We start from the raw sequence: 72,089 nt of genomic DNA on the forward strand, positions 1-72,089 counted from the left end.
ATTTACCAAGGCTAGATTTATGGCCCAGGATATGATCTAATCTGGAGAAGGTTCCGTGTGAGCTTGAGAAGAAGGTGAAATTCACTGTTCTGGGGTGAAATGTCCTATCGATATCAATTAGTTCTAGTTGGTCTATTGGATGATTTAACGTTTGTGTTTCCTTGTTAATTTTTTGTTTAACTGATCTATCCATAGTTGTGAGTGGGGTATTAAATTCTCCCAGTATTATTGTGTTATTGTTAACTTCCTCTTTCATACTTGTTAGCATTTTTCTTACATAATGCGGTGCTCCTATGTTGGGTGCATATATGTTTATAATTGTTATATGTTCTTCTTGGATTGATCCTTTGATCATTATATGGTGTCCTTCTTTGTCTCTTTTCACAGCCTTTGTTTTAAAGTCTATCTTATCTGATATGAGCATTGTGACTCCTGCTTTCTTTTGGTCTCTAATAGTGTGGAATATCTTTTTACAGTTCTTCACTTTCAGTCTGCATGTGTCCCTCGTTTTGGGGTGGGTCTCTTGTAGGCAACATATATATTGGTCTTGTTTTGGTATCCTTTCAGCTAGTCTTTGTCTTTAGGTTGGGGCATTCAACCCATTTACTTTTAAGGTGATTATTGATACGTATGATCCCATTGCCATTTACTTTATTGTTTTGGGCTCGAGGTGATACACTGTTTCTGTGTTTCCTGTCTAGAGAAGGTCCTTAAGCATTTGTTGGAGAGCTGGTTTGGTGATGCTGAATTCTCTCAGCTTTTGCTTGTCTGTAAAGCTTTTGATTTCTCCTTCATATTTGATTGAGATCCTTGCTGAATACAGTCATCTGGGCTGTAGGTTATTTTCTTTCAACACTTTAGTATGCCCTGCCATTCCCTCCTTGCCTGAAGAGTTTCTATTGAAAGATCATCGGTTATCCTTATGGGGATCCCCTTATGTGTTGTTTGTTGCTTTTCCCTTGTTACTTTTAACATTTGTTCTTTGTGTTTGATCTTTGTTAATTTGGTTAATGTGTGTCTTGGGGTATTTCACCTTGGGTTTACCCTGGATGGGACTCTCTGGAATTCTTGGACTTGAGAGATTATTTCCTTCCCCATTTTACGGAAGTTTTCAATTATTATTTCCTCAAGTATTTTCTCATGGTCTTTCTTTTTGTCTTCTTCTGGGACTCCTATGATGCGAATGTTGGGGCGTTTAACATGGTACCAGAGGTCTCTGACATTGTCCTCATTTCTTTTACTTGGTTCTTCTTTTTTCCTCTCTGTTTCATTTCTTTCTACCAATCTATCTTCTAACTCACTTGTCCTATCATTTGCGTCTTTTTTCTACTGTTGGTTCCCTCCACAGTGTTTTTGATCTCATATTGTATTCAGTTCAGTTCAGTCGCTCAGTCATGTCCGACTCTCCACCACCCCATGAATCAAGCATGCCAGGCCTCCCTGTCCACCACCAACTCCCGGAGTTCACTCAAACTCATGTCCACAGAGTCGGTGATGCCATCCAGCCATCTCATTCTCCGTCGTCCCATTCTCCTCCCGCCCCCAACCTTTCCCAGCATTAGAATCTTTTCCAGGGAGTCAACTCATCACATGAGGTGGCCAAAGTATTGCAGTTTCAGCTTTAGCGTCAGTCCTTCCAATGAACACCCAGGATTGATCTCCTTTAAAATGGACTGGTTGGATCTCCTTGCAATACAAGGGACTCTCAAGAGTCTTGCCCAACACCACAGTTCAAAAGCATCAATTCTTCGGCCATCAGCTTTCTTCACAGTCCAACTCTCGCATCCATACATGACCAGGGGAAAAACCATAGCCTTGACTAGACGGACCTTTGTTGGCAAAGTAATGTATCTGCTTTTTAACATACTATCAAGGTTGGTCATAACTTTCCTTCCAAGGAGTAAGCGTCTTTTAATTTCCTGGCTGCAATCAGCATCTGCAGTGATTTTGGAGCCCCCCAAAAATAAAGTCTGACACTGTTTCCACTGTTTTTCCATCTATTTCCCATGAAGTGATGGGACCAGATGCATGATGTTTGCTTTTTGAATGTTGAGCTTCAAGCCAACCTTTTCACTATCCTCTTTCAGTTTCATCAAGAGGATTTTTAGTTCCTCCTCACTTTCTGCTATAAGGGTAGTGTCATCTGCATATCTGAGGTTATTGATATTTCTCCCAGCAATCTTGATTCCGGCTTGTGCTTCTTCCAGCCCAGCGTTCCTCATGATGTACTCTGCATATAATTTAAATAAGCAAGGTGACAATATCCAGCCTTGACGTACTCCTTTTCCTATTTGGAACCAGTCTGTTGTATTAAACTCTTAGAGGAGAACATAGGCGAAACACTCTCTGACATAAATCACAGCAGGATCCTCCATGACCCACCTCCCAGCATATTGGAAATAAAAACAAAAATAAAATAATTGGACCTAATTAAAATGAAAAGCCCTGCACACCAAAGGAAACTATAAATACGGTGAAAGGACAGCCTTCAGAATGGGAGAAAATAATAGCAAATGAAGCAACTGACAAATAATCAGTCTCTAAAATATACAAGCAGCTCCTGCAGCTCAACTCCAGAAAAATGAACGACCCAATCAAAAAATGGGCCAAAGAACTAAACAGACATTTCTCCAAAGAAGACATCCAGATATCTAACAAACACGTGAAAAATGCTCAACATCCCTCATAATCAGAGAAATGCAAACCAAAACCACAATGAGATACCATTTCACACCAGTCAGAATGGCTGCTATCCAAAAGTCTACATGCAATAAATGCTGGAGAGGGTGTGGAGAAAAGGGTACCCTGTTACACTGTTGGTGGGAATGCAGACTAGTACAACCACTATGGAGAACAGTGCGTAGTTTCCTTAAGAAACTGGAAATAGAACTGCCATAGGATCCAGCAATCACACTCCTGGGCATACACACCGAGGAAACCAGTATTGAAAGAGACACATGTACTCCAATGTTCATCGCAGCACTGATTATTTTAGCAAGGAAATGGAAGCAACCTAGATGTCCATCGGCAGACGAATGGATAAGAAAGCTTTGGTACATATACACAATGGTTATTACTCTCAGTTAAAAGGGATACATTTGAATCAGTTCTAATTAGGTGGATGAAACTGGAGCCTATCGTACAGAGTGAATTAAGCCAGAAAGAGAAATACCAATACATTATACTATCGCATCTATGTGGAATTTAGAAAGATGATAATAATAACCCTGTACACGGAACAGCAAAAGAGACACAGATGTACAGAACAGTCTTTTGGTCTCTGTCTGAGTGTGTGAAGGCGGGATGATTTGGGAGAATGGCATTGAAATATGTATATTATCATATGAGAAACGAATCGCCAGTCCAGGTTCAATTCATGATACATAATGGTGTCATGGTATTGGGAGGGATGTGGGAGAGAGGTTCAAGATGGGGAACACATGTACACCCGTGGCGGATTCATGTCAATGTATGGCAAAACCAATACAATATTGTAAAGTAATTAGCCTCCAATTAAAATAAATATTTTTTTAAAGATATTAATCCAACTTCAAAAATGCAAAAAAAATAAAAATTGAAATAAAGTAGGGTCTTCTTTTGGCAAGGTACAAGTAGGTTTAAAAATGAAAATTAAAGGAGTAATAGAGGACTTATAAAAGTTTTTAAAATGATAAACATAAATTTATTATCTAGGAACTTCTCTGGAGCTGCTGCAGACAGTGTGGGGTCTGTTCAGTTTCAGATAGTTCCTTGATCCGTCTTATAATTCTCAAGATCTATAGGCCCCTTCCCACGTAGTCGGTGCTAACTGCAGGGTTTTGATCTCTTGCACCTGCCACTTCGAAAGTAGTTCCCTCTGTTTATTTTAGCTTCTCTGCTGGTCTCTTCAGTGTCTAACATCCACCCTGACACAAAGGGGCAAAAGTGGTCACTTTTTTAGTTTCACTTGTTCAGTCCTGCTGTGGGGAGGGAGTAACACTGCAAACAAGTATCACTGGTGTGTGTGGGGAGTGCTCGCAGTGTTTCAGCCGCACTGGGTTTGTGCTCATGGCATGTGTGCTTTCACGGTGTACACTTTTTAGTCTCTAGGTTGCTCTGCCAGGAACTGTCTGGGGCGGGCCCTGGGTTGCGTGCACTTCCCAGGTCTAAGCTGCTCAGGTTCAGGTTCTCAGGTACTCCACAAAGGTGCAGACTAGGTTGGGCCTGCGTTTTGTGCCCTTCCCAGGTCCCAGCAACTGTGGCGACCAGGTTCTTGGTGAGCACAGTCTCCCGCAGGTGTGTGTGTGTGTCTTATCACCTCCCCCATCTCTGTGTGTGTGTGTGTGTGTGTCTTATCGCCTCCCCCATCCGAGCTGCTTGGGTTTCTGGGTTGCTGTGGGCACATCCCTCTCAGGTGTGCACTGTGTCTCTTCTGGGGAGCTGATCTCTGGCCGCAACCCTCCCAGCAGATGTCAACCGTCCAGAATCCCAAGAAGTCTTGGTTAGCAACGGAACCTATTTGCAGTTTGGTACAGGATGCCTCTCTGGGGTCAAGATTTCCCCTTTCTGGCTCTGGATGACCCCTGTCTGCCTGTCTTCTGACAGGGGATGGGCTGGTCTGAAGCCTGCTAGCTCTCCTCTGGCATTCACTCAGTCCTTTGTTCTGTGTGAAGGCCTGGCAGAGACTGAGGTTAGGGCTTTCACGGGATAATTCTCTGTTTTGTTTTGTTTTTTTCCCTCTCTCTCTCTGGCTATCCCACAGTTTGGGTGGCTATCTCATGTTAGTTCCATCAGATTGCCCTCAGGGCATTCAGGCCTGATCCTTACCCTAAGCAATACAGCCCGCGCATCCCTGTTCAGCCCCCATTTGCTGGTGGTGGCTGCGTGTGCCAGGAGTTGCCGTTAGGCACGGCGCAATCTGTAGGTTTTATTTATTTATTTTTTCTCCTGTTTATGCTGCCCTCTGAGATTCCAAAACTCCCCACAGACCCGCTAGTGAGAGTGTTTCCTGGTGTTTGGAAATTTCTCCTCTTTTAAGACTCCCTTCCCGGGATGGATCTCCATCCCTACCTCTTTTTTCTCTCTTTTTATCTTTTATATTTTGTCCTACCTCCTTTCGAACACAATGGGCTACTTTTCTCGGTCCTGATGTCCTCTGCCAGCATTCAGAGGTTGTTTTGTGGAATTTGCTCAGCGTTTAAATGTTTTGGTTTTTTTTTTTTTTTTCAATGAATTTCTGGGGGAGAAAGTGGTCTCCCCATCCTATTCCCCTGCCATCTTAGGGCCACCTCTCCTGATGACCTTTAGGATGGATTGGTTGGCTCTCCTTGCAGTCCAAGGGACTCTCAAGAGTCTTCCCTAACACGAGAGTTCAACAGCATCAATTCTTCGCTGCTCAGCTTTCTTTACAGCCCAACTCTCACATCCATACATGACCACTGGAAAAACCATAGCCTTGGCTAGATGGACCTTTGTTGGCAAAATAATGTCTCTGTTTTTTAATACGCTGTCTAGATTGGTCATCACTTTCCTTACTCCCAGGAGTAAGAGTCTTTTAATTTCATGGCTGCAATCAGCATCCGCAGTGATTTTAAGCCTCCCCAAAATGTTAGCCACTGTTTCCCCTTCTATTTGCCATGAACTGATGGGACCGGATGCCATGATCTTAGTTTTCTGAATGTTGAGCTTTAAGCCAACCTTTTCACTTTCCAGTTCTTCTTCACTTTCTCCCATACTGTATGTAAAAGTTTTGAGCAGGATTTTGGCCCAAAAAATAAAAGTAAAACATCCTAAAAGCAGCTTTATTTTATCTCTGACCTGAAGATTTGGGTGTGGGCCATAATCACTCACCTGGCATCCCAAAGCCTAACCATTCTGGAAACCATAGGGTATTTTGGGTGAAGGGGAGGAAGTGTATATTTGGGGCCAAATTCATTTGGAAAGAAGAAAATATAAATCCAAGCTGAAGTGATGAAAGTGTGCTGACAGTGTTCAATCATCACCATGGCTATAAACAGGTATGATTTTTGCCCCCTTCCTTTGTCAATGACACAACAGTGCCTGGAGATATTTTGGGTTGTTTCTCACATTCAGAGGGTAGAAGACCAGGAATTCGGCTCAACATCCCAGACGGACAGGACAGCTGTCACCACAGCAAAACATATGGCACCAATGTCAGTAGCTTCAAGGCTGAGAAATCCTCATTTATCAAACACAACAGGAACAACTGTACTGTATTAATGAAGAAATGTTGTATCTAATTATGGAAGGGAGTTACACTTTACCTCGTTAAAATCTGGAATATTCTGACAAGTGATAGTTGCAAGGTTTCAGGTAACTCCACATCAATTAAATAAACAAAAAGAATGAAGCATGGCGACAGGTCAGGGTGAGGAAGAGGAGGTTTTTCTAAAAACAGCATTTGGCCTTGTTGTTTGACATCTCCGCATAATCATGAAGATGGTCACATAGCAAAAATATCTAAAGAGATTCATTGATTTCTGTTGGTACCTCCCTGAAATATTTACATTCACACTTGGGACTCTCTTGGGACTTCCCTGGAGGTCCAGTGGTTAAGCCTCCATGCTCCCAATGCAGAGGACACAGGTTCAGTCGCTGGTCAGGGCACTAGGATACCATATGCTGCTCAGTGTGGCCAAAAAAAAAAAAAAAAAAAAAGCTGAAGCACATGGTTCGTCGGTTAAGGCCCGTGAGAACATCTTCCTGGAGACGTTCCCCTCTTTTTTCTGGGTACCAGCCTCACTCTGACTGTCTTCTCACATCAATGGTTCCACTTGGGGTTCCCCTCACTTCTCCATCACGGCGTTCAGTGCTCTCAACAAGTCCTGTGACTTCTCATTTCCCCTAGAGACCCATTTGAAACTGGCTTGCACTGATATTATCCTAGGAAGAAAATTCAACGAGGCTTTGAAAAAAAATAAGTGGGTCGCTTCAGAACTGGACATTTCAATGTTTTAACCACTCTTTTCTCTAAGTAATCACCTAAATTCAGGAAGCTTGGGATACTACCTCTTGAACACGAAGAGCACTCGAATAAAAAAGTCCAAACTTCAGGAAATGACAAAGCAGCCAATTTCACATGAGACCCAAATAACTGGTTTCTTGGTTTCGCCAGTGGGTTAACCACTCAGGCTCTGGTTTCAGCCGTTTGATTAGAAGTTCAAGAGGGAGCACATGTACACCTGGGGTGGATTCATTTCAATGTATGGCAAAACCAATATAATATTGTAATTAGCCTCTAAAAAAAAAGGAATAAATAAAAAAGAAAAGAAAAAAAAAAAAGAAAGAAAGGCATGACGTTGAGAGGGAAATTAGATTAAATAAACATTGTTATCTTCTAACTGTTAAAAAAAAAAAAGAAGTGAGGTGATCACACAGGGCAGGGTATGTCTCCACAGCAGCAGTTTCCTACCCAAGTGAAGAAATACCCTCAACTGCCACCATCAAGGCAGAGTGAGCCTGGTAACTGGAGCCAGAATTGACAGCGGTCTCCGGAGAACTTCTTCAGGGGCCTCCACAGCAGCCCAGAGAAAACACCCTTAGCAAACAGGGAATGAAGAATGGGAAGGAAGCTCAAGAGAGAGGAGACACATATTTACAAAGAGCTGGTTGACACTGTTGTACAGCGGAAACTAACACAACATGGTAAAGCAATTTTACTCCAATATTTAAAAACTTTAAAAAAAAAAGTGAAACACTGAAAACAACCACAAAACAAGAATGACAAGTGTCATCTCTGACTTCAGCTATTGTGCTTCCAGTAGTGTTCTTAGAACACTTACGATTGTTATAGAATTCCATCATCATGCATTTTACTGCATCCATCATCTCAGAGATAAACAATTCGTGTTATCAACTTCCCTGAGGCTTTTGCTAGGTGACATATATCTAAATCGTTCTGTATACAGCAAAGAAAACCATAAACAAAACAAAAAGACAACCTTCACAATGGGAGAAAAATTTGCAAATGAAACAACCCACAAGGAATTAATCTCCAAAAGGAATTATAAGCTCATGGACATCACCAGATGGTCAACACCGAAATCAGATTGATTATATTCTTTGCAGCCAAAGATGGAGAAGCTGTATACAGTTAGCAAAAACAAGACCAAGAGCTGACTGTGGCTCAGATCATGAACTCCTTATTGCCAAATTCAGACTTAAACTGAAGAAAGTAGGGAAAACCACTAGACCATTCAGATATGACCTCAATCAAACCTCTTATGATTAAACAGTGGAAGTGAGAAATAGATTTAAGGGACTAGATCTGATAGATAGAGTGCCTGATGAACTCTGGACGGACGTTCGTGACATTGTACAGGAGACAGGGACCAAGACCATCCCCATGGAAAAGAAATGCAAAAAAGCAAAATGGCTGTCTGAGGAGGCCTTACAAATAGCTGTGAAAAGAAGAGAAGCGAAAAGCAAAGGAGAAAAGGTAAGATATAAGCATCTGAATGCAGAGTTCCAAAGAATAGCAAGGAGAGATAAGAAGGCCTTCCTCAGTGATCAATGCAAAGAAATAGAGGAAAATAACAGAATAGGAAAAACAAGAGATGTCTTGAAGAAAATTAGAGATTCCAAGGGAACATTTCATGCAAAGATGGGCTCGATAAAGGACAGAAATGGTGTGGACCTAACAGAAGCAGAAGATATTAAGAAGGGGTGGAAAGAATACACAGAAAAACTGTACAAAAAAGAACTTCACGACCAAGATAGTCACGATAACGTGATCACTGACCTAGAGCCAGACATCTTGGAATGTGAAGTCAAGTGGGCCTTAGAAAGCATCACTACGAACAAAGCTAGTGGAGGTGATGGAATTCCAGTTGAGCTATTTCAAAACTTCAAAGATGATGCTGTGAAAGTGCTGCACTCAATATGCCAGCAAATGTGGAAAACTCAGCAGTGGCCACAGGACCGGAAAAGGTCAGTCTTCATTCCAATCCCAAAGAAAGGCAATGCCACAGAATGCTCAAACTACCGCACAATTGCACTCATCTCACACGCTAGTAAAGTCATGCTCAAAATTCTCCAAGCCAGGCTTCAGCAATATGTGAACTATGAACTCCCAGATGTTCAAGCAGGTTTTAGAAAAGGCAGAGGCACCAGAGATCAAATTGCCAACATCCGCTGGATCATGGAGAAAGCAAGAGAGTTCCAGAAAAACATCTATTTCTGATTCATTGACTATGCCAAAGCCTTTGACTGTGTGGATCACAATAAACTGTGGAACATTCTGAAAGAGATGGGAATCCCAGACCACCTGACCTGCCTCTTGAGAAACCTGTATGCAGCTCAGGAAGCAACAGTCAGAACTGTTCATGGAACAACAGACGGGTTCCAAATAGGAAAATGAGTGCGTCAAGGCTGTATATTGTCACCTTGCTTATTTAACTTATATACAGAGTACATCAGGAGGAACGCCTGGCTGGAAGAAGCACAAGCTGGAATCAAGATTGCTGGGAGAAATATCAATAACCTCAGATATGCACATGACACTACCCTTATGGCAGAAAGTGAAGAGGAACTCAAAAGCCTCTTGTTGAAAGTGAAAGAGGAGAGTGAAAAGGTTGGCTTGAAGCTCAACATTCAGAAAACAAAGATCATGGCATCTGGTCCCATCACTTCATGGGAAATAGATGGAAAGACAGTGGAAACAGTGTCAGACTTTATTTTTGGGGGCTCCAAAATCACTGCAGATGCTGATTGCAGCCATGAAAGTAAAAGACGCTTACTCCTTGGAAGAAAAGTTATGACCAACCTTGATAATATATTGAAAAGCAGAGACATTTCTTTGCCAACAAAGGTCCGTCTAGTCAAGGCTATGGTTTTTCCTGTGGTCATGTATGGATGTGAGAGTTGGACTGTGAAGAAAGCTGATCGTCGAAGAATTGATGCTTTTGAAATGTGGTGTTGGAGAAGACTCTTGAGAGTCCCTTGTACCGCCAGGAGATCGAACCAGTCCATTCTAAGGGAGATCGATCCTGGGTGTTCATTGGAAGGACTGATGCTAAAGCTGAAGCTGCAATACTTTGGCCACCTCATGCGACGAGTTGACTCACTGGAAAAGACCCTGATGCTGGGAAAGGTTGGGGGCGGGAGGATAAGGGGACGACCGAGAGTGAGATGGTTGGATGGCATCACCGACTCTGTGGACATGAGTTTGAATGAACTCCGGGATTTGATGATGGACAGGGAGGCCTGGCGTGCTGTGATTCATGGGGTCGCGGAGAGTCAGACACGACTGAGCGACTGAAATGAACTGAACTGAAATGAACTGAACTGAAGCTCAATATATAAAAACAAACAACAACAACAAACAAAAGCCAAATAACCCAATCAAAAAATGGGGGGGGCGGGGCGGGCAGAGATCTCAATAGACATTTCTCCAAAGAAGACATACAGATGGCCCACAAACACATGAAAACGTGCTCAACGAAACTAATTATTAGACAAATGCAAATCAAAACTACCGTGAGGAGTCAACCTGACACCAATCAGAATGGCCATCATCAAAAAATCTCAAACTATAAACGCTGGAAACAGTATGAAGAAAAGGGAACCCTCCTAAGTAGTTGGTGCGAATGTAAACTGGTATAGCCACTAAGGAGAACTATATGGATGCTTCTTAAAAACTGAAAATAAGCTAACATGTGACCCAGCAATCCTACTCCTAGGCCTGTATCTGGAGAAAACCATAATTCAAAGGGATGCACGCACCCCAGTGTTCACTGTAGCACTATTTACAATAACCAGAGCAGGGAAAAAACCAAAAATGTAAATCGACAGAGGAATGTATATAGAAGATGTACATATATGCAACAACGTATTGCTCACCCATTACAAGGCATGAAGCAGTGCCGTGTGCAGAGATGTGGGTGAATCTGCTGCTGCTGCTAGGCCGCTTCAGTCATGTCCGACTCTGTGCCCCACCATAGACAGCAGCCCACCAGGCACCTCCGTCCCTGGGATTCTCTAGGCAAGAACAATGGAGTGGGTTGCCATTTTTTTCTCAATGCATGAAAGTGAAAAGTGAAAGTGAAGTCGTTCGGTCGTGTCTGACTCTTTAAGACCCCATGGACTGCAGCCTACCAGGCTCCTGCGCCCATGGAATTTTCAGGCAAGAGTACTGGAGTGGGGTGCCATTGCCTTCTCCGTGGGTGAACCTAGAGACTGTCAAACAGAGTGAAGTAAGATAGGAAGAGAAACCATATTGTCCAACGTCGCTTATATGTGGAATCCAAAAAGATGGCAGAGATGAGAGTCACAGAAACAGAGTCACAGATGTAGCGAACAAAGTTACGGCTACCAAAGTAGGGGAATGGGGATTGGGGAGATTCAGCTTGGGAGACTGCGACTGACATATGCACATACTGTACATATACACTACTATGTATACAAGAGATAACTTATGAGAACCTACTGTCCAGCACAGGGAACTCTAATCAATGCTCTCCGGTGACCTAAATGGGCACATACCTGCCACCCCCTCCCACATCACAGGAGGGACAGAAGGGGATGGGAGAACAAACCAGGTCTCAGATCTGGCCCAGCCACTGCCAAGACATCGCTGTGCTATGCAGTTTGCTCCAATTCAGCAAGAAAATAGGACAAGGAGCACCCTTGTATCTGATGCCCGAGTTTGTTCCTGCAATTGTATCTTATCACCCACAGCTCTCTCTGAGCCCCATTCATAAAGCAAGAATAATAACAGTGCCCCCTTGTAGGGTGTGCACAAGGATTAAGTGAGAAAAAGAGGAGACCGTAGTTCACAACCTGCTGAGGAATTCATGAAGAAATACCTGTTTTCTTATTTTCACAAAGGAATTAATTCTCATAAACATGTAATCGCAAAGTTGCTGCCAACCCCCAAAACAGTAACCTCCAAAGAACCCCCAAAATAGGCAGAAAATGAATAAAGAAAGTATCTGTTGAAATGTTGCTCCTACCCTTTGTTGCAGAGACCACAGGGGGAGGCTGCCAGCAAAAACACTTTGTGCTTTATGGTCCATCATACTGCAGGGATCTCCCTGCTCAGGCCCATTTAAAATATTCAAACAAAATGAGAAAACTCTAGAAAGTGGATGAGAGTCAATACTTTACTAATGCCATAGTTACATTTCATTTTAAAGAAATCATGAATTTTTGATCTGACCTTCATTCTCACTTCCAAATACAGCAAAGAACTCAACATTAATAAAAAAGAGCCCTTCTGCCAAAACACACAACTCTGGGTCACCTCAGACACAAGCAAGTTGCCCAGGTCCAAAACTATGTCTCTGTATTCATTTTCCTAACAGCGATGAAAATGCCTATCCAAAAGCTCATTCCTCAATTTTGTTCCACAAGTAAAGCGGAGGGCTATAGGAGATGGAATAAAAATGGCTACAGGAGAGGAGAACACTGGCTTGGCGTGAACACTAGCCAGAGCTGCGTGGCAGCCTCAGTTTTCTCATCTGTCAATAGATGACTTGGACCAAATCAATGGGAGGCGATACAAGAAGTCCAACCAATGGCAAGCAAACAAGAAGCCATCTGGGGGGACTCCCCTCATGGTCCAGTGGCTAAGATTCTGCACCTCCAATGAAGAGGGCCTGGATTTGATTCCTGGTCAGAGAACTAGATCCCACGTGTGAACTAAGAATTTGCACACAACAACTAAAGACCTGGGTCAGCCAAATAGATAAGCAATTAAAAAATGAAAGCCATTTGGGCAATACCGGACATCTTAAATCAGTTAATTTTAAAAATTACCCTCTTTCAATTCTCTTGTCATTCTACAGCAGCTCTTGTTAGGAAGAAAGGCTCCAAGTGGTACCATTAATTCTTTAATAAATTTTATTTATGCATTTATTTTTGGCTGTACTGGGTCTTTGCTGCTTTGCAAGGTTTCATCTAGTTGCAGTGAATTGGGGTTACTCTCTAGTTGCAGTTTACGGGCTTCTCAGTGTGGTGGTTTCCCTTGTTGTAGAGCATGGGCTCTAGTCACAGGCTTCAGTAGTTGCAGTTCCCAAGCTCTAGAGCACAGGCTCAGTAGTTGTGGTGCGTGGGTTTACTTGTTCCAGGGCATGAGGGATCTTCCCCAGTGAGGGACGGACCCCATATCTCCTGCAGTGGCTGGAGGATTCTTTACCGACAAGCCACCAGGAAAGCTTGTATTAATTCTTTAACACTTGCATGCTAATCACTGGTTTTTAACAGAATGAAGATGGACTTAGGCTTCAAGCCTTGAAGAATAGGATTTGGTGAGTTTAGACTTAATTTTATTTCTGTTAAGTCACTAGAAATAAAAATATGAAGTCAATCCTAGTTCAAGGTGATGAACAGGTAAGTAAAAAACCTTGAGGCTGCCACTACACCTAATAGTTGAACACTTCTTGTTCTGAAACTCAGGGATTTGATAAAAATTCTTGTTGTGTTCAAAACGGGGGGACAGAAATACTAAATAAGAGACGTAACCCCAAGACTTGGATTTTATCTCTTTAGCCACACTGACTCTTAAGCGGGGTTGGTTGCTTTAAAAAGCCACATGTAACAACAATCAGTTTGTAGACACCGGACAGCTGTGGTCAGCAGGCCTGGTGTGAATTCACAAGTCAGCTCAAAGCCAGGTCAAGAGGATATTCTAGATGCTGGCTGTTACCATTCAAATGCCAATTAGACATTCACGGATTACGCAACCCTGGACAAGCTGTGTGACCTGGCCAGATCTCAGTATGCTCATCTATAAAATGCGTGTGAGGACATCCCTGGAAGACGAGTGGTTAAGACTGCCTTCCAATGTTGGTGGCAGTACAGGTTTGATTCCCTAGTCAGGGAGATAAGGTTCCACATGACTTGTAGTCAAAACACCAAAAGGTTTTAAAAGAAGGACAATAAAGCAATATTACAACAAATTCAATAAAGACTTTAAAAAATGTTCACACTTAAAAAAAATATATTATTGATAAGAAGCCCAGTGAGAAGTTAGGCAGCAACCTGCTTTCATTCTATGTATACATAGAACATAACTATGTATCAATTGCTGTTCAAGGCACCAGCAGGGAGCAGAAGGGACTCCCCAGAGAGCTGCAATTCTGGTGGTGATTTTCACTCCCTGGGTTCCAAAGACATGAACCTGAACATCACTCGAGAGCGCTCTCATCCGACAGCAAGGATATCTGCAAGGTTTACTTGCCCAAATTCAACAGTGAGCATAAAAGCACTTGGCAAATTAAGAGAGAAGTAGAGAGGAGGGCTGGGGTGGTGGATGGGATACATTGGGAATCTGGGATTAGCAGATGCAAACTATTACACATAGAATAAACAATAAGGTCCTCCTGATAGCACAGGGAACTACAATCAATATCCTGAGATAAACCATAATGGAAAGGGATGTGAAAAAGTATACGTGAATATAACTGAATCATTTTCTTATAGAGTAGAAATTAACAGAACATTGTACACCACCTATACTTCAATATAATAAATTTTAAAAGACAGAAGACAGAACCTAAATGGAGAGTGTGCCCACAAGTGAACACACAGCAGGCAAGCCTGCCCACCACATCCCTAACAAGGAACATGCCAAGAGGACAGGCGAGTTGAGGAGGGACTCCACCACTTCCTGGTCCCCTTTAATTCCTGCAAATATCCAAGGCTGGTCCTCCCCTATCACGCAACTGGCACTCACGTGGCTAGTGTACTTGGTGGTCTCTGCATCGACATCAGCTGAAGCGGTGGTGATGGGCTGCCCTGACGGAGGATGCAAGGGTGCTTGTGGAACCTGAGCTCGTGACCAGGGGAGACAACAAGGTGCTGGTCACCGGGTTGATGGTGGAGGTGGATGGGTTCTGTGTGATCACTTTCTGCTGGACAGCAGGGAAAGCAAAAGTTCTTGGTCACCCCACTGCCTGGGGAAGGCGGTCCCCGCTCGAAGATGTGGTGGGAGCAGGGCCCAATCCACACTCTTTGAGTTTCTCTGCTTTCAAGGGACAAAGATTCTCCCATTGGCCAAACTTGAGCAAGGCTCCATGGAGTCCTTTCTCAGCAAGGCCTACACCTGGGTCTTTAAGGAGTAACACAGTTTCCAACAGCTCAAGGCTGCATCCCTAGGATGAACCCCACCCCTTTAAAGTCCCCACCTAAGAAAACTCACGATAATCACGATAACGTGATCACTGACCTAAAGCCAGACATCTTGGAATGTGAAGTCAAGCGGGCCTTAGAAAGCATCACTACGAACAAAGCTAGTGGAGGTGATGGAATTCCAATTGAGCTATTTCAAAACTTGAAAGATGATGCTGTGAAAGTGCTGCACTCAACATGCCAGCAAATTTGGAAAACTCAGCAGTGGCCACAGGACCGGAAAAGGTCTTTCTTCATTCCAATCCCAAAGAAAGGCAAGGCCAAAGAATGCTCAAACTACTGCACAATTGGACTTATCTCACATGCTAGTAAAGTCATGCTCAAAATTCTCCAAGCCAGGCTTCAGCAATATGTGAACCGTGAACTCCCAGATGTTTTAGAAAAGGCAGAGGCACCAGAGATCAACTTGCCAACATCCGCTGGATCATGGAGAAAGCAAGAGATTTCCACTAAAACATCTATTTCTGCTTCATTGACTATGCCAAAGCCTTTGACTGTGTGGATCACAATAAACTGTGGAAACTTCTGAAAGAGACGGGAATACCAGACCACCTGACCTGCCTCTTGAGAAACCTGTATGCAGGTCAAGAAGCAACAGTCAGAACTGGACATGGAAAAACAGACTGGTTCCAAATAGGAAAAGGAGTATACAGTATAATGTTGTATACTGTCACCCTGCTTATTTAACTTATATGTAGAGTACATCATGAGGAACGCTGGGCTGGAGGAAGCACAAGCTGGAATCAAGATTGCTGGGAGAAATATCAATAACCTCAGATATTCAGATGACATCACCCTTATGGCAGAAAGTGAAGAGGAACTCAAAAGCCTCTTGATGAAATTGAAAGAGGAGAGTGAAAAGGTTGGCTTGAAACTCAACATTCAGAAAACAAACATCATGGCATCTGCTCCCATCACTTCATGGGAAATAGATGGGGAATCAGTGGAAACAGTGTCAGACTTTATTTTTTGGGGCTCCAAAATCACTGCGGATGCTGACTGCAGCCAGGAAATTAAAAGACGCTTACTCCTTGGAAGGAAATTATAACCAAACCAGATAGTATATTAAAAAGCAGAGACATTACTTTGCCAACCAAGGTCCGTCTAGTCAAGGCTATGGTTTTTCCTGTGGTCATGTATGGATGTGAGACTTGGACTGTGAAGAAAGCTGATCGCCGAAGAATTGATGCTTTTGAACTGTGGTACTGGAGAAGACCCTGATCCTTGTACTACAAGGAGATCCAACCAGTCCATTCTAAAGAAGATCAATCCAGGGTGTCCATTGGAAGGACTGATTCTAAACCTGAAACTGCAACACTTTGGCCACCTCATGCGACAAGTTGACTCACTGGAAAAGACTCCGATGCTGGGAAGGATTGCCGGCGGGAGGAGACGGGGACGACAGAGAATGAGATGGCTGGATGGCATCACCGACTCGATGGACATGAGTTTGAATGAACTCCGGGTGTTGGTGCTGGACAGGGAGGCCTGGCGTGCTGTGATTCATGGGGTTGCAAAGAGTCGGATACGACTGAGCAACTGAAGTGAACTGAAGAAAACTCAAGGCTGCCAATAGAATGGCCTGCTTGATCCAGTCAACACCTAACGATAGGGCCCACTGCCCAGTCTCTATGGGAGGGCAGAAGCCTACCTTTAAGAGGGAACAGAGTTAGCAAACCCAGATATTTCACATGGACCAACACCCCCTTCCCACTTTTTGTAAAACTTTCATTTTCTGACTCTATAGAGTCCCCATGATTCCCACTCCCTATTCCCAAATGCTCCCTTTAAAACCCCAGTGCCCTGTGTACACACTGGAGTTGACTTCAGTTCATGCTGGACATTTTGACCTATGGCAACAGTAAACAGCAGATTAAAATCTATCCTAACTACTTCATCTAAAGGCCAGTTTTATTTATCTTTAACAGGACAATCTGGGAATTAGGAACCATACCATCAATGAGTTCCTTCTTGCCAACTCCCAAGTTCCCCTGGAAGGATCATTATACTTCAGTTCAGTTCAGTCGCTCAGTCGTGTCTGACTCTTTGCGACCCCATGAATCACAGCACGCCAGGCGTCCCTGTCCATCACCAACTCCTGGAGTTCACTCAAACTCATGTCCATCAAGTCGGTGATGCCATCCAGCCACCTCATTCTCTGTTGTCCCCTTCTCCTCCCGCCCCAAATCCCTGCCAGCATCAGAGTATTTTCCAGTGAGTCAACTCTTTGCATGAGGTGGCCAAAGTATTGGAGCTTCAGCTTTAGCATCAGGCTTTCCAATGAACACCCAGGACTGTTCTTTTTTAGAATGGACTGGTTGTATCCCCTTGCAGTCCAATGTGTATATACACATACGTAAATATATATGCATACATGAATTAGAAAAACATCTTATGGTTAACAATACCTCTGAGAAAGGGTGAAGAATGAAATAGAAAGTCAAAAAATACAGTAGATGTTTGTGCATTCAGGTATCCATTTCACCCCCTTCTAAGAAGACCTGTGTATAGCGTTTATAAAATGAAAAATAAAAAAGAAAAGTACAAAAACAAGCTGCAAAATAATTTTTCAGAATAATGCCAAATGGAATGTATCAGACCTCCAGAATACAGTGGCCAGGCAACCAAGGGTAACTAAATAAATAAAACAAGGACGATTTTTCCCCAGTCCATGCGGCAAAAAAGGAGCGGGTGCCATGGACAGCAGAGCGGGGAGGCACGGTACCTTTCACAGCCTCTCTCTTCTGATATCTCGTCCCCTGGGAAGACTGAGGCTGCTGTTGCTGGCTCTGCTGCTGCTGGCGCTGCATCTCCTGCATGTGCCACTTTTGGGAGGACGTTTGAAACTTACTTGATGAGTTCCACAGAAGCTGCTGCACGGCTGGGGCAGTCTCCTTTGGTAAAATCGGCCTCTGCTTTTTCACCGGGTTACCCGTGGTGCTGGTGGTAGTGGTGGCGGAGGCTGCGGCAGCAGCAGCGGTCGGGCCGTGACCGTGCAGGTGGTGCTGGTGGGGGCCATGACACCAGCCGTGCGAGTTTGGGAGGATGAGCAGGTGAGGACCGGCATTTCCGGCGGAGACTGGCTGCCTGCTGTTGTGGATGGTGGAGCTTTACCTACAAAGGAAGCCAACACATGAAAAAACGAAACAGAAAGTAGACGGGACTCAGGCTGACCTGCAGGGTCTCTAGGCCAGTGAGTTCTAGGTGACCATCCCAGGCTACCATGCCAAGGACCTCCCCGTGAATTAGCACATTCTCACTTTATATGCTTAGGCCACTTCTGCAGCATATTCTAGCTTAAAACATCAGTCTCCTTGGGTTAGGTGCTTGCTCACATTTGAGATACTTGCCAAGGCCTCTGGGGGACTGAGGTCAACATGACCCAGCCCCTGGCCTGGAGTTGCCCACCTGCTAGTCCATGACCCAGTGGATGAACAGAATCATTGCAAGTACCTTGTTTTACAAAGTTAGAGTTCAGTCAGCACTTTGAGAAAGACTTAGCCAAAGTCCATCTGGACATTAACAGGAACCCTTTCCTTGGCCAGGACACCTACAGAGCACATATCCCAAGGAATCAGACAGCCTCCCAAAGGCCAAAGCACTGAACAACAATGAATCACCCAGAAAAAAAAAAAGAGTATTTTCTTCCATCTCTTCTAATTCCTTTCAGAATAGTCTCAGTGTGGTCTCGGTACCTTGACACCTAACGCTCAAGGGAACTCCACACCAAGGGCAGACCCATCGCCAGGATAATGGTATTTATGGAGAATATAGAAGCCCTGCTTTTATTTTGACTGCAGTTATCCATAGTGCATCTTTTATGTAGAGCACAAAATACTGTTTACCTACTGCCTTGTAGTCAAGTTTACGTCCAAAATTGAGTTCAATTTAAGAGCTGCTGCTCCAGATAAAAAATATATTAAGGCAGTAATTGTACAAGCAGGTCTTGGGAATGACAAAAATAATGAATACAAGTGACTAGAGTTTGAAAAACGCTGCCGTTCGGAGTGTATCTACTGGGAGGAACTGAGTTATGAGGGTGGAGGGCAGGATTTCAACAGGCAGCAGGGAAAATTGGAGGAGAACAGTTTTAGCCAAGACATGCCCAGGAATAGACAGAATTTTGGTGCGTGAGGAAAGGCAGTGAGAAGGGCTGGCTGGAAGGCAGGTTAGAGCCAGAAGCACTGAACAGCGGAGAAGGGGTGACCACATGAGTATTCATCTGTGAGGGGAAGGGAGTCAGCTGTGACTGCAGGGGCCCCAGGCACAGGAGAGATGAACATGCACCCCCAGAGAGGACCCCCTCGGGTTCACACAAAAAACACTGGTGCCAGTCAGCATCCTTGATCTCAAACAATGTGCCTGGACATCTAACTCTTTTTAATAAGGACTGAAAGTGAAGTCGCTCAGTCGTGTCCAACTCTTTTGCAACCTCATAGACTGTAGCCCGCCAGGCTCCTCTGTCCATGGGATTTCCCAGGCAAGAATGCTGGAGTGGGTTGCCATTTCCTTCCCCAGGGGATCCTCCCGACCCAGCGAAAGAAATCTGGGCCCCCAGGATTGCACGCAGATTCTTTACTATCTGAGCCACCAAGGAAGCCCTTAATGACAACACCTTTTGTAGGGGCCCAGCATGCTTCTGCTGCATGACTCCATGCCTATCATTTTTAGATTTCTATCACCCAGAAAAGACAGGAGTTCTTGATTATTCTAGGGGAAATTTTCAGTTAACTGTCGGTCTGGGAAAACCAAGGAATGTGAAAGGGAAAGAGTGCTGACAGGCTGACTTTTCTTCCTGGGGGTGGGGCTGTCTTGGCGGTTACACAACTGTCTGGCCCTCTTGCTCCTCTGGGGAAGAATTCAGCCAAAGTCCTGGGCAAGAACACAGGGTGGGGCTGGGAGAAGATCTCTACCTAGAGTGAGGACACCCCTATCCTTGCCTAGGACAACCTTCCAGATATCGGTCACAGCCACTGCCCCTTCCCCTTGAGGGTGCAGAAGTGGCTTTGAGCTTGGCCTTTCTAAAAGGCAGAGATGCCACAGGCAAGGCTTCTCACCTGAAAAAGCAACTTTAGTGCCTCACTTTTCTGACATGTGATTAAAAAGTGTACTTTTCTTGTTGATTAGCTAGTCTGATACCTCCTTGGGCAAAGGACAACCACAAAAAGGTCCTTTCTCTCTCTCATCTTGCAAGAGCAGATAGCTGGCTTTGTAGCTTGTTGCTGCTCTGATAGAGTCCCACCGGAGCTCTTTTCCAAATTAAATCAAACAGACAAACAAACAACAACAACAAGAACAGAAGTATGCAATCTGAAAACATTCCAGGCTTGACACACTCTTGGGGGCTTTTAATTTAGACACGACAACATTCTAATTTCTAAAGGATACTGATGGTTTACTTGGGGCAAGGGGGAGTAAAGGCCATGGGAAATTTCATTTGTCCTAAAAATTTGGAAGGATATAATCACCTGCAGTCTCAAAAAGAAGTGACTTTCTTACAGGTCAACACTCCAAAAGCGACCCCACCCAACTAGCCTACTTATATCCGACTGAGGTTACTGTCTTGTACTTTAAAAAAGAACTTTTTAAGAGAAGGCTGGAAATGACTGATGTGACACAGGTTAAGTGTAGCCAAGGTCCGGAAGTGAGTTCCCTTAGCCTCTACTCTGGGATCTCTAGCTAGAAAAAACAGCTTTCTGTTTGAGGATTCAGATTCTGTGTATAAGCTGCACTCGTAACTGAACATCAGCTGGAGGTCACCAAGCACTCTCCAAAATACCCATCACTTAATAAACTCATGAGTGAAACCACACCTTTGAAAAGATGCTCCACTGCAGTCTGACGTGAAGTCGATTCTTCAAGACCGAAATCACCCTCAGGTGGCTCTGGATTTCAGCCTCTGCGAAAGCCCCACACACTCAGAGGATCCTAGAGAAACTTCCTTCAGATACCAGTGAGAAAAGCTCAGCTTCATGTTATCAACTGGAATGCTTTTCCATTTAGGGGGGAAACACGAGTTCTTTTAAAGCACTCATATGTTTTTCCCTTTTCATTTCGACTGCCAGGAAACTCGGAGCCAAAACTGAAGCCTGACTTTGCTAATTCTGAAGGTTGAAATAGTTATTTTTGTATACAAACTTTCCCCCAGATCTCTCACTATTCTATTTTCAGCTTTCTCACTGTCATCATTTCCATTTTATCAGTATATCACAGATTCTTTCTGGAAGGGGTGATAAAACCCACAACCAAACAAAAGATCTATTTCAGAAAGAGCGGGATAGTATAAATGTGTCATTCATAGGAACACTGCCATCTGGGACCCAACAATTCCACAAACTTCATGGAATAAATGCTACTCCTGTTGCTTTCTACAGCATCAGGAGTGGTCCCTCAAACCACAATCCACACAGAATTGCGTGTTTCAGATGCCATTCATAATTTTAAGGGATGGGGTGGTGATCCCTCCTTCCTGACTGACTCAACTGCCTCTCTCTCTTCCTGCCCTGTGTCACTGAGATATTCCATCCTCTTTCAATTAACTGCAGGAACTGAGGTTCTGCAACAGTTCACAATGATACAAACGCAGAGGAAAAATGCTCAAAGTCCATCCCCCTCTCCTGCTTTAAGCAGCCAGACTAAGTAAACCCCAGGGGACACAGAACTGAGAAGATAGCTCCTGTCAGAAGCTGTGTGTGTTGTCTGTTTAGTCACTAAGTTGTGTCCAACTCTTTTGTGACCCCATGGACTATATAGCCCACCAGACTCCTCTGTCCATGGAATTCTCCAGGCAAGACTACAGGAGTAGGTTGCCATTTCATTCAACAGGAGATCTTCCCAATCCAAGGATCAAATTCTTGTGTCTTGCATCGGCAGGTGGATCCTTTACCACTGAGCCACATAATTAAACCTGGCTATTCCTCTATGTAGCTCAGAAAGTCCAAGAGGTTTTAAGGCTACAATCTCCGATTTGTCCTTAGGCCATGTCTCTGCTGGGCCCTTAATTAATGCTTATCTTTCTTGGGCATATCATCACCGACTTGCCAAGCCAGCTGAGAAATTCGCTGACTGCTTCGTCAATGGGCTGAATATCCTTCAAATCACTCCTATATTCCACTGGGGGGTCTGCCAACATGCCTGGGGTGTGGCAGGTTTGAAAGCAACCACTGCTGGTTCAGTCCCTAATAGCAGCAAAGGGGGAACTACTAAGACTCAGGCAGAAGTTCACAACTAGGGGAGATTTAGCTTTGTCAAGACACTTTTGAAGGCTGCCACTGGGTAGATGCTGCTGACATCCAGTTGGTAGAGGCCAGGGATACTGGTCTTTATAAACATCCTTCAATACCCAGGACAAAGAATTATCCAGCATAAAAAGTCAATAGCGCCAAGGTTGAGACACCTCAAGCCTATGTCACTTAAATGCAAATATGACAGAGTACGGGCTCAGGTGCACATCATACACTGCCCCTTGGATGTCTAGAGGCCTAAGGAACTCAGCAGCCTGGTGCCACCGACCCAAAAGGTCTTATATTCTAGTAAGAAAATGTATTTTGAGATGCATGGGCAGCGTGAGGGGAGGTAAGGGGGAATAAACTCATCAAGGTCTTTGAATCGAACACTTTTATCAGTTTCAGCCCTGTCCAATGTCTTCACATTGACAAACACTTTAGGCATATTGGAAAAGAAACTGCTTAGGTTCAAAATGACTTGACTGCTAGAAGCAACTATTACTTTCTAAGAGACTTCTTTCCCTGTGCTCAAAATCAATCACTTTTGGTATCAACAAGGTAAAAGGTGGGCAGTTCAGTTCAGTTCAGTCGCTCAGTCGTGTCCGACTCTCCACGACCCCATGAATCACAGCACGCCAGGCCTCCCTGTCCATCACCAACTCCCGGAGTTCACTCAAACTCATGTCCACAGAGTCCGTGATGCCATCCAGCCATCTCATTCTCCGCCGTCCCCTTCTCCTCCCGCCCCCAACCTTTCCCAGCATCAGAGTCTTTTCCAGTGAGTCAACTCGTCGCATGAGGTGGCCAAAGTATTGCAGTTTCAGCTTTAGCATCAGTCCCTCCAATGAACATCCAGGATTGATCTCCTCCAGAATGGACTGGTTGGATCTCCTTGCAGTATAAGGGACTCTCAAGAGTCTTCTCCAACACCACAGTTCAAAAGCGTCGATTCTTCGGCGGTCAGCCTTCTTCACAGTCCAACTCTCACATCCATACATGACCACGGGAAAAACCATTGCCTTGACTAGACGGACCTTGGTTGGCAAAGTAATGTCTCTGCTTTTTAATATACTATCAAGGTTGGTCATAACTTTCCTTCCAAGGAGCAAGCGTCTTTTAATTTCATGGCTGCAATCAGCATCTGTAGTGATTTTGGAGCCCAAAAAAATAAAGTCTGACACTGTTTCCACTGTTTTTCCATCTATTTCCCATGAAGTGATGGGACCAGATGCCATGATCTTTGTTTTCTGAATGTTGAGCTTCAAGCCAACCTTTTCACTCTCCTCTTTCACTTTCATCAAGAGGCTTTTGAGTTCCTCTTCACTTTCTGCCATAAGGGTAGTGTCATCTGCATATCTGAGGTTATCGATATTTCTCCCGGCAATCTTGATTCCAGCTTGTGCTTCTTCCAGCCCAGCGTTCCTCATGATGTACTCTGCATATAAGTTAAATAAGCAAGGTGACAATATACAACCTTGACGTACACCTTTTCCTATTTGGAACCAGTCTGTTGTTCCATGTCCAGTTCTAACAGTTGCTTCCTGACCTGCATACAGGTTTCTCAAGAGGCAGGTCAGGTGGTCTGGGATTCCCATCTCTTTCAGAATGTTCCACAGTTTATTGTGATCCACACAGTCAAAGGCTTTGGCATAGTCAATAAAGCAGAAATAGATGTTTTTCTGAAACTCTCTTGCTTTCTCCATGATCCAGCGGATGTTGGCAATTTGATCTCTGGTGCCTCTGCCTTTTCTAAAACCTGCTTGAACATCTGGGAGTTCACGCTTTATATACTGCTGAAGCCTGGCTTGGAGAATTTTGAGCATGACTTTACTAGCGTGTGAGATGAGTGCAATTGTGCGGTAGTTTGAGCATTCTTTGGCATTGCCTTTCTTTGGGATTGGAATGAAGACTGACCTCTTCCAGTCCTGTGGCCACTGCTGAGTTTTCCAAATCTGCTGGCATATTGAGTGCAGCACTTTCACAGCATCATCTTTCAAGACTTGAAATAGCTCCACTGGAATTCCATCACCTCCACTAGCTTTGTTCCTAGTGATGCTTTCTAAGGCCCACTTGACTTCACATTCCAAGATGTCTGGCTCTAGGTCAGTGATCACGTTATCGTGACTATCTTGGTCGTGAAGATCTTTTTTGTACAGTTCTTCTGTGTATTCCTGCCACCTCTTTTTAATATCTTCTGCTTCTGTTAGGTCCATACCATTTCTGTCCTTTATCGAGCCCATCTTTGCATGAAATGTTCCCTTGGAATCTCTAATTTTCTTGAAGAGCTCTCTTGTTTTTCCTATTCTGTTGTTTTCCTCTATTTCTTTGCATTGATCACTGAGGAAGGCTTTCTTATCTCTCCTTGCTATTCTTTGGAACTCTGCATTCAGATGCTTATATCTTTCCTTTTCTCCTTTGCTTTTTGCCTCTCTTCTTTTCACAGCTATTTGTAAGGCCTCCTCAGACAGCCATTTCGCTCTTTTGCATTTCTTTTCCATGGGGATGGTCTTGGTCCCTGTCTCCTGTACAATGTCACGAACCTCCATCCAGAGTTCATCAGGCACTCTATCAATCAGATCTAGTCCCTTAAATCTATTTCTCACTTCCACTGTATAATCATAAGGAATTTGATTGAGGTCATATCTGAATGGTCTAGTGGTTTTCCCTACTTTCTTCAATTTAAGTCTGAACTTCGCAATAAGGAGTTCATGATCTGAGCCACAGTCAGCTCCTGGTCTTGTTTTCGCTAACTGTATACAGCTTCTCCATCTTTGGTTGCAAAGAATATAATCAATCTGATTTCGGTGTTGACCATCTGGTGATGTCCATGTGTAGAGTCTTCTCTTGTGTTGTTGGAAGAGGGTGTTTGCTATGACCAGTGCATTCTCTTGACAAAACTCTATTAGCCTTTGCCCTGCTTCATTCCGTGCTCCAAGGCCAAATTTGCCAGTTACTCCAGGTGTTTCTTGACTTCCTACTTTTGCATTCCAGTCCCCTATAATGAAAAGGACATCTTTTTTGGGTGTTAGTTCTAAAAGGTCTTGTAGGTCTTCATAGAACCGATTAACTTCGGCTTCTTCAGCATTACTCGTTGGGGCATAGGCCTGGATTACTGTAATATTGAATGGTTTGCCTTGGAAACGAACAGAAATCATCCTGTCATTTTTAAGATTGCATCCAAGTACTGCATTTCGGATTCTTTTGTTGACCATGATGGCTACTCCATTTCTTCTAAGGGATTCCTGCCCACAGTAGTAGATATAATGGTCGTCTGAGTTAAATTCACCCATTCCAGTCCATTTTAATTCACTGATTCCTAGAATGTCAACGTTCACTCTTGCCATCTCCTGTTTGACCACTTCCAATTTGCCTTGATTCATGGACCTAACATTCCAGGTTCCTATGCAATACTGCTCTTTACAGCACCGGACCTTGCTTCTATCACTGGTCACATCCACAACTGGGTTCTGGTTTTGCTTTTGCTCCATCCCTTTATTCCTTCTATAGTTATTTCTCCACTGAGCTCCAGTAGCATACTGGGCACCTACTGACCTGGGGAATTCCTCATTCAGTATCCTATCATTTTGCCCTTTGTTACTGTTCATGGGGTTCTCAAGGCAAGTATACTGAAGTGGTTTGCCATTCCCTTCTCCAGAGGACCACATTCGGCTGTGGTCCATGTGATCAGATTGGCTAGTTTCCTGTGATTATGATATCAGTCTGTCCGCCCTCTGGTGCCCCCTAGCAATACCTACCGTCTTATTTCGGTTTCTCTTACCTCGGTAGTGGAAAATCTCTTCACAGCCGCTCCAGCAAAGTGCAGCCGCTGTACCTTACCTTGGGTGAGGGGTATCTCCTCGAGGCCGCCCCTCCTGACCTTGAACGCGGAGTAGCTCCTCTCGGCCCTCCTGCGCCCGCGCAGCCACCGCCTGTTGGACGTGGGGTAGCTCCTCTCTGCCACCGGCCCTGGCCTCAGGCGTGGGGTAGCCCCTCACGGCCGCACCTCTTTGCGTGGCTCGTTGCGCCGGGGCCGGCGTCTCTCGCGTCGCGTCTGCGCCGCCGGGGCCGGCGTCTCTCGCGTCGCGTCTGCGCCGCCGGGGCACAGCTTAATTCCTTCTCCTGCTCAGTAACTAGTTAGGTGACCAGGAGCTAATCCAAGCTTTGTTGTGCCACACTTCATGATGTCAGAAAGTGACATGACACGTGATACTACAAATGGCAAGATGACATTCTAAAACCAAATCAAGAAACTAGAAACTGGTACAGCCACTCATCCTCCTGCTTGGGAGACCGTTCTTTGGCTTCCTTCCTAGGTTTTTGACCCTCCTATGCAGAATGGTCTTTTCCTAAATTTATGTCAAGTCCGCTCTTTGTGTTGGAGTCCAGGTCCAAATGTACTGTTGAGGATTCCGTCAATTCTTTCCCTTCAGCTTATCCTTTGTGGGATGAGGCAAGGGTTTTGCATTGTCTGAAAAGTCCTTCTCAAGCTGGGGGCTCGTCTTCTCCTAGACTGATCTTGGGTCCACTTTCTCACTGGCTGGTGACATGCTTTCAGCTCCTCTTCCATCTCCACTGGCTTCAGCAGTTTGGGCTTTTCTATTGACAGCAGATGGCTTTTTGCCCATCTGAGCCCCCTCTTTGTCTTCAGCACCTTCTGGCTCATTCTCGGACCTCTGCTTCTCATCACTGATAGAGTCACTTCTGCTACTATCTGACTTCTCATACTCCCCTGAATCACTGTGCTTGACAGCCATATAAACATATTCTGAGAATTCAAGCATGCCCAAATTAAACCAACCAACCAAAAAAAAAAAAAAAAAAAAACCCAGCATGTGGCGTAGTCACAGAATAAAGAGCAGGACCAAAAACCCACAAATATTTTCCATGCTCACTGCTAGAATTAAAAAACAAACAAACAAACAAACCACACATCACATCACACTGGCCTGGTGGGGTTAGCAGTAGACTTAAGTTGCATCTGACTACACGTGACAAATGGAACTTTCCTGGAGAGGGTTTCAGTTACTGACATTCAAAGATGACATGGGGCCAAACCACATGAATTCCTAATTTATCCATAGCTAAATCTTGGCCGCACACATAGCACACTGGGACACAGAGAATGGGAGGAATGGAAGTGAATGCTACACAGGAGTTGGTAAAACTGATCCATTTTCAGTTCAGTTCAGTTCACTTCACTTCAGTCGCTCAGTCATGTCCGACTCTTTGTGACCCCATGAACCGCAGCATGCCCAGCCTCCCTGTCTATCACCACCCCCAGAGTTCACCCCAACCCATGTCCATTGAGTTGGGTGGTGCCATCCAACCATTTCATCCTCTGTTGTCCCTTTCTCCTCCTGCCGTCAATCTTTCCCAGCATCAGGGTCTTTTCAAATGAGTCAGCTCTTCGCATCAGGTGGCCAAAGAACTGGAGTTTCAGCTTCAACATCAGTCCTTCCAATGAACACCCAGGACTGATCTCCTTGAGGATGGACTGGTTGGATCTCCCTGCAGTCCAAGGGACTCTCAAGAGTCTTCTCCAACACCACAGTTCAAAAGCATCAATTCTTTGGTGCTCAGCTTTCTTTATAGTCCAACTCTCACGTGCATACATGATCACTGGGAAAAACCATAGCCTTGACTAGTTGGACCTTTGTGGTCACAGTAATGTCTCTGCTTTTTAATATGCTGTCTAGGTTGGTCATAACTTCCCTTCCAAGGAGTAAGTGTCTTTGAATTTCATGGCTGCAGTCACCATCTGCAGTGATTTTGGAGCCCCCCAAAATAAAGTCAGCCACTGTTTCCACTGTTTCCCCATCTATTTGCCATGAAGTAATGGGACCGGATGCCATGATCTTAGTTTTCCAAATGTTGAGCAACTTCTTCACTCTCCTCTTTCACTTTCATCAAGAGGCTCTTTAGATCCTCTTCACTTTCTGCCATAAGAGTAGTGTCATCTGCATATATGAGGTTATTGATATTTCTCCCAGCAATCTTGATTCCAGCTTGTGCTTCTATTTTACAGATTGGGGGAGGGGGAAAGAGGCCCTGAGAAATCACTTGTCCTGGGACACAAAGAAAACCGAGACAGAGAGACAAGGCCAGAGACACGGGCTCTTCCCACAAATTCCCAAAGCATTAAGTTTTTTTTATCAAAGAAACAAGCCAAGCTTTAAAGCAGGTGATGCAAACTCACAGCACATGAGCCACATGGGGCAAGCAGGCGTGTTATTTAGGAAGCAATGTTTTGACCCAATGTGCTCCAGTATTTTGTAATTTGTTGTTTTAAACTTAGCATGTGCTGGCCAATTCACAAATCGGGAAGTTTCACACAGAAAATAAGATGTTAGGCTTGTCTGAAAGGGAAGAAGACCTGGCCATTCTGGGTCACTTGCCTGCAAGACTGGCTTGGGCTGAGAAATACTGGCCCCTTTCAGTTGGGGGAGCACTGTCTCCAGGTGGCCCAGCTGCCCAGCCCCCATCTGGCTCCCTGCCCTGAAGCAGAGTCAACCGCTACTGTGCTTCTACTATTTTTCTACTTGTATTTGAGTCCAGAGGAAAGTCACCCATTTCCATGTCTCAAGCAAAAGGAAAAATGGTAAAACACCAGGAGTGTCCTCCATATACAAGCAAAAATGGGCAAAATTCTATTTCTAACAATAATTTCATTTAACCATTTATGTTTTCTGCTCCCTGTAGTGAGTGTCATCCATCTGCTGGTCAATAATCCGATACCCTACACTTTCGAAAAGAGGAAATCCCCATCAACTCTGTATCATCTTCCTTCTAGAGCAATGGTTGCCATGATGGGATCATGGAAGAGAAAATCGTAAAAGGTTACCCACAAACAGCCCAGCAGGATCAGGAGTGAACTACATCCACCTCTTCCAGGGCTCAAATTGGAAGAATCTAAAAACCAAATCTGGTTTAATTTCTGGATGTCAGGGCTTGTGCAGTTGGTAATTAAAGGTTGGACAACAGAATGACAAGCATGGCCACACACGCGTGGATACTGGAGCCCAAAGGAGGTGAATTCGGATCCTGCTCCTCTGCTTCTATTAGTTGTGTGACCCTCAACGAGGGAGCTACCTCTCTGAGCCTCCGTTTCTTCCCCTGGACAATGGGTTCGATAACAGTATCAACCTTCCAGGACCATCTACGCACAGTGCAAGGGGCATACGAAGTCCTCCGTAAATCCTTATTAACAATAACAAACCGAGGACCTAGACCAGCTGCCTGCAAGAACCCAAGAAGACTACGAACTGCAAAATTTCATCCACGTCACTCAATGTCCTAACCAAATGGGCGACCTAGGAAGGAATGCTTTTGTTAGACAGCCTGGGTGACTCCCAGAGCACCCAGTGACAAAGAAACCTCACCTTGGACTGGCTTTCTCTACTGAGACCCAGCCAGCTCCTATTTCCTTACAAATGCCCTCCTGACTTTATTTACCTCGTCAACAAACATTCTAGAGCATTACTAAGTGTATAAGACCAAGTATCTTGGAGAGGGCAAGTCTTTATAAGATCTTTATAAGACAAACCTCTCTGCCCTCATGGAGCTTCCAGTCTAGATTGGGAAGGATACCCACACACACAAAGGGACCACAGATGTTTTGGAACCATGAAGTACCCCCAGGAGGTGGGCAGACAGGGAGGGCAGTCAAGGAAGACTTCCTGGAGGAGGTGATGCCCAAGCTCAGCCTTAAGGATAGGTTTCGGGTAGGCAGTGTAAAACGGCAGGCAGCATGGGGACGAGGAAAGGAGGCAACAGATACAGAAGCAGGATGTATTTGCCAGGGGAAGGAGTGGGGCAGGGGCGTGGCCCAGCATGGAGGGGAAAGGTTTGTGTTGGACACATTGGACAACTGTGGGATACATGTGACCCTGAAATGAAGACACTGCCGTCTGCAGAGAAGCACACTGTAAAACTCAGGAGGCTCTTTCTGCTTCCAAATTTTCTTACAACTGGCACCTCGAGTCAGCAGGCTGCCACTCTCAAAGATCGTACTCTGACAAACTCAAAATACCCTCTGAACAGTTAACTAGCAAGTCTGAAATATTCTGCCAGGAGAAATATTTTTTGGTTGACCAAACGCGCCAAAGGTAAAACTGCTGCTAAAAAAGGAGCTGGGATTGGGCTTTCATTTCCACCAGGTGGTACCCCTAAAGACAGTAATGATGGTGATAATCATATAAGCGAACCAAGACACACACCTCTTTGTGCTTTGCAACTCTCTATCGTCTTGCCAAGATTTAGCTGGAATCTGCTGTGAATCTGCCCCTTGGGGGAGAGGAGAGAGACAGGAGCAGACTGTAGCTGGACAGACTCAGCCAGATCCATCAGGTCCATCTCGGCCTTGCTTCAGTCTTGAAGACACCACCACCCCCTCGTGAGATCAGGCACTGGAGGGAAATAGCGAATAACGCTCATCACTTGGCTTCTTCTAGAAAACACCTTTTTGAGCCCAGGAGGAGAAACCCTTAAATATCTCTATCGTTTACCCCAACAATATTATCTACTCGACAGCCTGGGCTAACTTGGACATAAGAGGCTGAGAGAACATTTGGCGGGTTTCTACTGAACTATCGCCTGGGTCACTTTCAGTATGGAAAATGCACAACCCCAGCCAGATGGTTGGTTTCCATGAAGCTCAGCATCACTGTGGATCCTCCATAGCCAAAGATTACACTACGTTCAACTTCAACAATAGCAGAAAAATGACACACTGAGTCTGGCCACTTTGCTTTGAACTTCAGGCTCAGATCAGCATGGGCTTGTAGCCTAGAGAGGTGCTGAGCCTCGCAGAGATAAAGCCTCACTGATAAAGTTGGGGACCCCAACTCCTCATTTACCTAGAGAATTCATTCTTCGTCAACCTTGTCTGGAGGTCAAATTAAAGAAAGGGAAAATAGGAACTTCCCTGGTGGTACAGAGGTTAAACTCCATACTCCCAATGCAGGGGGCCCAGGTTGGATTTCTAGGCAGGGAACTAGATTCCACTTGCCCCGGCTAATAGTTCACATGCCACCAATGAAGGTCAAAGGTCGCGCGTCTCACAAATAAGACCCCGCCTAACCAAATAAATATTTAAAGAAAGGGAAAACAAGACAGGCAGACACTCCAGCTGGTGTGCTGTACCTCCCTTTGGCTCCTGGTATCTATCTGAGGAATGGGGACCGATTAGTCTTGGACAGGAACCTGTGTCTTCTTGCTCAGGTAAGATGTCAACTCCTCCTCACACCAACTGCGGGCAAAGACCTCTGCTTAATGACTCAGGTCCGAAGGTCCTGCCTGCCCCTACCACCACCCCAACCCCCATGTCTGCTGGGTCTTTGTTTGACCAAGTTGGCCCAGATTCCCAAGGCTCCATGAGCATGCATTTCTTGAATTCCTTCCCCACCTCCTCTGCTGCCACCTCTCAGTTCAGTTCAGTTCAGTCGCTCAGTCGTGTCTGACTCTTTGCGACCCCATGAATCACAGCACGCCAGGCCTCCCTGTCCAGCACCAGCTCCCGGAGTTCACTCAAACTCATGTCCATCGAGTCGGCAATGCCACCCAGCCATCTCATTCTCTGTCATCCCCGTCTCCTCCTGCCCCCAATCCCTCCCAGCATCAGACTCTTTTCCAGTGAGTCAACTCGTCGCATGAGGTGGCCAAAGTATTGGAGTTTCAGTTTTAGCATCAGTCCTTCCAATGAACACCTAGGATGGAGATCCCCAGAACATAACAAGGGGACAAAATGGTGGAAGTAGCAAAGGCCCAGAAAACAGTGAGAGACTCTGCAGGCAGGAAGCACGGTCTTTCATCCTGACATCACCTCCAATAGACCCGAACGCGCTTGGGGTCTGATAAGGGGTGCCAAGTTCCCCTGACTGATCCCCGAAAGCAGGTCAGAAAGGATGTAGGATCCCTCAAGGATCCATCAAGAATAAAGATCAGCCTCCTCTGAGCTGGTTCCACTGGCTATCAGCTCACTATCCGACTTCTCCCATCTCTTTGCTACCCCCACCCAGAATGTCACCTCCAACCACCAACCTGGTACAAAGACCAAGATACAGACCGAGTGCTGGACCGCAGGGCTCCTCCAAAGCCTTCATTCTCCCACTTAACGTGAACATTGCACTCCGCCCAGCACCCAAGAAGGGGGGCTGCTCCTAATACCACACACCAGTGATTTACTCTTTTAAGGGGCCACACGTAGTCACCCCAAAGCCCCATCCAACACACTCATAGAAGACTGGAGCCACAAATCGCTCAAACTTCATTTATCACCATAATGAGGGAAGATTAGGAATGGCTCTGTCCCAAGGGGTTGGCCACCAGGGAGATTTCAAAAGGGAGTTTTCACAGCACACTGGGAAAGCATCCTGTCATTAAAGAAATCGCTCTACGAAAACTGACCCGAGTGTGCACACGTGCATGCATGTCTTTGTCTGGTGTGTGTGCACATATTGATCTGGGGCCCTTCAGAGAGCCTCTCAGGGCTAGGAATGAAGATGCTTGCAAGGAGAATGGCTGAATGCTCAACTCCTTTAGAGGGGGAAGAATATTCATTCAATTTTACGGGAGAGGCATTTTTCGAAGTGAACAGACACCACGAAAGAGGGATCAAAGAGCAAATAATAATAAAAAAAAACTAGGAGGAGGAGGACTGAGGAACATAGAAAAGAGGAAGATCAAACTAAACAGCAGCTGAAATGAGAACATGACAGTAAAAGGAGAAAGACAGGAGGCCCATCTCATCATTTCTGCTCTCAGAAATGAGGAACCACTGCATTCCAAAGGGAAAACACAGGCAGCCATTTCATGCATAAAGTTAGAAAAGAAGTTATCACACAAAAATACTTCCCATGAAGTGGAGTAGCAGGAGATGGTGGTGTTGCCCGTGTTACAGCAGGACATCCTGTTCTCTACAACATTCCTATGTGGTTAACAGATTCCACACATCTGTTACCGAAAAACACAACTGACCATATCAGGTAGGGTTCAACCAATTTTTTCCATAAAGAGCCACAGAGTAAATGAACCTTTGCAGGAGTATAGCCTCTACTCCAAAAGTGCCATAACATAATGCGTGAAATACTGCATTCCAATAAAACTTTATTTACAAAAACAAGTTGGGGGCCAGATTTGGTCCACAGGTTGGAATGTGGGCCAGCCCCTGACTGCTAACCATGCCTTAACATTGAAATCGCTCCCTGTCCAGTCCAGAGGTTTAGAAAAATAACCCTGACTACTTGGCCCCACCTCCAGAGACTGACTTCACAGGCATGAGGGAAGGCCTGAGTGGTGGCCTTAAAAAGGTTCCTCGGGTGTTTCCAATTGGCCAGTAAGGCTGTAAGCCCTGTATTACACAGATGTTGTCTGTGAGTAAAGAAAATGCCTCATGATTTGTCTTAACCCTTGTGCACCTTGTATGAAACCTTGGGGTTCATACAAACAGATCTACACATCACCAAAATAATCAAGTATGAGCATGCGTGTGTACCTGTGTGTGTCTACACTGCATCTTTTGTTTGTTTGGTTTTGCTTTCGTTCTTGCATGTGTGCTCAGTCATGTCTGATTCTTTGCAACCACATGGAGTGCATCCCGCCAGGCTTCTCTGTCCATGAGACCTCCCAGGCTGGAATATTGGAATGGATTGCCATTTCCTTCTCCAGGGGGATCTTCTTGACCCAGGAATCTAACCCACGTCTCTGGCATTGGCAGGCGGAGTCTTTATCACGAAGCCACCTGGAAAGCCTAGAGTGCATGTGGCCTACCCATGTGTGTCTACAGTAAGTGCAATGTCTTAATTTTAGCCTAAAAACTGAATATTCATAATCAAGAGGAATGAAAAATAAAGCACTTCTTTTCACAAAATATGGGGTCAACGTGCTATTGTAATGTTTATTCTAATGAGAAACCACCAAAAGCCAGGGAGGGGACTGCTCTAGGGTCCCTGGGAATGGACCTTTAGGAGTTGAGTGTCACAAACTTTCAACAGTGTATGGACTCAACTGTCCTCCACAGAGAGAAAAAGATGAGCTTCTCTTTCTCATTTGGCTCCTAGCAGCTTGTGCAGACAGTGTCAGACTTTATTTTTGGGGGGCTCCAAAATCACTGCAGATGCTGATTACAGCCATGAAATTAAAAGACGCTTACTCCTTGGAAGGAAAGTCATGACCAACCTAGATAGTATATTAAAAAGCAGAGACATTACTTTGCCAACAAAGGTCCGTCTGGTCAAGGCTATGGTTTTTCCCGTGGCCATGTATGGACGTGAGAGTTGGACTATGAAGAAGGCTGATCGCCGAAGAATTGATGCTTTTAAACTGTGGTGCTGGAGAAGACTCTTGAGAGTCCCTTGGACTGTAAGAGATCCAATCAGTCCATTCTAGAGGAGATCAATCCTGGGTGTTCATTGGAGGGACTGATGCTAAAGCTGAAACAGCAATACTTTGGCCACCTCATGCGACGAGTTGACTCACTGGAAAAGACTCTGACGGTGGGAAGGATTGGGAGCGGGAGGAGAAGGGGATGACAGAGAATGAGATGGCTGCATGGCATCACCGACTCTATGGACATGAGTTTGCGTGAACTCCGGGAGTTGGTGCTGGACAGGGAAGCCTGGCGTGCTGTGATTCATGGGGTCGCAAAGAGTCAGACACGACTGAGCGACTGAACTGAACTGAACTGAGATTATCAGGACTCCTTCTGCCCTTCTATATCGGGAATATCTGCAGGATCCAACCTGGCTGTCAACATTTAAACTTCTCAGATGATAGGAAGACAGCTTAGGCTATAAATGCAAACCAGGGACTAAAAGAAAGAAGGAAAGAAAGAAACACACCCACTTTGGAGAAATGAGGCACCAACCTTACCTTGCTGATGGGAACATAAATCAGAACCACCCTTCAGAGGGCAATCTGGCAATATCTCTCCAAATATCAGCAGCACAGAGCCTGTGGCCCACGGCTCCACTTCTAGGACCATATCCTGTGGATTCACTCCCACCTGGGCAGAAGGGTCTTCATCGCAGCTGTTTCCAACAGCAAAAATAGAGAACTACTCAATACGTAAAGTGCCTGGATGAATAAGTTACCATTCACCTTTAAAGGGAAGAAAATACAGCCACTAAAATAACAGCGTGATAGCTCTGTGTGCAGTGAAATGGAAAGCCCATCTGTTTAATGAAAAGGAAAATAGTAAAGGACATTAGCGCTGGTGTAGGGGAGAAAAGGAGGAAAGGAAATGCAGATACTAATATATGTGTTCTTGGGCTTCTCAGTGTGGACATAGTGCCTTGCAGGTGGGAGTAAATGGCCAGGAGCAGTTCTGGCACTGCAAAATGTTTGACAGCAATCATGACCTCCACCCACTAGATGGCAGTAGCACTCACATCCCTGGGACAATAAAGGGTCCAGGGGATTCCCTGGTGGTTCAGTGGTTAAGACTCCATCTTCCAACTGAGGAAGCACAGGTTTGATCCCTGGGAATTAAGATCCCACATGAGACACACGGTGCAGCCCTCCCCTGGACTCCCTGTTCAAAAGTGTCTGGAGAATCCCAGGGATGGGGGATCCTGGTGGGCCGCCATCTAATGGGGTCGCACAGAGTTAAAACTGTCTCAGTACAGTTCAGTCGCTCAGTCGTGTCCGACTCTCCGCGACCCCATGAATCACAGCACGCCAGGCCTCCCTGTCCATCACCAACTCCCGGAGTACACTCAAACCCATGTCCACAGAGTCAGTGATGCCATCCAGCCATCTCATTCTCGGTCGTCCCCTTCTCCTCCCGCCCCAAACCTTTCCCAGCATCAGAGTCTTCTCCAGTGAGTCAAGTCGTCGCATGAGGTGGCCAAAGTATTGCAGTTTCAGCTTTAGCATCAGTCCCTCCAATGAACATCCAGGATTGATCTCCCTTAGAATGGACTGGTTGGATCTCCTTGCAGTATAAGGGACTCTCAAGAGTCTTCTCCAACACCACAGTTCAAAAGCATCGATCCTTCGGCGATCAGACTTCTTCACAGTCCAACTCTCACCTCCATACATGACCACGGGAAAAACCATTGCCTTGACTAGACAGACCTTGGTTGGCAAAGTAATGTCTCTGCTTTTTAATATACTATCAAGGTTGGTCATAATCTAGACATTGTTAAGTGGGGCCCAGATCACCCAGACTGAGGTCGAAAAGAGCTTTCCAAGGAGACTAAATAGAGCCAACAAGGAAAGAGGATGGACCAAAAAAATAAAAGGCGCCAACACTGGTCACACTATTATTTTCACAGGTGGGGAGTGATAAAGAGGAACAGGTGATCAGAGGTTACAGGTATAGACTGGCTTTTCATTAATCATCTTTCGGTACTTTGACTTGGAGAAGGGGATGGCAATCTATGCCAGTATTCTTCTCTTAAGAATTCCCTGGACAGAAGAGCCTGGCAGGCTACAGACCATGGGATCCTACCTTGACTTCTTGTTCCCTGTGCATTCATTACATAGAAAAACATTTTTTTCTTCAATTATGTGATTCCTCAAAAATCAGAACACACTAACGAACAGCCAAGCCAGCTTTGATGTATGATGGACTAAAATCCCACTACCTAAGGCTCCAGCCATAAAAGAAACAGCCATCAAAGCAAAATGTTTTAAGGGCACTTCCTATGTGGTCATTGATTAAGACCACGCTTTCACTACAGGGGGCACGGGTTCCATCTCTGGTCAGGGAGCTAAGATGCCATGAGTCACACCCCACCTCCAAAAAGTTTTAAAACAAAAATATAAACACTCCTTTATAAGTTAAAAAAAAAAAAAAAACTCCTTTATTCAAAAGACACAGGCAGACTATAAAGAATGGTCTTGCAGGAGGCACAAGTTACTGGCTCCTTCAAACGAATAATATCTTTAGACAAGACACCCTGGAAGATGCTCTTGTCAGTCAGTAAAGCAGATATCTTTCTCACCTCATTCACTCTAAGAAAAAAAAGGAAAAATCAAGACAACAACTGGAAAACTGGGGTACCCAGACCTGCATCCAAGACCTCAAAGAATGCCTGGCTTCCAAAGTCTTGCTTTCTGCAGAGAAAAGCAAGGAGGCTGGTGACATTGACAGTGGAAGAATAAACAAGAAGAAAGTTTTCAGGTCTGAGGATTTCTGTTTTTCTTGAAAATTCAGGGTTGGACAGCACAAATTCAATGGGTAGGAGCTGCCTCCTTGAAAAAAAAAGTACTTTGTGCTTCATTCCATTGCCATCCAAATCCTTATCTGACCCTTGATTCGTACAGCTGGGCCAACGAACCCTACAGCAGCAAGTGGTGAGAGCTCGTGAAAGTGAAAAGATGCCCTGTCCTGCAGCATTGCAGATCATTTGTCTTGGTTAAAAAGCTACATGGCAGACAGACCCAAATCTAAAGGCAAAACTCGACCACAAGCCATGTGTGATCCTGGGTAGGTAACTTTATTTCTCTGTGCAAAGGGGATATTACCTTACCTTGAAGGTTACTGTATATTTTTTTTTTAATAGTTTTCCCATACAGAGAGTAAAGTTCACTTTTTGGAGAATCCAGGAATCTTAACACCTGTGCAGATGCAAGTAAACACCAGGACAAAACAAATAGAATGCAGAACTGCCACACATGACTGGCAAAGAGGAAGGGTGACCGTGAGAATGCTTCTGTACAGCTTTCTTTTTGAGGGTGTGGAGGCGGGAGGAGAGTGTGAGAAAGCAAACCACACTGCTGAGAACTAGGAGTGAACCTGAGGGGCCCAGACTGGTCCTTGCATGTTCAAATAAGGAGCTCCCACCAGCCAACCTGAGCTGGAGCCCCTCAAGCCACTGTCCCATCACTTCTGGGTTGCAAGACCAGGTGACTGTGATAAACAAGGCCTCAGCCTCAGTGGGGACAGAGACTCACTCCAACTCCACCACCTCTGTCTCTACAACCCCATCCCTGGGGCCCCCTCTCCAGTTCTCAGTTCCTCCCTCTGAAAATGGCATCACAGGACAAGATGAGCCCAGAGGGCACTGACCACCAGAGTCTGTGTCTTCAGGCTGGAAGATCACTCCACACTAGTGGCTTCCTGTCCCTCCATAAAACCTGGTATATTCAAAGGGCTCCGGATAGCACACCCCAAGTATTTCTTCTCTGCTTGTCTCCTGCTCCTTTCTCAGCCTCCTCTGCTCACTTTTCCTAATGCCTACATGCACAGTGGGCTTCCCTGATGGCAAAGAACCCGCCTGCCAAAGCAAGAGACACAGGTTCGATCCCTGGGTTGGGAAGGTCACCTGGAGAAGGAAATGGCAACCCACTCCAGTATTCTTGCCTGGAAAGTCCCATGGACAGAGGAGCCTGGGGGCTACAGTCCATGGGGTTGCAAAGAGTCAGACAGGACTAAGCAACAACAACACGGGCAAGTGGATCAGGCCTCTCACTCTTTCTTTATGCTCCTGGCCATGGTCTCTGAACGTTCGCACTACTGCCTTCGCGGCTGCATAATTCTCTGTCGTGGGGATTGTTCTGTGCACTGCAGAAGATTTAGCAGCATCCCTGGTCAGCAATCACTTGCCAGCAGCTTCCCTCGTTCCCCACTTCGCCTAACTTATGAGACCTACTGCTTTGAATCCAAACCCATGAATACATCTATATTCTCAGAATTGCACGTTCTGCCCTGACCTGACCTGATTCAAGCCTCCAACTACCCTCATGTTCTCTCCACCTAGGAATCTAGCAGGCATCTCAAATTAGCGAAATTGAGACCTGAACCCAGTGGCTCTTGTTTCTCCTGCTGTATCCAAACCTGTCAACCCAGGCAAGACCCAGCAAATCTCTGCTGCAGGGCCTGCTCCAGAGGAGCAGGCTGTAGCAACAGCCGCCTAACCAAGCTGCAACAATGACTCCAGCAATCATAAAGTGGCTGGACGAAAACAGAAATGAAGTTCAGCTAGGGATGTGTCTGGAGATGAAAGTAAAGATCTGATGCTGTAAAGAATGTCACTGCATAGGAACCTGGAATGTTATGTCCGTGAATCAAGGTAAGTTGGATGGGGTCAAGCAGGACAGAGGAAGAGTAAACCTCAGTGTCTTAGGATTCAGGGAACTAAAATGGAGTGGGATGAGCAAATTTAACTGGGATGGTCATTATATCTACTACAGTGGGCAAGAATCCCATAGGAGAAATGGAGGAGCCCTCGTAATCCACTAAAGAGTCCGAAATGCAGTACTTGGGTGCAACCTCCAAAATGACAGAATGAGCTCAGTTCATTTCCAAGGCAAACCATTCACTTTACTGAAGTCTCTGCCCCAAATGCTGATGCTGAAGAAGCTGAAATTAATCAGTTCTATGAAGACCTACACGACCTTGTAGAACTAACACCAAATGAAAGATGTCCTTATCATCTCAGGGGACTGGAATGCAAAAGCAGGAAGTCAAGAGGTACCTGGAGTGACAGGCAAGTTGGACCTTGGAGTACAAAATGAAGCAGGGCCCAGACTAATCAAATTCTGCCAAGAGAATGCACTGGTCATACCAAATATCCTTTTAAAACAGCACGAGAGACGACTTTACAGGAGGATGTCACCAAATGGTCTATGCTGATGTCAGATTGATAATATTCTTGGGAGCAATCAAGGGGGAGAAGCTGTATACGGTCTGCAAAAACAAGACCCGGAGTTGACTGTGGATCATCATCAGATCATCAGCTTCTCATGGAAAAAATGCAGGCTTAAACTAAACGGGGCAGAGTGGGGTGTGGGTAGAGGGCAGAACCACTAGGCCAGCCAGGTACAACTTGAATCAAATCCCCTCTGAAGATGCGGTGGAGGTGACAAATCGTTTCAAGGGTTTAGATCTAGTAAACAGAGTGCCTCAAGTACTGTGGAAGGAGATCCAAAATATTGTACAGCGAACAAACCCATCCCAAAGAAAAATAAAAGCACGAAGGCAAAGTGATTGTCTGAGGAGGGTTTACACATAGCTGTGGAAAGGAGAGAAGCAAAAAGCTTGACGAAAACGCAAAGGTACCCCAACTAAGTGCAGAGTTCCAGAGAATAGCAAGGAGAGACAAGCAGGGCTTCTTCAATAAACAATGCAAAGGAATAGAAGAAAACAACAGAAGGGGAAAGACTAGAGCTCTCTTCAAGAAAACCGGAAATATCCAAAGAACATTTCATCCAAAGATAGGCACAAAAAAGGACAGAAACCGTAAAGGCCGAAAAGAAGCAGAAGAGATCAAGATGCGATGGAAAGAATATATAGAGGTGTAGAAAAAAAAGGCCTAAACGACCCAGATAAGCACCCTTCACCTTCCCAGAGCCAGACATTCAGGAGTGTGAAATCAAGTAAGATGATGGAATTCCAGCAGAGCTACTTAAAATCCTAAAAGACAATGGTATCAAGGTGCTGCACTCAAGACGTCAGCAAATCTGGAAAACCTAATAACAGCCACGGGCCTGGAAAAGGTCAATCCTTTTCCCAATTTCCAAGAAGGGTAGGACGAAAGAACGTTCAAACCACGGCACAATTGTGCTCATCTCCCACGCTAATAAAGTTATGCTCAAAATCCTTCATGCTAGGCTTCAGCATTACATGAACTGAGAAATTCCAGATGTTCAAGGTGGGCTTAGGAACATCAGAGGAACCAGATCTCAAGTTGTCACCATTGGCTGGATCACAGAAATAGCAAGTTAACTCCAGAGAAACCTCTACCTCTTTTTCACTGACCACTCTATAAAGTCTTTCGTTGTGTTGATCATAACAGATTGTGGAAAACTCTTAAAGAGGTGGCAATACAGGACCATCTTTACCTGGATCCTGAGAGACCTGTAGGCAGGTCAGGAAGCAACAGTTAGAACCAGGTATGGAACAATTGCTTGGTTCAGGATTGAGAAAGGATGACAAGGCTGTTGATTGTCACCTTGCTTATTGAACTTAAGTTCATGCATAGCACTTCACGAGAAATGCCAGGCTGGATGAGTTGCAACCCCAAATCATGATTGCTGGGAGAAATGTCAACCACCTAAGATATGCATATGAATACCCCTCTAATGACAGAAAACGAACAGGGACTAAAGAACCTCTTCATGGGGGTGAAGGAGGACAGTTCAAACGCAGGCATAAAACTCATTATAAAAACCCAGATCACGGTATCCGATTCCATCACTTCATGGCAAATAGAAGGGGGAAAGGGGAAAGCTGTGCCAGATTTCCTCTTCTTGAGCTCTAAAATCACTGCAGATGGTGACGGAAGCCATCAAATTAGAAAACACGTATTGGCAGGAAAGCTATGACAAACCTAGACAGTGTGTAAAAAGGCAAAGCTATCACTTTTCTGACAAAGGTCCAAAGAGTCGAGGCTATGGTCTTTCTAGTAGTCACATATGGTTTTCAGAGATGGACCAAAAAGGAGGCAGAACACCAAAGAACTGATGCTTTCTGAACTGTGGGCCTGGAGAACTCCTGACAGTCCCTTGGACAGCAAGGAGACCAAGTCAGTCAATGTTCAAGGAAATCAACCCTAAATACTCATCGGAAGGACTGCTGCTGAAGCTGAAGCTCTAATACTTTGGCCACCCGATGTGAAGAGCCAACTCACTGGAAAAGACCCTGATGCTGGGAAAGACTGAAGGCAGAAGGTGAAGCCGGAGACAAGGATGAGATGGTTGGGTGGCATCACCGATGCAGTGGATATGAACCTGGACAAACTCCGGGAGATGGTGGAGGACAGGGAGACCTGGCGTGCTGCCATCCACAGCTTCACAAAGTGTCAGACACATCTTGGCCACTGAGCCACCACAAGGGTGTGTCCTAATTTCATTCTTTTACTTTTAGCTGTCAAGATTTTCCAGTATCACTTTTAAAAGAAATGATCTTTTCTCCCTTGCATATTGCTGCCTCCTTTGTTGTAGATTAGGGGACCATTTGGGCATGAGTTTATCTCCGGGTTTTCTATCGTGTTCCATTGGCCTATATTCCTGTTTCTGTCTCAGTTCCATGCCGCACTGATTACTATCAGTTCAGTTCAGTTCAGTCGCTCAGTCGTGTCCGACTCTCCGCGACTCCATGAATCACAGCAGGCCAGGCCTCCCTGTCCATCACCAACTCCCGGAGTTCACTCAAACTCACGTCCACAGAGTCGGTGATGCCATCCAGCTATCCCATTCTCTGTCGTCCGCTTTTCCTTCCGTTCCCACCCTTTCCCAGCCTGAGTCTTTTCCAGTGAGTCAACCTGTCACATGAGGCGGCCAAAGTACTGCAGTTTCAGCTTTAGCATCAGTCCTTCCAATGAACACCCAGGATTGATCTCCTTTTGTAGTAAAGGCTGAAGTCACGGAGTCTGAATCCTACAGCTCTTCTTTTTCTCTCTCAAGACAGCATGGTTCTTTAAGGGCTTCTCTATTTCCATACAAGTTTGAAAAAAATTTTTTTCTATTATCTGTGAAAAATGCCATTGGCAATTTCATAGGAATGGCACTGAATCTGTAAACTGCATTTTGCGGTGTAGCCCTTTTCATAATATTGATTCTTCCAGTACACGAGAATGGTATATCTCTCCATATCTTTGTGTCACCTTTGTTTCATCCATGCCTTATTATTTTCTGTGCACCAGTCTCTTCCCAGCCTAGGCAGGTTTATTCCCAGGAATTTTACTCTTCTTGTGGCCATGGTGAATGGGATTGCTTCCTTAGTTTCTATTTTTGATGTTTTGTTGTTATTGTATAGGAAAGCAAGAGTTTTCCGTGTGTTAATTTTGTATCCAGCAACTTCCCTAAAGTCCTTAATTAGTTCTAGTCATTTCCTGGTGGCATCTTTGGTTTCTCTGGGCATGGTATCACATCATGGGCAAACAGTGTCAGTTTCACCTCTTTTTCAGTTTGTTTGAAAATGGTTTTCTTCTTTTCCTCTGATTGCTGTCACTCGGAGTCCCAAGACTATACTGAATAACAATGGTGAGAGTGGGCATCTTTGTCTTATTCTAAACCTTAGGGGACATGCTTTTACCATTGGGGATCATGTTTGCAGTGGATTTATCCATATGTGGTAGCCGTTATTAGCATGAAGAAGATTCCCTCTGATCCCACTGCCTGAACAGGTTTTCCCGTACACCCATCATAAATGGGTGTTGGATTTTGTCAAAAGTGTTTGCGTTTTTATCCTAAATAGTTTCAAGAGCTCTCCTTGGAAAACTTAGTTATCTTTCAGTGTTCTTTCTTCCTTTTGCCCCCTGATGCAAAGAGCTGACTCATTAGGAAATGCCCTGATGCTGGGAAAGATTGAAGGTAAAAGGAGAAGTGGTCAGCAGATGATGAGATGGTTCAGTAACATCACCAAACCCAAGGACATGAATCTGAACAAATTCTGGGAGACAGGGAAGGGAAGTCTGGCAGGCTAGAGTCCATGGGGTTCCAAAGAGTTGGGTATGGCTTACTGACTGAACAACAACACAAATTCTCTCCTTCTGTGATTCACTCTTGACTACTTCCTTTCCTAACGCACTTCACCCTATCCATATCTCAGTTATGCTAATTTCACTCCTTATCATGCTTTAGATTCAGCCACATATCACTGTCTTTTTTGCCACCCACCTGGCACCAAATGTGGGATTTCTCAACTTCAGATGACTCAGTGGTCTCCTATCCATCCTCTAGCATGCACATATTTCAATCGGACACTGTCTACCTTGCTACAATCAGAGAAAATTGTCACTCACCAGCTAAGCCATGTGACAGGAAGCAAGATCTTGAGAAGAGCCTACGAGGACTCTGGATTCTAACTTATTCTCGATCTTCACATTGTTCCTTTAACTCTATTCCTCAATCACACTGAACTTTCAGTCTGTGCTCGGTTCTCCTCGGTCTCACCGTCTGTGCCTATGCCATTCCTTCTGCATCCATTGCTTTTTCCTTTTTGTTAATGCCTATGAGACCTTATTTTAACTTCCTCACGCAGCTGTTTCTGACTTTACAGATTGTTAAATAGATCACTACTTCAGATTGACCTGTTCGATGTGCTTTGATAGTCTTCGCTGACTGGAACAGACGGTCATCTCCCAAGTCTATTTCGATTGGGATTTTATTCGATTCTCTTCTGGAGTAGAGGCCTGTTTTTGAAACATATAACCTAAATAATGGAATCGATAAGAAACATGGTTTTTTTAAACTTACTAATCTTAATAAACTTAATAAACTCTGGACTCAAAGACAGATTATTGAGATCCTATCCCTCCAAAAAAGAAGTATATTGTTTACAAGTTAAAACCAACACCTTTGGGAGGATAGAAGATGGCGGAGGAATAGGACGGGGCGACCACTTTCTCCCCACAAATTCAGCGAAAGAACATTCGAACGCTGAGTAAATCCCACAAAACAACTTCTGAATGTCCGCAGAAGACATCAGGCACCCAGAAAAGCAGCCCATTGTCTTCTAAAGGAGGTAGGAAAGAGTATAAAAGAAATAAAGAGAGTCAAAAGAGGGAGGGATGGAACTCCATTCCAGGAAGGGAGGCTAAAAAAAAAAAAGAGAGAGAGAGAGACAGACAGAGAGGTTTCCAAACACCTGGAAACACTCATGGGTGAGTCTGTGGCGAGCCTTGGAACCTCAGAGGGCCACATAACCAGGAGAAAAAAAATAAAAAATTAAAACCCACAGACTAAATGCCCAGAGGAAACTCTCAGCGGAGAAGCGGCGCACCTGCCCCGCAACTCCCACTAGCAAGCGGGGGCTGGGCAGAAGGCAGCGCTTAGAGAGAGGACCGAACCTAAACGCCCCGAGGGCAATCTGAGGGCATTAATGGGGAGATAGCTAAGCAGACTGAGGGATAGTGACCCTGCGGAAAGGCGAAAAGCCTGTGAAAAGGTGAAAAGCCTGTGAAAAGGCGAAAAGTCCCAACCTAAGACTCTGCCAGCCCCGCTCACAGAACAAAGGACTGAGCAGAGTGAGCCAGCTGCGGCTGACCCATCCCCTATCCCCCGCCGACACAGGCAGGAAATGCAGCCAGCGCCAGAAGGGGCAAATGCGGCCCCAGTGAGGCCTCCAATACCAAGTGGCAGGCAGGCTTCGTCGCTGACCGAGACTTCTTGATTTCGGGCTGGTCGATATCCGACTGAGAAGGTGCACCCGTTGTACACCCAGAAAACTGAGTGGCAGGGAGCAGGGAGGCAATAAGTCGCAGTGACTGCGCTTGGCAAACGCCTGGTCACCTGAGCTGCTCGGACCGGGGAAGGTACAAAATGCAAGCCCAGCCAAGTCGCTCCTTTGTGGAGTTCCTGAGGACCTGAACCTGAGCTGCTCAAACCTGGGAGGTGCATACACCAGCGCCAGCCACAGACAGTGCCCGACAGAGCAACCTAGAGCCTGAGCAGCATAAACAGGGAAAGCACACATGTCACCAGCGGGGGCAATCCCAGTGTAGCCGAGACACTGCACGAACTCCCCACAGACACCAGGGATATTTGCTAGCAGCGTCCCTCACTCCCCACAGCACGACTGAACAGAGAGAAGAAATCCAACCCCACACACAGAGAGGAAACTACATAATTAAGAAAACTCCACAAACTGTCAGAAGACGGAAAGGCCACCCCAAGCACAGCAGGATAAGTAAGATGAAGTGGCAGAATAATACCCAGCAAGTAAAGGAACAGGATAAATGCCCACCAACACAAACAAAAGAGGAAGATATAGGGAACCTACCTGATAAAGAATTTCGAATTTTAATAGTGAAAATGATTCAAAATCTGGAAAGCAAAACGGAGATACAGATTAATAACTTGGAGAAAAGTATTGAGAAGATGCGAGAAAGTTTTAATAAGGATTTAGAGGAAATAAAAAAGAGTCAGTATACAATGAATAATGCAATAGATGAGATCAGAAACACTCTGGAGGGAACAAACAGTAGAAAAATGGAGGCAGAAGACACGATAAGTGAGCTAGAAGACAGAATTGTAGAAATTAATAAAACAGAGAGGGGAAAAAGAAAAACGAATTAAAAGACATGAGGACAATATTAGAGACCTCTGGGACAATGTTAAACGCCCCAACATTCGAATCATAGGAGTCCCAGAAGAAGAAAACAAAAAGAAGGTCCATGAGAGAATACTTGAGGAGATAATAGTTGAAAACTTCCCTAAAATGGGGAAGGAAATATTCACCCAAGTCCAAGAAACACAGAGAGTCACTAACAGGATAAACCCAAGGCGAAATACTCCAAGGCACATAGTAATCAAATTAACAAAGATCAAACACAAACAACAAATATTAAAAGCAGCAAGGGAAAAGCAACAAATAACACACAAGGGGATTCCCATAAGGATAACAGCTGATCTTTCAACAGAAACCCTTCAGGCCAGGAGGGAATGGCAGGACATACTTAAAGTGATGAGAGAAAGTAACATACAGCCCAGATTATTATACCCAGCAAAGATCTCGTTCAAATATGAAGGAGAAGTCAAAGCTTTACAGCCAAGCAAAAGCTGAGAGAATTCAGCATCAACAAACCAGTTCTCCAACAAATACTAAAGGATCGTCTCTAGACAGGAAACACAGAAAGGGTGTATAAACTCGAACACAGAGCAATAAAGAAAATGGCTACAGGATCATACTTATCAATAATCACCTTAAATGTAAATGTGTTGAATGCCCCAACCAAAAGACAAAGGCTGGCTGAATGGATAAAAAAACAAGACCCCCAAATATGTTGTCTACAGGAGACCCGCCTCAAAACGAGGGACACATACAGGCTGAAAGTGAAGGACTGGAAAAAGGTATTCCACGCAAATAGAGACCAAAAGAAAGCAGGAGTAGCAATACTCATATCAGATAAAATAGATTTTAAAACAAAGGCTGTGGAAAGAGACAAAGATGGAAACTACATAATGATCAAAGGCTCAATGCAGGAAGAAGATATAACAATTCTAAATATTCATGCACCCAACATAGGAGCACCGCAATATGTAAGACAATTACTAACAAGTATGAAAGGGGAAATTAACAACAACACAATACTAGTGGGAGACTTCAATACCCCACTCACACCTATGAATAGATCAACTAAACAGAAAATTAACAAGGAAACACAAACTTTAATAGATACAATAGACCAGCTAGACCTAATAGATCTCTATAGGACATTTCAGCCAAAAACAATGAATTTCATCGTTTTCTCAAGCGCACGCAGAACCTTTTCCAGGATAGATCACATCCTGGGCCATAAATCTAGCCTTGGTAAATTCAAAAAAAAAATTGAAATCATTCCAAGCATCTTTTCTGACCACAATGCAGTAAGATTAGATCTCAATTACAGAAGAAAAACTATTAAAAATGCCAACATATGGAGGTTGAACAACACACTGCTGAATAACCAACAAATCCTAGAAGAAATCAAAAGAGAAATAAAAATAGGCATAGAAATGAATGAAAATGAAAACACAACAACCCAAAACCTCTGGGACACTGTAAAAGCAGTGCTAAGGGGAAGGTTCATGGCAATACAGGCACACCTCAAGAAACAAGAAAAAAGTCAATTAATTAACCTAACTCTACATCTAAAAAAAAAAAATAGAAAAGGAAGAAATGAAGAACCCCACGGTAAGTAGAAGGAAAGAAATCTTAAAAATTAGGGCAGAAATAAATGCAAAAGAAACAAAAGAGACCAGAGCAAAAATCAACAAAGCCAAAAGCTGGTTCTTTGAGGAGGTAAACAAAACTGACAAAACACTAGTCAGACTCTTCAAGAAACAAAGGGAGAAAAAACAAATCAATAAAATTAGAAATGATAATAGAGAGATCACAACCGACAACACAGAAATACAAAGGATTATTAGAGAATACTATCAGCAATTATATGGCAATAAAATGGATAACTTGGAAGAATAGAAAATTTTAACAGACCCATCACAAGCATGGAAATTGAAACTGTAATCAGAAGTCTTCCAGCAAACAAAAGCCCAGGACCAGACGGCATCACAGCTGAATTCTTCCAAAAATTTAGAGAAGAACTAACACCTATTCTACTCAAACTCTTCCAGAAAATTTCTGAGGAAGGGAAACTTCCAAACTCATTCTATGAGGCCACCATCACCCTAATCCCAAAACCTGGTGAAGATACCACAAAAAAAGAAAACTACAGGCCAGTATCAATGATGAACATAGATACAAAAATCCTTAACAAAACTCTAGCAATCACAATCCAACAACACATTAAGAAGATCACACATCATGACCAAGTGGGCTTTAGCCCAGGAATGCAAGGATTCTTCAATATCTGCAAATCAATCAATGTAATACACCATATTAACAAACTGATAAATAAAAATTATATGATTATCTCAATAGATGAAGAGAAAGCCTTCAACAAAACCCAACATCCATTTATTATAAAACCCTCCAGAAGATGGGAATAGAAAGGACAAACCTCAACATAATAAAAGCTATATATGACAAATCCACAGCAAACATTATCGTCAATGGTGAAAAACTGAAAGCATTTCCCCCAAAGTCAGGAACAAGACAAGGGTGCCCACTCTCACCACTACTGTTCAACATAGTTCTGGAAGTTTTGGCCACAGCAATCAGAGCAGAAAAAGACATAAAAGAATCCATATTGGAGAAGAAGAAGTACAACTTTCACTGTTCACTGATGACATGATCCTATACACAGAAAACCCTAAAGACTATACCAGAAAACTACTAGAGCTAATCAATGAACAGAGTAAAGTAGCAGGATATAAAATCAACACACAGAAATCCCTTGCATTCCTACACACTAATAATGAGAAAATAGAGAAATTAAGGAAATGATACCATTCACTGTTGCAATGAAAAGAATTAAATACTTAGGAATATATCTACCTAAGGAAACAAAGACCTGTACATAGAAAACTATAAAACACTGCTGAAAGTAGTCAAAGAGGACACTGATAGATGGAGAAATATACCATGTTCGTGGATTGGAAGGATAAATATTGTGAAAATGAGTATACTACCCAAAGTAATTTATACATTGAATGCAACCCCTATCAAGCTACCAATGGCATTTTCACAGAGCTAGAACAAATAATCTCACAATTTGTATGGAAATACAAAAAACCTCGAATAGCCAAAGCAATCTTGAGGAAGAAGAATGGAACTGGGGGAATAAACCCTTCAGACGTCAGGCTCTACTACAAAGCCACAGTCATCAAGACGGTATGGTACTGGCATAAAGACAGAAATATAGATCAATGGAACAAAATAGAAAGTCCAGAGATAAATCCACGCACCTATGGACACCTTATCTTCGACAAAGGAGGCAAAAATATAAAATGGAGAAAAGACAGTCTCTTTAAAAAGTGGTGCTGGGAAAACTGGTCAGTCACTTGTAAAAGAATGAAAATAGATCACTTCCTAACACCATACACAAAAATAAACTCAAAATGGATTAGAGAGCTAAATGGAAGACCAGAAACTATAAAACTCCTACAGGAGAACATAGGCACAACACTCTCTGACATAAATCACATCAGGATCCTCCATGACCCACCTCGCATTATACTGGAAATAAAAGCAGAAATTAAAAAAAAAATGGGACGTAATTAAAAATAAAAGCTTCTGCACAGCAAAGGAAACTATAAGCAAGGTGAAAAGACAGCCTGCAGAATGGGAGAAAATAATAGCAAATGAAGAAACTGACAAAGAAAGAAACTCCAAAATATACAAGCAGCTCCTACAGCTCAATTCCACAAAAATAAACGACGCAATCAAAAAATGGGCCAAAGATAAACAGACATTTCTCCAAAGAAGACCGACAGATGGCTAACAAACACATGAAAAAATGCTCAACATCCCTCATAATCAGAGAAATGCAAACCAAAACCACAATGAGATACCATTTCACACCAGTCAGAATGGCTGCTATCCAACAGTCTACACGCAATAAATGCTGGAGAGGGTGTGGAGGAAAGGGAACCCTCTTACACTGTTGGTGGGAATGCAAACTAGTACAGCCACTATGGAGAACAGTGTGGAAATTCCTTGAAAAACTGGAGATAGTACTGCCATATGATCCAGCAATCGCACTCCTGGGCATACACACCGGGGAAACCAGAATTGAAAGAGACACATGTACTCCAATGTTCATTGCAGCACTGTTTAGATTAGCAAGGAAATGGAAGCAACCTAGATGTCCATCTGCCGACGAATGGATAAGAAAGCTTTGGTAGATATATACAATGGAGTATTATTCAGCCATTAAAAAGAATATATTTGAATCAGTTCTAATGAGGTTAATGAAACTGGAGCCTATTATACAGAGTGAAGTAAGCCAGAAAGAAAAACAACAATACAGTATACTAACGCATAGAGACGCCGGCCCCGGGGGCGCAGACGCGACGCGAGAGACGCCGGGCCCCGGCGCAACGAACCACGCAAAGAGGTGCGGCCGTGAGTAGCTACCCCACACCTGAGGCCAGGGCCGGCGGCCGAGAGGAGCTACCCCACGTCCAACAGGCGGTGGCTGCGCGGGCCAGGAGGGCTGAGAGGAGCTACTCCACGTTCAAGGTCAGGAGGGGCGGCCTTGAGGAGATACCCCTCCTCCAAGGTAAGGTCAGCGGCTGCACTTTGCTGGAGCGGCTGTGAAGAGATTTTCCACGACCAAGGTAAGAGAAACCCAAATAAGATGGTAAGTATTGCTAGGGGGCACCAGAGGGCAGACACACTGAAATCATAATCACAGGAAACTAGCCGATCTGATCACATGGACCACAGCCGAATGAGGTCCACTGGAGAAGGGAATGGCAAACCACTTCAGTATACTTGCCTTGAGAACCCCATGAACAGTAACAAAGGGCAAAATGATAGGATACTGAATGAGGAATTCCCCAGGTCGGTAGGTGCCCAGTATACTACTGGAGCTCAGTGGAGAAATAACTATAGAAGGAATAAACGGATGGAGCAAAAGCAAGACCAATACCCAGTTGTGGATGTGACCAGTGATAGAAGAAAGGTCCGGTGCTATAAAGAGCAATATTGCATAGGAACCTGGAATGTTAGGTCCATGAATCAAGGCAAATTGGAAGTAGTCAAACAGGAGATGGCAAGTGTGAACGTCGACATTCTAGGAATCAGTGAATTAAAATGGACTGGAATGGGTGAATTTAACTCGATGACCATTATATCTACTACTGTGGGCAGGAATCCCTTAGAAGAAATGGAGTAGACATCATGGTCAACAAAAGAGTCCGAAATGCAGTACTTGGATGCAATCTTAAAAATGACAGAATGATTTCTGTTCGTTTCCAAGGCAAACCATTCAATATTACAGTAATCCAGGCCTATGCCCCAACCAGTAATGCTGAAGAAGCCGAAGTTAAACGGTTCTATGAAGACCTACAAGACCTTTTAGAACTAGCACCCAAAAAAGATGTCCTTTTCATTATAGGGGATTGGAATGCAAAAGTAGGAAGTCAAGAAACACCTGGAATAACTGGCAAATTTGGCCTTGGAGCACGGAATGAAGCAGGGCAAAGGCTAATAGAGTTTTGTCAAGAGAATGCACTGGTCATAGCAAACACCCTCTTCCAACAACACAAGAGAAGACTCTACACATGGACATCACTAGATGGTCAACACCGAAGTCAGATTGATTATATTCTTTGCAACCAAAGATGGAGAAGCTGTATACAGTTAGCGAAAACAAGACCAGGAGCTGACTGTGGCTCAGATCATGAACTCCTTATTGCCAAATTCAGACTTAAATTGAAGAAAGTAGGGAAAACCACTAGACCATTCAGATATGACCTCAATCAAATCCCTTATGATTATACAGTGGAAGTGAGAAATTAAGGGACTAGATCTGATAGATAGAGTGCCTGATGAACTCTGGATGGAGGTTCGTGACATTGTACAGGAGACAGGGACGAAGACCATCCCCATGGAAAAGAAATGCAAAAGAGTGAAATGGCTGTCTGAGGAGGCCTTACAAATAGCTGTGAAAAGAAGAGAGGCGAAAAGCAAAGGAGAAAAGGAAAGTTATACGCATCTGAATGCAGAGTTCCAAAAAATAGCAAGGAGAGATAAGAAAGACTTCCTCAGTGTCAATGCAAAGAAATAGAGGAAAACAACTGATTAAGAAAAACAAGAGATCTCTTCAAGAAAATTAGAGATTCCAAGGGAATATTTCATGCAAACATGGGCTCGATAAAGGACAGAAATGGTATGGACCTAACAGAAGCAGAAGATAGTAAGAAGAGGTGGCAGGAATACACAGAAGAACTGTACAAAAAAGATCTTCACGACCAAGATAGTCACGATAACGTGATCACTGACCTCGAGCCAGACATCTTGGAATGTGAAGTCAAGTGGTCCTTAGCATCACTACTAACAAAGCTAGTGGAGGTGATGGATTTCCAGTTGAGCTATTTCAACTCTTAAAAGATGATGCTGTGAAAGTGCTGCACTCAATATGCCAGCAGATTTGGAAAACTCAGCAGTGGCCACAGGACTGGAAGAGGTCAGTCTTCATTCCAATCCCAAAGAAAGGCAATGCCAAAGAATGCTCAAACTACCGCACAATTGCACTCATCTCACACGCTAGTAAAGTCATGCTCAAAATTCTCCAAGCCAGGCTTCAGCAGTATGTAAACCGTGAACTCCCAGATGTTCAAGCAGGTTTTAGAAAAGGCAGAGGCACCAGAGATCAAATTGCCAACATCCACTGGATCATGGAGAAAGCAAGAGAGTTTCAGAAAAACATCTATTTCTGCTTCATTGACTATGCCAAAGCCTTTGACTGTGTCGATCACAATAAACTGTGTAACATTTTGAAAGAGATGGGAATCCCAGACCACCTGACCTGCCTCTTGAGAAACCTGTATGCAGCTCAGGAAGTAACAGTTAGAACTGGATATGGAACAACAGACTGGTTCCAAATAGGAAAAGGTGTACGTCAAGGTTGTATATTGTCACCTTGCTTATTTAACTTATATGCAGAGTACATCATGAGGAACGCTGGGCTGGAAGAAGCACAAGCTGGAATCAAGATTGCTGGGAGAAATATCAATAACCTCAGATACGCAGATGACACTACCCTTATGGCAGAAAGTGAAGAGGAACTCGAAAGCCTCTTGATGAAAGTGAAAGAGTAGAGTGAAAAGGTTGGCTTGAAGCTCAACATTCAGAAAACAAAGATCATGGCATCTGGTCCCATCACTTCATGGGAAATACATGGGAAAACAGTGGAAACAGTGTCAGACTTTATTTTTGAAGGCCCCAAAATCACTGCAGATGCTGATTGCAGCCATGAAATTAAAAGACGCTTGCTCCTTGGAAGGAAAGTTATGACCAACCTTGATAGTATATTAAAAAGCAGAGCTATGACTTTGCCAACCAAGGTCTGTCTAGTCAAGGCTATGGTTTTTCCATTGGCCATGTATGGATGTGAGAGTTGGACTCTGAAGAAAGCTGATCACCGAAGAATCATGCGTTTGAACTGTGGTGTTGGAGAAGATTCTTGAGAGTCCCTTGGACTGCAAGGAGATCCAAACAGTCCATTCGAAAGGAGATCAGTCCTGGGTGTTCATTGGAAAGACAGACGCTAAACCTGAAGCTCCAATACTTTGGCCAACTCATGCGGCGGGTTGACACACTGGAAACGACTCTGATGCTGGGAGGGATTGGGGGCAAGCGGAGAAGGGGACGACAGAGAATGAGATGGTTGGATGGCATCACCAACTCGATGGACATGAGTTTGACTGAACTCCGGGAGTTGGTGATGAACAGGGAGGCCTGGCGTGTTGTGATTCATGGGGTTGTAAAGAGTCGGATATGACTGAGAGACTGAACTGAACTGAACTGATGAATAAATGTGCTCAAGTGCTGTTCACACTATTTTACACCTTAGTCTAAATAGAAGTGATAGTGAAAACCGATTGTAATGAGCATATGTATTACATATTAATGTATGCACAGACACCAGCCAGACTACAGGTCCTGATACTTTTGTTGAAGCTTCTAGATGTTTCTGGAAGCTTCTGAAGATGAAATTACATGTGATTTAGACCTGTAAATATGATCAGGACTTGGTAGCCGAGACCGGAAAAGAAGGGAAGGGAAATTCAGCCACAAGGAAGAACAATGATGTGGCACACAATGCTGCTGCTGCTGCTGCTAAGTCGCTTCAGTCGTGTCCGACTCTGTGCGACCCCATAGACGGCAGCCCACCAGGTTCCCCCGTCCCTGGGATTCTCCAGGCAAGAACACTGGAGTGGGTTGCCATTTCCTTCTCCAATGCGTGAAAGTGAAAAGTGAAAGTGAGGTCTCTCAGTCGTGTCCGACTGAGTGACCCCATGGACTCAGCCTACCAGGCTCCTGTATCCATGGGATTTTCTAGGCAAGAGTACTGGAGTGGCTTGCCATTGCCTTCTCCGTGTGGCACACAATAGGGAACGAATAAACAATGGAGTCTAAGGGCACCTGAAGGACAGGTTACGTGTGGACATGTGCCGTGGGCAGAGATGACAGAAAAGATTAAGAAACATCATCATATGTAGGTAGTGAAACTCATCAGATATGCCTAAGTGGAGGAGTGATAGGTTCTGAGGTCTCTTCTGTATCGATAATAATAAACAGACTTTTGAGGACCTTCTGCCCTTTAGTCTCAGAATGCTGTACCTTCAACTTGCCTGAATTTAGCAGTACGAATGGAAGAGACTGATGTTTGGCCTAGTCCCGACTCCAGGACATAACCATAGCTCCAGCTTCAGGGCAGCAAACTAGTGGTATTTTCTCCTCCCGGAACATTTCTTGAAGGGATAGGATACGAGATGGAATAGGTGTTAGGACCTAGTGAGGGAACATGTTGCAGCCATCCCTGAAATTCAGCATCAGCAGCCATAATTCCGCATAGTTCCAGCAGCATGATTAAAACCCCGTTTATTTTCCTCAGCTCTTCATTACTGGAATTTGACATCAACCAGCCCCTGTAAGACTTCCTCATGGGCACCGGGGCTTCTAGATACACACCAGCATCTCTTCAACACAGCACCAAGCTGTACTTCTTATTTTAACTGTAGGTACAAAGAGGACCACTGTGCCTCATACCTATTGACTGTTGCAGACCATCTCCAGGAGGGATAAATTGTAAGAACTTCTTAATCTGCAATTGGTTCTGCATGCCTACAGGTTCTGTGTCCACTTGGGACTTGCCAATACCTGGGCTCTAGAATCTTTTACAAAGAACATAAACACTAAACGTATTGACTTATTCCTGGAGCCCTAAGGGAAGATCAGTGCCACTCGCTCATGGGCCCATTACAACCATCCCCAAGGCAACACGAGATCTGAAGCATCATTACCATTATGAGGAAGTTCTGGGAGACGAGGTCTAGAAAAAAGAAACGGGAAAACCTAAAAGTTGAATTATGTTGGACACAGAGATTCACATTCTTCTTCTCTGCACTCTACTCCATCTATCTGCCTATTTCTCCTGCTTCAGGTATTGAATGGCAGTGAAGAATGGATCTTTGGGTTTTTTTTTTTTATTATTTATTTATTTTTATTTTATTTTATTTTTATTTTTGTGGTTTAGATAAATGGGACTCAATGAATTGTGATTTAGGCCAGATTTCCAGAGTATAAGCTTTTTTTTTTTTTTTTTCAATCTGTTCCTCTATGCCTTGACTCACCCCAGTCCACAATATCACAAACCTGTCTCATTCACAAGTGTACGTGTGGAATTTCAGAAAGACTCTCTGGAGCAAAGAGCTTGTACAGGTTGCTTAGTCTTGAAAGAAATGCAGGATAATACATGGTTAATTGTTTTCTTCAGCTCTAAGTATCTAACTTAATGGAGTAGGAAATAGTAACCCACTCCTGTTTTCTTGCCTGGAAAATCGCATGGACAGAGGAGCCAAGCAGCCTACATTCCATGGGGCTGCAGAGTCAGACATGACTGAGCAAAAACACACACACGCACACACACACATACACATCTAACTTACATTCAGATACAAATTTGTTCTCCCTCTTTTTTTGATAGTGTTACATTCAGTTCACACTGAAGGATGAAGCCTTCATTCTAAATTATCTCTCTGCCTTTTTTATGAACTGCTGGCTGTTTCTTTTCCTTAACAAGAAAGAAAAAAAAAACAAAAATCCAGCTTCCTCCTATGTGGAGAGAGTTTTGCTTCCTTTCCTCCATCAATACTTTGGAATTTCTCTCCTGTTACCTGAAACAAGGATCTCCATCTTGTCTTGGCTTTAGGGGGTCTGGTCCATTGGTATATTTCTTTTCCAATCTGGGAATCATAACCTCTAATTTAATGTTTCCCTTGTCTAGAACAATAGGGAGTGCAATGGAAGGCTCTGGGACTGAGACGCAATGATAACCTTGAGAACCCCATACATCTCTTCCTTATCTAGGAGCTGCATGCTACTTTACAACTTGAGCAGATTTCTCAAAGCTCTAGAGAGCCACAAGAACTCATCTCCCAAGTGTATGTCACTCTGCTTCCTGTGTCTGCCATGCTCTCATGCCTAATTTTATGTTACAAGTCAAAGAAGTTTTCGATTCCATTGTATTCCACAATTATTTCCATAGCAAGAATGTGATCTCCCACATATTCAATTCTCCAAGCTAACAGACCCTGTCCAAGAGTGTATCAAGAGGCCTGAAAGTCCATTTTCTGAAGAAGTTCTCGGGTATTAGTGAAGTTTTCACAGGCTTTTCACATATTTGCCTATTTCATACTGTAATAAGATTGATAAGAGGTCATGAGGTTGGTCACAACTGTCTCCATGAGAAACACATACGAAGTACTGATGGAGGTAGCTGGGTGCTCAGCGGAAGATGATGTTAGGAAGATAAAAGGATGGGCTCCACAGTGACATATTTGAAGGTGTCAGAAGCAATGGGTTAGACTGATTGATTGTTACACTAAAACAGAAAGGAATGGCCAGTAAGGTCATAAGTGATCCTGTCATGAGTCTATGCAAGAAGTTGAAATCTGGGGTTTACCTTCAAGAGCAAGCAGGACCGTCATATGCAGGCAGTGTATGTGATGAGGGGAAAGACTTAATGAGAACTACCTGGGAGAAATAGGGACTTATCGATATCTATGACAAATGAACTACTCACAAGGGTTGCTGATTTCTCCTCAGAGCTTCCCCGACACTGTTATGTCAGTCAGCCAACTCACAGCCCACTTTCCCATGGCCTTTCTTTATTTCCAACAGTCCTCAGAAGCTTGGCATGTCTGGGCTTCTGCATTTTATCTCCCTTACATTCACTTGCGCACGTCTGGTATGGTATGAGGAGTTACTATAAAATGGGCCATATTTAGTGGCAGGAAGTCATTCAGCACAATCGGCACAACTGGAGAAGTGAGAGAAATGTCCTAAGACAAAAATGTGGCTTCCAAGTTAGTGCTATCTTTCTTTTGTGTACGCAGAGATGTACTCAAAGATAAAGACAGAGAAATTCCAGATATGTGGTTATATGATCTCGTAAATGAAATACTGTAAGGACGCTCCCACAAACCTCTCATCCTTACCCACTGGGAAACAGATGGAATGGAAGCCACAGTTACAGAAAACTAACCATACTGAGCACTTGGAACATAGCCTCTTCTAACTCAGTGAAACTATGAGCCAGGCCGTGTAGAACCATTCAAGAGGGGCTGGTCGTCGTGGAGAGTTCTGACAAAATGTGGTCCACTGGAGAAGGGAATGGCAAACCACTTCAGTATTCTTGCCTTGAGAACCCCCTGAATAGTATGAAAAGGCAAAAAGATAGGACACTGAAAGATGAACTCCCCAGGTCAGTAGGTGCCAAATATGCTTGGAACTACGGACAGAGGTTCGTAACATGGTACAGGAAGCCATGATGAAAACCATCCCCAAGAAGAACTACATAAAGGCAAATGGTTGTCTGAGAAGACCTTTCAAATAGCTGAGTAAAGAAGAGAAGTGAAAAGCAATGGAGAAAAGGAAAGATATATCCACCTGAATGCAGAGTTCCGAAGCATAGCAAGGAGAGAGATGATAGCCTTCCTAAGCATTCAATGCAAAGAAATAGTGGGAAACAATAGACTGAGAAAGACTAGAGATCTCTTCAAGAAAATTAGACATACCAACGGAACATTTCATGCAAAGAGGGTCACAATAAAGGACAGAAACGGTACGGACCTAATGGAAGCAGAAGACATTAAGAAGAAGGAGTAAGAATACACAGAAGAACTATTGTTCATTAGACCAAGATGACCACGATGGTGTGTTCACTCACCTAGAGCCAGACTTCCTGGAGTGAGAAGTCAACTGGGCCTGAGGAACCACCACTATGAACAAAACTAATGGAGGTGATGGAATTCCGGCCAAACTATTTCAGATCCTAAATGGTGAGGCTGTGAAAGTGCTGTACTCAATATGCCAGCAAACTTGGAAAACTCAGCAGTGGCCACAGTACTGGAAAAGGTCAGTTTTCATTCCTATCCCAAATAAACAGCATGTCAAAGAATGTTCAAACTACCAACAATTGCACTCATCTCACACACTAGGCAAAGGAATGCTCAAAGTCTCCAAGACTTCAAAAGTAAGTGAACCTAGAACTTCTAGATGCCCAAGTGGGATTTAGAAAAGGCAGAAGAACCAACGAGCAAATTGCCAACATCTGCTGGATTACAGAAAAAACCAAGATGATTCAAGAAAAACATGCATTTCTGCTTCACTGAGTATGCTAGAGCCTTGGACTGTGTGGATCACAACAAACTGGAAAATTCTTAAGGAAATGCCAACACCAGAACACCTTACCTACTGCCTGAGAATCCTGTATGCAGGTCAAGAAGCAACAGTTAGAATCAGACGTGGAACAACAGACTGGCCCCAAGTTGGGGGAAAGGAGTACGTCAAGGCTGTATATTGCCACTTGGCTTATTAACTTCTATGCAGAATATATCATACGAAAGGCTGGATTCGATGAAGCACAACCTGGAATCAAGATAGCCGGGAGAAATATCAACCTCAGATACAGCAGATAACCTCAGATAGGCAGATGACACCACCCTTTGTCAGAAAGCAAGGCGGAACTGAAGAGTCTGTACTGATGAAAGTGAAAGTGGACAGTGAAAAAGCTGGCTTAGAACTCAACATTCAAAAAAATGAGATCATGACATCCGGTCCCATCACTTCATGGTGAATAGAAAGGCAAATGGTGGAAACATTTTCCTCAACTCCAAAATCACTCCAGATGCTGAATGCAGACATGGAATTCAAACACGCTTGCTTCTTGGAAGAAAAGCTATGACAAACCTAGACAGCATATTAAAAATCAGAGACATTAATCTACCGACAAAGGTCTGTCCAGTCAAAGCTATGGCTTTTCCTGTAGTCATGGATGGATGTGAGAAGTGGACCACAAAGAAAGCTGAATGCCAAAGAATTGATGCCTTTGAACTGCGGTGTTGGAGAAGACTCTTGAGAGTCCCCTGGACTGCAAGAAGATCAGCCAGTCAATCCTAAAGAAAATCAGTCCTGAATATTCGTTGGAAGGACTCATGTTGAAGCTCCAACAGTGTGGCTACCTGATGCGAAGAACGGACTCACTGGAAAAGACGCTAAGCCTGGGAAAGACTGAAAGCAGGAGGAGAAGGGGATGACAGAGGATGAGATGGTTGGATGGCATCATTGACTCAATGCACCCAAGTCTGAGCAAGCTAGGGGGAGTTGGTGATGAATTAGGGAAGCTTGGTGTGCTGTAATCCATGGGGTCACAAAGAATCGGACCCAACTGAGGGACTCAACTGAACTGAACAGTCCACTACAGCTGAGTCCTGGCTCCAGCTCTATGAAATATTCGAAGAACAAGTCTGACACAGCAAGTCTCCCTCAAGTTCCACACAATCCCCCAAATATCTCCTGAATTTAGAAGTGGTGACACTGCACTTGGTCTAGTCTAGTATGCTGAGGCATAAGGACTGTAAAAGCTCGGAGGCCAGCGGCCACGTTTCCTTATTATATTTGGAAATATGTCCCCAAGGCCCGCAGGCATGTCTGAAGCAGCTCCCACCACCTCAGAAAGCCAGATCGTAGCTCAGAAACCTCCCCTTCATCTTCTTTCTGACTCCCTTCATCATATCACCAACCTGTAGCATTCTCTGTCCCTGGCCCCGGAAAGATTCTCTGTTCTTGCAGTCTTCACTGAATTCCATGAGTGCCCATCCATTGTCCATACTTTGAGCTGCATGCTGACTAACTGGAAACACTTGAGGAAGGGAAATGAGAGGCTGAAGACAGGCCTGTACTGAAATGTATTAAGTTCCATAGAGGGAACCTGCACGTCCTTTTAGCTATGCTAAGTGTTATTAGTGATTTGAATCCTATTGACCTGATCATCTGGGAGATGAGTGTTTTCTCTCCCAAACTGGCACTAAAGGCTTCTATATGGCTTCACTTTGGGTGTCCATCTTCTCCAAGGCCTACTGTACCTGCGCTGTTACCTCCAAACATTCTCAGTTGAGCATGCCTTGGGTCTGACATGCCGCAGTAGAGTCTTCTAGGCATGGCTAAGATGGACAGCGGAGAGGTCTTGCTAGCACAGTTTCTTGAGCTGGTAGAGGACTTGAAGTCTATACTCCCTATCAATACTGGGGATGTGTCCCTGGCATGGCTAAAGGTGTAAATGATGAGCTTGCCTGGAGCTGTGGTTTTGCTGGCCCTTGCTCGGGTTGAGGACCATGTACCTCTCCATGGGTTGGGGCCCTTCAGTCTGGACTGTATTGCATTCCTGTTTTGTTTTGCTTTTTTCTTTCAGATATGTAGTTAGGAAGCTAGAACAGTGGCCTCTTTGGGGTCTCAGGAATCCAGAGGACTGGAGACAAGAGTGGCGGTCACAGACAACTAACTCTTGACATGCAGAAGGTGACACCAACATGCCCACCTGGACAACTGTGTGGGGGGTAGGCCCAGGTGGCCCCAACGGTTTGAGAGGCCTTGTGATCCTCCAGGCTGCCTCATGGCTACTGAAGCCTAGCGTCTTGGTGAGAAGAGGTTTAGGGAGGCATGGGGACTATGACATCACAACTTTGGGATTTCACTAAAGTGATAGGCAGCAATGCCTTGGTCACTACCATTTGCCTCCTAGTATTTAGAAATCGATGTACGGGAAGGATAAAAGGAGAGGACTGTATCTTTTTCACGAGGTCAGACTGCCTTCCTCCTGTGCTTCTTTTCTTCTACCACTTCCTGTGTATTATGCTCATTCTAATATTTCCGAGGTTAACTTGACCCGTGAAATAGGATTACGTTCTAGCCCAGCTGAATCTCTATAGAGATAGTGAAAGCTATTAGGGAGCATTAGCAATCTGTGAGGATTATCAGTTAATGGGAAAGACAGCTCTTTGCCATTTTCCATTCCCTGAAAATATATGTAAGAAAAGGACGCCTCTTTTGGAACTGACAGCTTCTTTTCAAGAGAAAGGGCGTGTACCGGGTTGCAAGGGTTGCCATTACAAAGTGCCCCATGCCAGGTAGCTTCAATAAATTTTTCCTCAAACTCCTGGGAATCAAGTCAATAATCAAAGGGTCAGCAGATCTGGCTTCTTCTGATGACTCTTTTGGATTGTGCCTGGCCATTGTTTGCCTTTATCTTCACATAGTAATGTCTGTGTTGTTTGTGACTGATCTCCTGTTCCTGTAAAGTGCCAGTCGTATTAACCCAACTACCTATGCTGCTGCTGCTGCTGCTAAGTCACTTCAGTCGTGTCCGACTCTGTGTGACCCCACAGATGTAAGCCTACCAGGCTCCCCCGTCCCTGGGATTCTCCAGGTAAGAACACTGGCGTGGGTTGCCATTTCCTTCTCCAATGTGTGAAAGTGAAAAGTGAAAGTGACGCCGCTCAGTTGCGTCTGACCCTTAGCGACCCCACGGAATGCAGCCTACCAGGCTCCTCCAACCATGGGATTTTCTAGGCAAGAGTACCACCTATATAGAGGCCCAATTTCCAAAAAGGGTCAGAAAGAAATTATAACTTATGCAGTTTGACTACATATAAAGTACAGAGAGTTAGAGTGTCAACATCCACATGTTTAGAGAATACGGTTTATTCCATAATATCGATTTTCTTCTTTCCACTTGGTCCAGCTGTATCTGTCTGCCAGAATTCACCCTCCGAAGTAGGTCACCACGACACAGAAAACAAATGTTTAAGAAAAACGGATTGTCCAGGGGTAATAGAGATGAAGACAATATTCAGAATTTATAACCTATGTAGAAATCCTATCCTCAAAGACATAAGGGAAGGAAAGCATTTCTAATTTTTAGTAAGTAGTAAGCCATGTGACGGCACATGATAAGCAAACTACTAAAAAAGATTGACAAGACAAAAGATATAATCTATATATGTATTCCAGCAAATCAGTTCATTACAAAATTATAAAAATACTAAGTAGTCCTCAAGTAAAACCTGATGACAAACTTTGTTGCACTTTGTCCTAAATTCACCTGGTAATTGGGGGAGCTATCAGTGTTGCTAATTTGCTTTACACAGAAAGAAAAACTGTTCATACTTTTCTGAGTGTATGTGACTTTGAAATGAGGCATTCTCTCAGAGTCTGTTACCCTCCATAGACTTGCAAGATAAGGTGCTACTGTAACCAAATAGACATTTACCCAACATCCTTAGGCCAAGCAATACTGAAACATTGGAGATTAAAGCAGAGATATGCTTAATGCAGAGTCATGCAAGGAGATGGGTGGCTTATGCCTTTAAAAATCGCAATCTACCTACAGAAACAAAAGACCTACATATAGAAAATTATCAAACACCGATGAATGACAAAAAGAGATGGAGAAATATACTGTGTTCATGGACCGGAAGGATCAATATAGTGAAAATGAGTATACTCCCCAAAGTAATCTATAGTCAATGCAATCCCTATTAAGCTACCAACGGTATTTTTCAGAGAACTAGAACAAATGATTTCACCATTAGTATGCAAATACAAGAAAAAACCTTGAATAGCCAAAGCAATCTTGAGAAAGAAGCACGGAACTGGAGAAATCATCCTGCCTCACGTCAGGCTATACTACAAAGTAGCAGTCATCAAGACAGTATGGTCCTGGCACAAAGCCAGAAACATAGATCAGTGGAACAAAACAGAAAGCCCAGAGATAAATCCACGAACCTCTGGACAACTTTTCTTTGACAAAGGAGGCAAGAATGTACAATGGAGAAAAGACAATCTCTTCAACAAGTGGTGCTGGGAAAACTGGTCAGCCACTCATAAAAGAATGACACTAGAACACTTTCTAACACCATACACACACAAAAGAATACTCAAAATGGATTGAAGTTCCAAACGTAAGACCACACACGATAACACTTCTAGAGGAAAACATAGGCAAAACATTCTCTGATGTAAATCACAGCAGGATCTTCTATGGCCCACCTCCCAAAATAAGGGGAATAAAAGCAAAAATAAAACACAATGGGACCTAATTAAACTTAAAAGCTTTTGCACAATGAAGGAAACTATCAGCAAGGTGAAAAGACAGCATTCAGAATGGGAGAACATAATAGCAAATGAAGCAACTGACAAAGACTTTATCTCCAAAATATATAAGCAACTCCTGCGGCTCAATTCCAGAAAAACAAGTAAACCAATCATAATATGGGCCAAAGAACTAAACAGACATTTCTCCAAAGAAGACATACAAATGGCTAACAGACACATGAAAAGATGCTCAACATCACTTATTATCAGAGAAATGCAAATCAAAACCTAAACGAGGTACCACCTCACCTCGCCGGTCAGAACAGCCGCTATCCAAAAGTCTACAAACAATAAATGCTGGAGAGGGTGTGGAGAAAAAGGAACCCTCTCACACAGTCAGTGTGAATGCAAACTAGTACAGCCACTATGGAGATCAACGTAAAGATTCCTTACAAACCTGGAAATAGGACTGCCATACGACCCAGCAATCCCTCTGCTGGGCATACACACCGAGAAAACCCGTAGTAAAAGACACGTGTATCCCAACGTTCATCGCAGCACTGTTTACAATAGCTAGGACATGGAAGCAACCTAGATGTCCATCGGCAGATGAATGGAGAAGAAATTTGTGGTACATATACACAATGGAATATTACTCAGCTATTAAAAAGAATGCATTTGTATCAGTTCTAATGAGGTGGATGAAACTGGAGGCTATTATACTGAGCAAAGTAAGTCAGAAAGAAAAACTAACGCATATATATGGAATTTAGAAAGATAGTAACAATGACCCTGTATGCGAGACAGCAAAAGAGACACCGATGTAAAGAACAGACTTTTGGACTCTGTGGGAGAAGGCAAGGGTTCCATACTTTGAGAGAATAGCATTGAAACATGTATCTTATGATATATGAAACAGATCGCCAGTCCAGATTCCATGCATGAGACAGGGTGCTCAGGGCTGGGGCACTGGGATGACCCTGTCGGATGGAATGGGGACAGAGGTAGGAGGGAGGGTCAGGATGGGGAGCGCATGTACACCCATGACTGATTCATGTGAATGTATGGCAAAAATCACCACAATACTGTAAAGTAATTAGCCTCCAATTTAAACAAAATTTTTTAAAAGGAGGTACAAAATTAAAAGATTAGACAATATTTTACCTGAGTGATAATAAAAACACAGCATATCAGAATTCATGAGATGCATGTCTAGAAGTGCTTATAATTTTAAATGCTTGTATTAAAAAAGAATAAACGCCTAAGCCGATGGAAAAAAAAAAAAATCGCAAACTCCCTCAAAGCTTTCAGCAAAGGCCACATATAGGAAACATGAGGGAGGGGTGTGATTAGCTCTTGCAAACTTCTTGCTGTCAGATCTCGTGTTTTTGAGCTAAGGTGGTGGTCAGCTAACTGTGTTCTTGTAATCATCGAGGGAAAGAAAGACTATTCCCTAGTCCCTGAAAGGAAAGGTCCCAAGCTTGACTTTCACCTTCCAAGGTCCTGATTGCAAGGACCGGGTCCCTGTGTAGGCCAGTTATCCTGTCTGGGAGCATTCATCTAGCACCCAGTCTTGGCACTTCCAGCAGTGCCCAGTCCCAGTTGGAAGAGGCAGTTCTCAGTTCTCTGTGCCCTCCTCTTACCAAGGCCCCATACCCTGCCCAGCAACCTTCAATGAGCGAGCCAGGTACCCAGCATGCAGCTGGCCCTCAGCCTCCTCAGTCTACCCAAATGGGGAGCAGGGTCCTGTAGACTGTGACCCACGTAGATTGCCATAACCATTCGGACATCGAGGTGGGGATGGGACACGTTGGCCATTGCTTTGAAACCTGGGCCAGGTCAGTGAGGGGCTCCAGCAAGGGCCCTGGGACTCTATAAGACACAGCCTGTCCCCAAGCTCCACAGTTCATTACCCAGCCCAAGGCCCAAGGGCCTGGAGGGCCCTGTGGGAAGGCTGTAATGTATCTTTCACTACATTATGCTGAGAGGCATTCTGTTGGTGGCGTTTGGTTTTCTAACTTCACTAATGGTCTTGGGCTGAGGCCTGCAGCTCCGTTTTCCATCCTGCCTCTATTACAGTATCTTCCTTGATAAGCTTATTCAACCTGTGACCAAAAGTTGGTAACTTGGACCATCATGGGCCATTTCCACTAGCCCGATGACCACATTCTACTCTGTTTCTATAACATAGGGATTTCAACTTAACAATGCCATGTGATATAAAAGCTTTCGTCTTCTTCTAACTGAAGTAATTAACTTAGCATAATGACCCCGAAGACATATATTGCAAAGGGGGCTACCATTTATTTATTCACTGCTGGAGTTATAGTTCCAGCATGTAATATATTTCCAGCAACTATTTTTGGACTATTGTCGCATTACAGCGTTGCTCTAGCTTCTGCTATATGTATGTCAAAGTGAATCAATTTTAGGTGTACATACATCCCATCATTTTTGGATTTCCTTCCCATTTAGGTCACCAGAGAGCAGAGTCGGATCCCCTTGTTCTTTTACTTTTCTCAAAACATAGTAGTATTTTTTTAATTAAGTTAACTGGGGGTTAATTACTGTACAATATTGTGATGGTTTCTGCCACGCATCAACATTAATAAGCCATAAATATACAGGTGTCCCACCCACCCTGGAGCCGCTCCCACATGCCCTCCTATGCTATTCTTCTGGGTTGTTCCAGAGTACTTGCTTTGCATCCCCTGCTGCATGCAGATGAAAACACGAAAGATGATTTTTCTGCATGAAATATGTACTTATCTCTATTTCACATGTGAGAACATGGGTGCAGATGTTTCACGTGAAATAGGAAATCTGTATTTCATGTTTGAAAATCTACTTGTATCGTTTTCTTCATCATACATGGAACCTTGTCTGTTTCACACATAGATATCTGTGCACACATTTTCTATATGAGTGGGGAATTCTATATATTTCAGATATGAAAAGTTGAGCATATACTTCCCTGCTTGAATTGTGAAATTGTATACATTTCCTATATGAAAATCTCAAGGAACTTTTACTGACAAGAAGTATGTAATTAAGATCTGGGGAGCCAATATGGAATTGGAATTATCCCTATTTCATGAATGAAATTCTGGGCACCACTGTTTCTTTGTGAAATACTTAATTCTTTGTATTTCTCATAGATAAAACAATGACTGTCGACCATGAAGTATGGAGTTCTCTGTAATGCCTGTATCAAAAAGTAGGCTTTCATTCTGTTTCAGGAAAGATGGACTTCTCTACATTTCACATCTGAAGATCAGAATGAACATTTTCCTGGGAGAAATAAGGAAATCTATGCATTTCACACGAACCACTGGTTCTTCAGTCTCTGAAACACCTGTTTGCATTAGTGTCCCTGTGCATTGCACATGTGTGTGTACATATGTGTGCTTGGGTCACCTGATTGTGTGTGTGTGCGTCCTAAGGTAGGTGCTCACTGTGAAAGAGCAGACATCCTAGGCGACAGAGCGTGAGCAGCTCTGTTCCTCTGGGAAGTGCATCCGCAGGCGCCCATCCTTAGCCACCCGGGTGCCTGCTCTAAGACAGGGGCTGGCGGAAAGGGCAAGAGCTGACAGACCATAGGCCAGGGTCTCCACGGTGGTTTGGCCTGGGGCTGCGTTGTGGGGCCCAAACAGCGAGCCGAGGAAAGTGCTCTGCTGCTTCCTCAGACGACGGCTGCATTCCTAACACTGCTCAAGCCTAAGACCCAAGTTTAGGGATGGACTCTGCAGCAGGTGCACCACGGTGAGGTCTGTGTAAGCCCACCGCATCCCCGCCCCCCACCTCGCCCCCACCCCACGCCCTGCCATGGCTTGCAGTATGGATCCGAGGCGAGCACCTCTGTCCCTGAGGTACCCAGGAACCCTGTCTCACCTCTGTGGATCTCTGAGCATATGGAGTCACCCGCTGCTCCAGAGGCAATTTCAAGCTTGAGGATGGTCGCCGCGTCAGGTTCAGGGTCCCTTCCTTCGTCTCCAACTGGCCTGGCTCTCCCAGTCTCTGGTCAGGCACATCTGCACTGTTGAGCAGGCAAAAGGCTTGCATGGACTGGTGCACAGAGCGCTGGCCCGACTTTGGCCCAGGGGTCACCTGGGGCCAGAGTGGCCAGAATTCCAAGGGGCGTGGCCCTGGAGCCAACGCCTTTAGACTCCATTTGATTGGTTCTGTCGTGAGGTCTGGAGGTCAGGGTGTAGAGTTCAGCCCCTTCCCGCTGCCATACTACGCGTGCGTGGTGGCTCACGGTTCTGCGCATGCGTGTCTCCCTTTCCCTGCTCATTGGCTGCGCACGAGTATCCTGTTGGTGGTACCGCATTGAGTGCGGCTGCCCGGTGGGCGCGCTGTGCCGGAGTCTGCTGTGCTCTGATGGCCACCTTCTTCACAGCTCCGGGCTCCGGCCAGAACACCATGGCGAGTGAGACGGGGCCAGAGGAAGGCGGCAGCATCCCCGGATCCTGGATCTTGGTTGTGAGTCCGGGTCTTCAGGAGGGAGGGGCCCTGGGGCCTGTCAGCCCAGTGCGGGCGGCAGAGGCCTTCCAGGCCCCAGGTGGTGCGCCAGGCGAGGAGGCCGCCCTCTTCTGGGTGGAGGCAGCGGAGGAAGGTGCGGTCCTGGAGGAGGGAGAGCTGGCGGGAATCGGGCAGGAGTTGCAGCTGCTGGTGTTAGACGTCATGGAGGAGCAGGAGCAGGTGTCCTCGGAGGAGCAGGGCCAGAAACATCCACGGCCTGGAGGCCCGAGCGACCAGCCTGCACTGGAGGCGCTGGTGGCCCTGCAGGTGGAGCTGGAGCCGGTGAATAAGAGAGCGCAAAGGGCGCACGCTCGCCTGAAACATAAGAACTGTCAGAGGCGAAAGCTGCATCTAGAACACAGAAGCGCCATCATCCAGGGAATCTGTGGCTTCTGGGTCGAAGTTGTATCCCTTGGTGTGGTGGTTGTGAATTTTTTTTTTTTTCTTTTGTTGTTTTCTTTAAACCTGGGATATTGCAGGAGCAGTTTTACAGATCTGGCAGTTCTGGTAGAAAGTTGTGTTTTTTTTGGATGATGGGTATTGGTTACCGTCCTGCATATCTGTTCCTGATATTAGATGTGATGTTCTTGCTGTCCTGACTAGCACAAATTGATACTTGGGCTTTACTTGCAGAGGTCCCAGTCAGAATCGTCATTAGCATTAGGGACTCCTCAGAGAAAAAGCTTGTCTGGAATCCAGGTCTTCTCCAAAAAGTTGAGTGAATTTGGGAGTGGGTTTGGGATGTGTAAGTGCTCATACTGGTTGTAGCTAGGAATGCTTGTTTTCCAGAAGTAAGCTACCTTGAAGGAGGCTGAGATGGAGCTTAGGGCCTCCCTGTTAGGAACAGAAGCTCCTTCTGGTAGTGCACTCATAGGCACAGCCTTGGGCCTTGTTCCGCATTCATACAGTCTGCATCCACGGAAATGTGGCGAGTTCACTAGTAGCACATTGAAGTCAGACAATGCCATTCTACTCTTTAGGCTAGCTTTGTTCTTCCAGCACATTTACCTCTAGCATCTAGAGGCTCCTTGACCTAAAGCAGTTTATGAACCACCCCCAGATGTCAGTTATGATGAGCAACCAGGATGAAGAGATGCTTCACTACATGACCAACTTGGAGGTCAGGCAGGGGACCCTGCTAACTGTGGAGGGGAGATGACTGGGGAGGGGAGAGGGCATGGTTTATCCCTGAATACGGGAAAGGACAGCTCTTCTGTAAAGAGGTTTCATACCCACTCCCCCTACCCCCAACACTTTGTCCTGGCAGGTGGAGGAATTCAGGCATCCCACTCATCACTGCAAGATCACATTGTCCTTTCGGAGGAATAGGTATTTCCAGAATGAAGTGATTGTTAAGGAGTATCTCATTAACGTCCCTGGTAAGAGGCAGCTCCCTGGATTTGGGGAGTGGGGGCAGAAGAGTGTAGGTTGAGTGGGAAAGTGAGCTAGGTGTTTCTCCCATACTCCTTTTCCTGCAGGATACCGAGCGTCTCATTCCACGCCGATTCAGTGGTCCCAGGGGTTTGAACGTAAGGCATACAGCCTCAGGCACCACGACAGCAGCGTTAACTTCTTCAATTGGTTCTTTGACCACAACTTCACAGGATCTGGCCGGATTGCTGAGGTGGGGTCCCACGTGGCCACTGGGCCGAAATTGGTGATTTATGTTGGAGTTCTTGGCGGTGCACGGGAAGGCTCAGTGTCTGGCCAGCCCTGTGCCGACCTTGCTCATTTCCCTGGCAGATCATCATAAAGGATCTGTGGCCCAATCCTTTGCAGTACTATGTGAGGAGGAAGGCTCCACCGCGAGAGGTAGCGGGAGGACGAGAGGTGAGGCGCCCAGGGGCTGAGCACTGGCATAAGGGTTGTCCAGGAACTTGGGTCGTTTATTTCACTTGTGGAGAAAGTGAGACTCTGTGGAATCCAGCGTGACACCGGGCACGGGGAAATCAGCAAGAGACAGCAAGTGTGGAGAACTGTAGTGAAAGACAGGTTCTAACTAGAGAAGCCTGAGGTAGATGAAGTGGCCTGGTCAGGCCAAAGTCACTCCAATTTATATCTGAGTCAGCTGCACACATCTCTGAACTGTCATTCCTTGGCCAACAAGTCCAGCCTCAGGCTTCTCTTAAATTGGGATCCACCTACTATTCCTCATGAAGTCCCCTTTCCACCAGGTCTGTGAGTCTCCTTTGTACAAGGCTGTTCCCCCACTGACCCATCACTTGATTCCATTTTGGTCATCACGCTTTTTTTTTTTTTTTTTCCGTTGCATCTTTTTCACCTGCCACCCTCACTATGAGAAACTGACCACTGTGAAGGATTATGGAGAATAGTTTTTTATTTATTTTAACTGGAGCATAATTACTTTATAATGCGGTGACCGGTTTGGCCGTACATTGGCCAACATGAATTACCCAGAGGTATACACGTGTCCCCCGAATGGTGAACCCACCCCTCACCGCCCTCCCCTCCCTGTCTTTCTGGGTTGTCCCACAACATGACTTTAGTTGCCTTGCTTCACGCATCAAACTCACACTGGTCATCTATTGTTCAAAAGGTAATGTACATGTCTCAGGGCTGTTTTCTCACATTAACCCACCGTCCCCTTCTCCCACTGAGTCCCATGTCTGTTCTTTATATGTCTGTGTCTTATTTGCTGCCCTGCGTGTTGCATGTTCAGTATCACCTACATGGTGCTCAACTCCAGATATTTGTGTTAACATACAGTGTTTGTTTTTCTCTTTCTGACCCACTTCACTCCCTGTAATAGGCTCCACATGCATTGCATCTCACTAGAACTGACTTTGATGCATTCCTTTTTAGAGCTGAGTCACAACACCATTGTGTATCGGTACCCCAACTTCCCTATCCCTTCATCTGCCGATGGGACATATAGGTTGCTTCCATGTCCTAGGTATTGTAATAGTTCTACGGGGAAGAATGGGGTACATGTCTTTTAGTATGTGCTTAGAGGACATGCAAAAATTCACAGACTCTGTCTCCTGGGAACTGACTTGAAAGAGTAAAGTTGTCTTTAGTGTTCTCAGAGAGGGTAGGTTTTCATATCTGTGTCTCTGTCTTTTTTGAAAGGAACCGCCCCTGCTCGACTTTGAGACGTTTATGAGGCAGTGTCCCCATTTCCCTAAAATAGAAAACCTAAGAAGCTGCTTCATGTGAAGATCAATGGCCATCAGAGTTCTCTTGGACGGGAAAGTAGTGAAGAGTGGTCTGGTGGTGAAACGGATCGAGAGGGAGACACAAGTAAACCTGAAATAATGCCGAAGGACAAATAAAAAGCGTCAACTGTATGCGTCTGCGTATTGTTTGGGGAGGGCCTCAGGACAAAAACTTCAGCTGCATGTAGAATTCTCAGTTTACCGTGTGGGAAGTACCAGTCCATGGAGAGTTGTAGAGGTGGTTAAGTCGTATGTGGGGGTTGTGTCAGGAGACACAGTTCTTCCTGTGGGGTGGGGCTTGGGGAGGATGGAGAAAGAAGATGAGGGGCCCATTAACTGTGGGTCTGGCAGTTTTACAAGGGAAATGTGGATGTCCACGCACAGGGTCTGGTGAACAAGGACCAGAGAGTGAAAAGCTGGAACGCAATTTTGTTGGAAGGTGGTGCCCCAGGTATCTTCTCTGTTGCACAGCATCAGACATTTTAAGAGTACAGAACAAGGAAAAAGCCTTAACATTCAACTCACTATGAAGCAAGAAGGCATTGCAAAGAACTTACAGACAAGAAAAGTTTAGGACAGGGTCCCCCAGTGCCTAATATTTCC

The 72,089-nt window shown here is 44.6% G+C and overlaps 1 protein-coding gene and 1 pseudogene across 1 annotated transcript in view; one reads left to right on the forward strand and one right to left on the reverse strand.

Annotated features, from left to right (window-relative positions):
* Positions 1–7,429: 7,429 nt before the first annotated feature.
* Positions 7,430–38,793, reverse strand: LOC148773134 (MYND-type zinc finger-containing chromatin reader ZMYND8-like; annotated as a pseudogene).
* Positions 38,794–68,211: 29,418 nt separating this feature from the next.
* LOC148773135 (testis-specific Y-encoded protein 3-like) overlaps positions 68,212–72,089 on the forward strand; it is a 7,469-nt gene continuing 3,591 nt past the window's right edge. The window contains exons 1-5 of the mRNA XM_088834523.1: positions 68,212–68,715; positions 69,353–69,430; positions 69,578–69,689; positions 69,789–69,934; positions 70,054–70,140. Coding sequence (XP_088690649.1) covers positions 68,212–68,715; positions 69,353–69,430; positions 69,578–69,689; positions 69,789–69,934; positions 70,054–70,140 — 927 coding nt within the window. The remainder of the gene's footprint in view (positions 68,716–69,352; positions 69,431–69,577; positions 69,690–69,788; positions 69,935–70,053; positions 70,141–72,089) is intronic.

The sequence above is a fragment of the Moschus berezovskii genome, chromosome Y, assembly GCF_049115385.1.
Source record: "Moschus berezovskii isolate FMDL1 chromosome Y, NW_MosBer_1.0, whole genome shotgun sequence".
Taxonomy (NCBI): domain Eukaryota; kingdom Metazoa; phylum Chordata; class Mammalia; order Artiodactyla; family Moschidae; genus Moschus; species Moschus berezovskii.